Genomic DNA, 72,089 nt, shown 5'->3' with positions numbered 1-72,089 from the left:
CTCAGTGAGAACTGAGGGTTTGCTCTCTCACTCAGGGCCTGCTTTACCTACACGGAGAATTTGATCAAAGACTTAAAGAAGGAAGGACTTCCCTGGCAGTCCAATGGTTAAAACTCCTAGCTTCCACTGCAGGGGACATGGGTTCAATCCCTGGTTGCGGAACTAAGATCCCACATGCTATGGTATGGCCAAAAAAAAAAAAAGAAGCTGCTGCTGAAAGAGCAAGTTGTGTGGATATGCAGGGAAGAGAATTCAGGCAGAGGGAACAGCCAGTGCTGAAATGGCAGCCCCAAAAGTGACCCCCAGAAACAGCAAGGCTGGTGTGGATGGAGTGGGGGGAGCACAAAAGGGTGAGAACAAGACAGGGCACAAGATGGGTGGATAGATAAGGAAGTTGTGGCACATATACACAATAGAATATTACTCAGCTAAAAAAAAAAAAGGAACACATTTGAGTCAGTTCTAATGAGGTAGATGAATGCAGAGCCTATTTCTACAGATTGAAGTAAGTCAGAAAGAGAAAGACAAATATGGGATATTAATGCACATATACAGAATCTATGTATACACATACCAACCATCTATGCGTAGGGCAGCAAAGGAGACACAGATGTAAAGAACAGATTTTTTGACTAAGTGGGAGAAGGAGAGGGTGGGATGATTTGAGAGAAAAGCATTGAAACATACACATTGCCGTACGTAAAATACATAACCAGTGGGAGTTTGATGTATGATGCAGGGCACCCAGAACCAGCGCTCTGTGATAATCTGGAGGGGTGGGGTCAGGGGGGAAGAGGGAGGAAGAGACACATGTGTGCCTATGGCCAATTCATACTGACGTATAGCGAAAACCAGCACAATATTGTAAAGTAATTATCTCCAATTAAAATGAATAAATACAGTTTTTAAAAAAAAGAGGGGTGGATAGTAAGGGCCTTGGCAGGCATTGCATTGGCTTTGGTTTGAGTGAGAGCAGAAACCACTGGGAATCTGAGCAAAGCAGTGATGACCCAACTTCCCTCTAAAAATCATCCTCTGGGGCAGCAGTACAGGCGCTGGATACATTGACCTGAAGTTCCCCCAAAAGATGAAGATCAGCTTCCAAAGTTTGTACCCATCCACCAATTCAAATTCAACATTCCCACTGAGATATTCAAAACTGGACTGAGAGGTCACTTGGCAAAGATGCAGAAAACAGCCATTCTGTCATTTTACACATACTACAGAGAAGACCAGAGCAGTCCAGGGTGGGGTATAGAGCTGCCCCTCCACGGGACGTCAGGCTCTGTGTGCATCCAAGTCTAAGCCTCTGGACCACACTCAGAGCTCAGTTTTGGTCCAGGCAAAGGTTTGCAAGTACAGTTGCCGAAAGGAACCTGAGGGGAGAAGAAAGGAAAAAACAAAAAGACTGCACCTGACCCAAATCCTAAAATTCAGTCTTGATGACAGAACCAAGGATTACTGCCCCAGACGGCAGCATGCCCTCTCTACCAGGAACTCAGCACTTACTCTGATGTTGGATGGTGACCTCCAGTTCTAGAAATCCCAGGACAGTCGTGGTTTCATAGTTTGTATCCCACTGGCCCCACGAATCATCTAAACGAACCTAAAGAACTTCCCACAAAGCTGCAAACAGAAAGCATCAGGGGTGTCTGTCACAGAGAGAGGAAAGAGAATGGAAGGCTGGAGGAGGAGAGATTCTTTCAAGGGAAACTAACTCAGGATTGGTGAGGAAGTGGACAGAGGAGATTTAGCAGGGCACAGTGGTTGAGCCCTAGGCTGGAACCACTATTCATTCCTGCGTTCCTAGGTTCACAGTTCTGATTAAACAAGATAATGTGCATATACCCAGGCACTTAAAAAGACCAATTCTCTTCCCTCTCTCCTGAGTTATCCTATCACCTTTTAGAATGGCTGCTACTGCTGCTGCTAAGTCGCTTCAGTCGTGTTCGACTCTGTGCGACCCCATAGACAGCAGCCCACCAGGCTCCCCCGTCCCTGGGATTCTCCAGGCAAGAACACTGGAATGGGTTGCCATTTCCTTCTCCAATGCATGAAAGTGAAAAGTGAAAGGAAGTCGCTCAGTCGTGCCCAACTCTTAGGGACCCCATGGACTGCAGCCTACCAGGCTCCTCTGTCCATGGGATTTTCCAGGCAAGAGTACTAGAGTGGGGTGCCATTGCCTTCTCCGAAGTTGTATGCTATGATTTCATTTTTGCTAAACATACACATCAACACACACGCACATACTAACAAAGAACATCCAGAAGAATGTAAGTCAAGTGTTTACAGTCGCTTTCTGGATAGTGGTATTATGGGTAACATTTTGTTGTTCATTTGTATTTTTTCCTTTTTCACAATGAACACAGACTGCTCACATTTTTTTTAAGAGACAGGAAAGTATGCATTATATTGTAGAAGGTTCCAATACAAATGGTTCAGATAAAAAAAGCAAGTCCCTGCAAAGCTAATGTTTTGTTATCTAAATCCTGAATCACTGATCAGGAAGCTGGGTTTGGGTTTTGGAATATAGGACTGCCATGTAATCCAACCCATAAACAGACTAGTTTGAGGATGGCATGGATGTTGGGGATCAGAGTATGTCTTCCACATCTCCTAAAGTGAATGTGCCATACCCATCCTATTGCTTAATTATAAGCTTGCCAGTAAAACCACTTCAAGTCACTGGATCTTGGAAGGGTTTCACTGCTAGGGGAAGGACTGCCTCCTGTCCCTGTCTATCTAGCAGCATATGGAAAAGGCTAAGGACCAGCCACTGACACTATTTGCTCTCCATTTTCCCTTTTCTCTAACTAGGAGTTTTTATGTGTCTATCTTCTTTTGCCTCCATTGTGATACACCCATTGATATCCATTGGGTATTTTGGAAATGGTTAGTCACAGGTTTCTGGGTCATAAAGAGCCACACATTGGAGCTAGATGTGGTAACTGGACGTGACATCAGGTTGCTTCTCTCAGAGGGAGTATGTGAGTGCGTTTTGGTTGAACATGGCACAGTTATGATCAGTGAATGCATGCTAGTGATTGTATGATATGCTCATCATACAGACAAGGGGTGGACTGTCCTGGATTCAAATAACAACTATTGGATTGCCTCTTTTCTGGGAACTCACTCTCTGTCCTGGCTACAGTAGGAAGCATCAGACCCAGGCCAACCAATCATAATATCCATCCACATAGAAGGACTGGTCCAGGGAGTAGGCGTATGTTCCAAAGCAGAGCAAACTTGCTTCCTCACCTGGGATCTACATACAAACACAGGAAGGGTTCCCAGGTGGCTCAGTGGAAAAGAATCCACCTGCCAATGTAGCAGACTCAGGTTCAATCCCTGAGTCTGGAAGATTCCCTGGAGTAGGAAATGGCAACCCACTCCAGTATTCTTGCCTGGAGAATTCCATGGACAGAGGAGCCTGGTGGGCTACAGTCCATGGGGTTGCAGAGTTGGACACAACCGAGTGACTGAGCATACAGTGGACAAAAGGAACTCTCTTTACCTGGGTACTAAGCTGAGGTTGAGGGTGGCTGTGTGCTCTGCCATGTGGACAGGGTGGATCTTCAACAGGAGAGACTAAGGATCACTTACACAGAAGCAAGACAAGCAGGGGGACTTCCCTGGTGGTCCAGTGTCTAGGACCCCATATTCCCAGTGCAGGGGGCCCACGTTCAAACCCTGGTCAGAGAACTAGATTCCACATGCCACAACTAAGAGTTTGCACGCCGCAACTAAAAGATTCTACCTGTTGCAGCTAAAATTCAATACAGACAAATAAACAAATATATTTTTAAAAAAATAGGCAAGCAGGGATAAAGTGTGGATGAGGAGGGAAGAGGCCTGCCAGCACCAACCCCTTGATGCCAGTGACTACAACCTTGACTGCTGTAGTAAATCTGTTACCCCATATCCTTCCCAGCTACGTCAATTGACACAGCCCTAAGCTCCTTCAACTGGTCTGAGTTGAATTTATTGATGACACTGCAACCCAAGGACTTGGCCAGAATAACTATTATCAAAGAGGCACTGATCCCAAACCCACATTTTTGTCACAAAAGAAGCCAAACTAGTTCATTCAAATCCACACTGATGTTCCATAGTTTCCTATTCTTAGGCTTCCTTCAATTGGTGTTAAAAGGCCTCACGATTACAATGAGATATCAAATAAAGAACATAAACATTTTGTCATTTGGACACTCATTTCAACATTTCTCACAGCAACCACTGTGGGTAAGATAGACTTATGCTTCCTCTGTGGAATTCCCTGGCAACTGAGCATAAATAAAGAAATCAGTCACAAGAGGGGGGCCCTGGATCACGGGGTGACCAGAGTGGGGAGGGATGGAGTTCAAGGCTCAGAGGAGAACCATGTTTCCTGTGCTACCTCAAAGACCCAGCACCTCGCAGGAGTGCAACCTTGACAAATATGCAGAGTGTAGTCTCTCACCACAGGAATTACCAAAGAAGCTAAAAACAGAAACACGCACTGCATAATCTCTAACCTCAGGGGACAACAAAAACAGAGAATTGCTGTGTCAATCTCATTTCCTTGTTAGGCGTATTATCATAAGTGCGGGCCTTTCGTTCTGAACGCCACACTTCACTAACATTTACTGGGCTCCAGCTTCTGAAATATTGAATTCCATAGTAATTTTATTTTTTGCTTTTGATCTTTACTGTTTTGCTCATTTATCCATAAACATGAGCTACTGAACTGAGCTGAAATTAAATAGCTGAGGTTAGAACCTGAGGCCATCCAGATAGGACTAAACCAGTAGCCCAAGAAGGACCTCATGCTGAAGTGAATAATAATAATAAATTTAAAATGTCTATCTTTGGATGATGATCCATGTCTTGATTTATCATAGTTAGGGAAGGGAAGAGATTTCTACGACATGAATTTCCCTGGGTGTGGATGTTTCTCATAAAGTGAATTTTGTAAATCCTCCCCTTTTGTCAAAACACCCTCTTAGAGGATGGTTCTGTGAAGGGAAATTGCTAGAACCGCTCCGCAAAGCAATACTTTGTATCACTTGACTAATTTTAAAAGTAGCTCATTCAACCAATTTTGGCAGCTGAACTATTTTCTGAAATCCAGAATAGCAAAAACTTGAGAGCAAGATAGAGACAAAATGGGAGACTGTTAAAAACAAGAGCACTGTAGGTGTCTTCCGTCTACTGAAACATTACCAGTGTTGGGGGAGAGAGGAAGGCGAGTGTGGAGTGCCTCTGACCTGCTGGCTGCTCACCACTGCTGACCTCAGGCCTGGGGCAGCTGCCAAGTGCCGCCTCACTGACCTGCCCGCCCAGTAAAGCCATAAGTGTAGCAGGACCATCCTGGCTACAGGACCAAGGATGATGGGATGCACAGGCACGCCTAATCTGCCTGAAGTCACAAGACTTGCCCATATTTCAAAGAGTGGTGGAGCCTAAATTTGGGTTCAGGGCTGCTGGTACCAAGGTCCATGCTCTTTATGGGGCTTGGGAAGAGGCCAGCAGAGAAGCATAAGCTTCACAGATCCCTCTTTGGGGCAGCTGTTCCTTTGGGATTAAGATATAGCCAAAACACTTTACTTGATTGTATCTAATGATACAGACAATGGTAAGAACTACAGACAATGGTAAGAACTAATCTTGACCAAATGTTTTCTGTGTGCCAGGCTCTGCTTATGTGCCACATTCCTTTCACCTTCAGGACAATGCTGCCAAGCTGCCACTACTATTATCCCCATTTTAAAGATGGACAAACCAAGGCAGTAAGGGTTAAGTAACTGGTGCAAGAATATATAGCTGGTAAGCAGAAGAGCCAACATAAAACCCAAGGCACTGGCTCCAGAGCTCATATTCCTAATTTCTATTCTATGTTTTCTACTAAGACACATGGATAATGAATGGTTAGCCCAGCCCAGAACTTTGTAATTGTACATTGTACCACTCAGACTTTTACTCATGCTATCCTTCTACTAGCAAAAATGAGACACCTGGGATATGGAGTGGCTTACAAGTTTCTAAACAAAAGGAGATCTCTTTCAACTTTACATCATAGAAAAACAAATCTATACACTTGTAACCATATCTGTGTTCTTGGAAATCAGAAACATCTACAATAGTTTCAACAGGCTGAAAACACATGCCCCCAAGTTCAAGTCTCCCCAAGGTGGGTGTCACATCCATAGGTCTGTTCTTACCTTCCAAATTCATGGATGACCTTTCTTGGGAAGCCTGGAGTTCCACTGGGAGAGAAAAGCAAAACAAAACCACTAGGCTGTATCATTAAAGGGAAAATAACTAACCTAAGTAACAGCTGTTGTCATGCATGTTACAGAAAATGCTGTACCTGGTTTACAGAGCAGGTACAGAGTGGCAAGAGTAAGTCAAGTCCTTGTTTGCACAGGTACACCTGTCCTTGAACAAACAAGTCCAGAACAGTCCTAAATTTCACCAACTAGAAGAGAGAAACAGTTAAACCTAAAACCATTTGATTCTCACTCTTGATATTCAAGCTTGTCTTCTGTTGTCATTTCATTTTTCCCTTACATTTCCAAAGAAGGCTTTTTCCTTGATTTAGGTAGCATTCGAATCCCATAAAAATGGTTTTTATTAAAGGCTGAAAGAAGAGCTATTAATTCACTCTCAAGATGGGGTAGAGAACAGTTGTTTTTGTCTACCTGCATCCCATCCTCAGGGAATCACTTTCCCATGTGCAGTACCCCGGCCTAGCCCATAACAGAACCCTCTCTCCAAAACAATGAAGACCGAACTAAGGATGGCTTGAGACAGCCATCTTTCTGTTGTGGATTTTAAGCTAGTAAGACAACACTTTGGGTCTACTGGAGGCCATCTCTCATGCAACATGGAGAGATGAGAGTTAGATGGAGAGAGAAAAAATTCTACCGTCAGTGAGTCCCTTTTTCTAATCTCAAAGACTAATTCTTGCAGTCCTTTCACCTTTCCTATGAGATATCTTAGAAATCCTTCTGAGCTGAATGAGTCAATAAACTTCCCTTTTTGCTTATCTGGTTTGAGTTGGATTTCTGTCTCTTGCAACCAAAAGAGTTATAATATTAAAGACTCAAAGTTTAAAACCACTGCCTTGACCTCTCATGAAGATGCCTATTTGAGCTGACTATATTTTCTTCTCTTGCAAAGGACTGAGTTTCTTTCATACCCAGTAAACCTGTTTTCTGGCTAGTCTCAATCTCTTCTGCATTCAGTCCATTTCTTCCTATGTTTCAGCCCTGCTTAGCTCAGACTCCAGGCCAATATGATTGCTCTCTAACTGTATCAGTTTATCTTTGGGGCAACAGGGAGATATGTTGTTCACTCATTAAAAGCAAAATGCTCAAGCATCCCAATGTATTCTAGGCTTCCACACAGCTACCTTGATATAATGATGTCTAGAGAGTTGGACTGTGAAGGAGGCTGAGCGCCGAAGAATTGATGCTTTTGAACTGTGGTGTTGGAGAAGACTCTTGAGGGTCCCTTGGACTGCAAGGAGATCCAACCAGTCCACTCTAAAGGAGATCAGCCCTGGGATTTCTTTGGAAGGAATGATGCTCAAGCTGAAACTCCAGTACTTTGGCCACCTCATGTGAAGAGTTGACTCACTGGAAAAGACTCTGATGCTGGGAGGGATTGGGGGCAAGAGGAGAAGGGGACGACAGAGGATGAGATGGCTGGATGGCATCACTGACTTGATGGATGTGAGTCTCAGTGAACTCCGGGAGTTGGTGATGGACAGGGAGGCCTGGGGTGCTGCGATTCATGGGGTCGCAAAGAGTCGGACATGACTGAGCGACTGATCTGATCTGATCTGATATTCTAGTGACACTGCTGTTGCTTCAGTCGGTGAGTCTAAAGATAGCTCTATATTGACATCATCCAAAGAGATTCTTAAACCACCAATGACAAGGCCCCACCCCAGACACTGTTTTGACTGGTCTGAGGAAAGATCTAGGCAACAGTATGTTTGAAAATTCTCCCAGCAAAGTTAAATCAGCCAACATTAAGACTGGCTGACTAAATATATATTTATACATGCTTTTAATAAGTTTTATGTGTGACTCAACTTGTTCTCTGACCATACTTTTTGGGGTGGGGTTGGAGAAGCATAGAGGTATTAGCTCTGAGTAACTCTCGTTCAGCATTTTCAGGGATGTGCTTGAATTCATTAAATTCAAGGGGCATGATGGGAATAGTCAAAGGTCCCTGCTCATAAACTCACTTACAATTGGCCCTGTGAGCTGTAGCCTTGTGGGAAGCCACTGTTTATGCCCAATTGTGCATATCTACTGTGTGCAAATGGAGAAGGCAATGGCAACCCACTCCAGTACTCTTGCCTGGAAAATCCCTTAGATGGAGGAGCCCGGTCAGCTGAGTCCACGGGTAGTGAGGAGTCGGACACGACTGAGCGACTTCACTTTCTCTTTTCACTTTCATGCACTGGAGAAGGAAATGGCAACCCACTCCAGAGTTCTTGCCTGGAGAATCCCAGGGACAGCAGAGCCTGGTAGGCCGCCATCTATGAGGTCGCACAGAGTCGGACACAACTGAAGTGACTTAGCAGCAGCAGCAGCAGCATTATGTGCAAATAAGTCTTCCAGCAATGTATTTTAAATCATACAAGTTCTAGTAGTCTTACTTTTAAAAAAAAATCAAACATTTGACCTTTCTGCCATAATTCATTTTTGTTACTAGAGATTATCATATAATCTGCCTAAACGGTACGTGTGTTAGTTTGCTAGGGCTGAGGCAAGAAAGTATAGAAAGAGAAATTTGAACAGAGACAGGCACACAGGGATAATGCCACAGGAATATGAAGGCAGAGTTGGGGTGATGTTTCTACAAGCCTAGGAACACCAGAGACAGCCAGCAAGCCAACCACCAGAAGTCAGGTGAGAGTAGGGGCCAGGTTCTTCTCATAGTCCTCAAAAGGAAACCAACCTGGCTGACACCTTGATATCAGATTTCCAGCCTCCGAAATTGTGAGAATTTCTGTGATTAAAGCCACTAAATTTGTGCTACTTTATTACAACAGCCCTAGGAAACTAATATCATTTCTTATTGAAAAGCAAAGTCTATGATTCTACAATCAGTCATCTTTGAAGCTATTGGGGGGTGGGGCACCTAGAAGTCTGACTAACCTGAAAACAAGGCCAAAGTGTTATCATTAATATTCATGCAACACATGACATTTATTACCAGTTGCTTTTTGAAGACAAAAGCACAGGGGGGAAAAATAAAACTTTCCTGTTTTGTAGCCTTGAAAACAGATACAAAAAGCCCAGCTGCCTGGACATTATAGAATTCAGCTAGAAAATTATCATAATTTTTGCAGAAAAACATATTTCTCTTGGTTTTCAAAAATGGGTATTTAAAGAAGCCTCATTAAGGGCTTAATTTCCAAAATATACAAACATCTCATATGATTTAATAACAACAACAAAAAAAACCCAATCAAAAAATGGGCAGAAGACCGAAATATACATTTCTCCAAAGAAGACAGATGGCAAAAAAACACATGAAAAAATACTCAATATCACTAATTATTAGAGAAATGCAAATCAAAACTACAATGAGGTATCTCCTCACACCAGTCAGAATGACCATCATTAAAAAGTCAACAAATAACAAATGCTGCAGAGGATGTGGGGAAAAGTGAGCCCTCCCACACTGTTGGGAATGTAAATTAGTGCAGCCACTATGGAAAACAGTATGGAGTTCCCTCAAAAAACTAAAATGAGAAGTACCATAGATCCAGCAGTCTCACTCATGGGCATACATCCAGATGCAACTCTAATTCGAAATGACACGTGCACCCCTATGTTCGTAACACTGTTTACAATAGCTAAGACATGGAGGCAACTTAAACTGTCCATCAATACATGGATGAATAAAAAAGATGTGGTATACAAATGTATAATGGAATATTACTCAGTCACAAAAAGAATGAAATAATGTCACTTGTAACAATATAGATGGACCTAGAGATTATCATATTAAGTAAGTCAGAAAGAGAAAGACAAATACTATATGGTATCACTTATGTGTGGAATATAAAGTATGATACAAATGAACTTACCTATGAAACAGAAACAGACTCACAGACATAGAGTACACGCTTGTAGTTCCCAAGGGGGTTCAGTAGATTGACAGTTTAGGATTAGAAAATGCAAACTTTTATATGTGTATGTGTGTGTGTGTGTATGTGTGTGTGTGTGTGTGTATAACTGAACCACTTTGCTGTATGTCAGAAACTAACACAACAGTGTAAGTCAACTATACTTTAATAAAATTTTAAAAGTAAATAAAACAAAGAAGCTCTGTTAGCAAACCATGAAATACTCCAAGCAGCCAGGACAACAGAAAAATAACTTTCTTGGTTCGGGACATATGGCATGCATCAATTTGTAAAAATTCCAGTAAAGCATACAATGTGTGATGTCACAAAATCTCAATATTTAACTGCCAAATACTTCAGATTGCATTTCACTCGCTCATTTCAGGACCTTCTGCATGGAAGTTGGTCCTCTGGTGGTACTATGTACTAAAATTCTGGCTCAAATGCTAATTAACATTAGGAACTGATCGTTTCCTGTTGTGATACAATACTCATACAAAAAATTTAAGAGGGACTTCCCTGACTCTGTGCTTCCAATGCAAGGGATGCAGGTTTGATCCCTGATCAAGGAACTAAGATCCCACATGCCACACAGCCAAACAATTTTAAAATTAATTAATTAAAGAAATTAAGAGAGGGCAAAATGGAAACTGACCTTGCTGGTGAAGACTGCAAATTTTTTAAAACCTGAATCACCCACAGTTCAACTTACTATTACTAGATCTCCTCAACTTTCCCTTAATAACTTGCTCCTCCTTTTGCCCTCCAGGCTTTAATATCCAACTTGATTTTCATATACTTCTCAAGCTCATACTTCTGTCCAGGGTGCTTTCAGCCCTTTGGGAGGAATGTTCGTTCAGAAATTGGAGGGAAGTGAGCAATAGAGAGTAAAAGATTATATTTACTAAGCTTAACAAGTTATATTTGCTACTCTGATTAAACATAAGAATCTTCACTTGAGTTAAATTCCAATTAATTCACTTTTTTACTTCGGGAAAATTCCTTCATTTCCTTGTTCTCTAGTTCTTTTCCCCTTAAGGGAAACAGCCCCAACATCATAACACTGGAAGGATCAAGGAACAAGTAAACTAATCAAGACACAACAAAACAATGACGGTTCATTCTGGCATTTCCCTGGAGCTGACCGAGAAAAGGGGCTCTCTTTTCACACAGGTGATAACTGCTGGTGGCCAGATGAACACCACAAAGGAAGAGCCTACCAGAAGATGAATAAACAGAAAGAAATTTGAAGGCAAGCAATGGAGAGAGGTAGATTCCTAATAATACTATATGAGCATATATATCTGCTCTACACATGGCCTACTTCTAGTCTTCAGGGTTATGACAGCCATAAGCATCTTTATGCAGAATTCATTTGTGTTGGGTTTCTGCCACATGCTACTGAAAGAGTCCTAATGAACACAGAATCTTATTAGTGAGAAAAATAGTAATTAGACCAAAGATGTCTATCCTAATCTACTGTTTAAAAGGATGGATCCATTTCAAATAGGTCCTAGGAACCATCAAAGGAAGGAAAGAAAAAACGTTGTAAGATTTCATTCTAAATTCAAGTTAGGGAGAGTATTAAACTTCTTCTGAATAGCCCCAACAGCCAACAGTTAGAAGAAGAAAATTTGGGCTTGACATAAGCATAAACTTTCCACTTTCCAAAGCTGTATAAAAAGGAACAACTGCCTCTTGAATATATTCTGCATTTATCTATTTCCTTCCATTGAAACCACCACTGCACTGGTCCAAGCAGTACAAGTTCTCATTTGGACTATTGCCAGCACGTCCTAAAGTCACCCATTCATCCAACAAGCCCTTCCTGAGCCTCAACTCTGTGCTAGATGCTACTCTAGATGCTGCAGACTCAAGGAACAGAACAAAAACAGAACTCCTACCCTTACGGAGTTTGCATACTACTCACTGGAAGCAAAAAATGAGTGAGTTATTCCTCAGTATCGGTTCCAGGATCCCCTGAAGATACCAAGAGCCTCCAATGCTTAAGTATGTTACATAAATGGCTGCACAAGTCCCATATACAAAATGGCTGTTCAAAACCCTACATAAAATGGCTGCACAACTTCCTACATAAAATGGCTGCTCAAGTCCCATATACAAAATGACTGTTCAAAACCCTACACAAAATGGCTGCACAACTTCCTACATAAAATGGCTGCTCAAGTCTCTACATAAAATAGCTGCTCAAGTCTCTATATAAAATGGCTACACAAATCCCATAAATAAAATGGCTGCACAAGTCCCATATACAAAATGGCTGTTCAAGACCCTACATAAAATGGCTACTCAAGTCTCTACATAAAATGGCTGCTCAAGTCCCCTCCATAAAATGGCAATGGTACAGTCAGCTCTGCGTATCAGTAAATCAGATTTTGAAATTCAGTCCTTGGTTGGTTGAAATCAGATGGGGAATGCAAGGATATGCAGGGCTGACCGTGTAATATACATGATGTTACACAGCATATAGTCTGCATAGCATGACAGACGGTGATAAGTGCTGGATAGAAAAAGCGGTGGGGAGTATGGGGAAGGGAGGCGGGGCTTCAATCGTAAATAGGGTGACTAGTGAAGGGCTCATTGAAAAAGAGATACTAGAGCAAAGACTGGAATGAGATAAGGTACGGAGTTATGCAGACATCTGGAGAAACATTTTAAGCAGAAGGAACATTAAAGGTAAGAATCTTGACGTGGGACATTTGGAACCCTTATGGCAGTAAGTGAAGAGGAACTCAAAAGCCTCTTGATGAAAGTGAAAGAGGAGAGTGAAAAAGTTGGCTTAAAGCTCAACATTCAGAAAACGAAGATCATGGCATCCAGTCCCATCACTTCATGGGAAATAGATGGGGAAACAGTGGAAACAGTGGCAGACTTTATTTTGGGGGGCTCCAAAATCACTGCAGATGGTGACTGCAGCCATGAAATTAAAAGACACTTACTCCTTGGAAGGAAAGTTATGACCAACCTAGATAGCATATTCAAAAGCAGAAACATTACTTTGCCAACAAAGGTCCATCTAGTCAAGGCTATGGTTTTTCCAGTGGTCATGTATGGATGTGAGAGTTGGACTGTGAAGAAGGCTGAGCACCAAAGAATTGATGCTTTTGAACTGTGGTGTTGGAGAAGACTCTTGAGAGTCCTTTGGACTGCAAGGAGATCCAACCAGTCCATTCTGAAGATCAGCCCTGGGATTTCTTTGGAAGGAATGATGCTAAAGCTGAAACTCCAGTACTTTGGCCACCTCATGCAAAGAGTTGGCTCATTGGAAAAGACCCTGATGCTGGGAGGGATTGGGGGCAGGAGGAGAAGGGGACAACAGAGGATGAGATGGCTGGATGTCATCACTGACTCGATGGATGTGAGTCTGGGTGAACTCTGGGAGTTGGTGATGGACAGGGAGGCCTGGCGTGCTGCGATTCATGGGCTCGCAAAGAGTCAGACATGACTGAGAGACTGAACTGAACTGAACTGAAAGACCATTAAGGCTGGAGTGGAGTGACGGGGGGAGAGGACAGAAGGAATGAGGCCTGAGAGGCAAGGGATAGTTGTAGCTCCTAATGGGACTTTAGCAGGCAATGGCACACTCTGGATTTTAAGGAGGGGGAAGACAATGGAGGGCAGTGGAAATACATGATTGTATTTTGAAAGGGTTACTCAGTCACTGTTTGGAAAATAAATGTCTCCCTGCTTCCAGTCTGATCCTCTACAGTCCATTGTTCACAAAGCAGAAGGAATCTTTTTAAATATTGTAGAAACACTCAGAGAAACAAAACTTGCATCTACACTAAAACCTGTGCCAGACTATTCAGAGCAGCTTTATTTGCAATAGTCCCAAACTGAAAGCAACCAAAATATACTACAACAGGTGAAGAGTTTAACAAATTGTGGGATATTCACTGTGGAGTACTAGTCAGCAACGAAAAGGATCAAACTGATGATACAACAACATAGATGGATCTCAAGGGCATTAACGTAAGTGAAAAATCTCAGAAGATCACATATTGCACGATTCCACCCTTTGGAGGAAATGGATGAAGGGTACCTGGGACCTCCCTGTACTATCTTTGGACCTTCCTGTGAATCTGTAATTATTTAAAAATAATAAGCTTATTAATAAGCTTATTCTAAAACGAAAAGTTTAGAATCTATAACTGTCAAAATTAAAAGGTTTTTTTAAAAGTATTGCAGGAAGTAAATTGTATTTCATTGGAAAACTGCATTGTCTACGTACAGCACACCTTCCCCAGTTATCTGAATCTACTCTTTCATTGTCTTTGAACTATTTTTACAATTTTGAAAGTTTAGATAACTGATAGATACACAAACCTTCCTTCATGGTAGAGGTTCCCTTTCAGCTGTCACCCACATCCCTCGTCGGAAAACCAACTAACATACACAAAATATTTATGCATTCAATTCAGCATTCCTTCTTCCACATCAAATTGTCCTTTGAATACTATGATGGCACTGAGCAAGTTAAATAAAAGCTTTAACATCTGTTCATTTTTATGTATGGGAGTCATGATTTTACCTTTTCTGAAAATTATCTTTTAAAAACATAAATCTGGTCATGTTACTCCCCAGCTTAACTGCCTCCAAACTTCCAAACTGCTTTCGGAATGAAACCAAACATTTCCTCAGATGGATAAGGCCCTGCCCAGCCAGGGCCCAGCCCGCCTCTCGGACCTCATCTCCTCACTCTGCCCTTAGCCAGGACACTGGGACTACTGGCCTTTTTTCCAGCTCTCTGAGAACTTCAAGCCTGTTCCTGCCTTATGGCTCCACAACTATTGTCCCTCAGCCTAGACTGCTCTTCTCATCAGTTCAGTTCAGTTCAGTCGCTCAGTCGTGTCTGACTCTTTGCAACCCCATGGGCTGCAGCATGCCAGGCTTCCCTGTCCATCACCAACTCTCAGATTTTACTCAGACTCATGTCCATCAAGTCAGTGAAGGCATCCAACCATCTCATCCTCTGTCGTCCCCTTTTCCTCCCGCCTTCAATCTTTCCCAGCATCGGGGTCTTTTCAGATGAGTCAGTTCTTTGCATCAGGTGGCCAAAGTATTGGAGTTTCAACTTCAGCATCAGTCCTTCCAATGAATATTCAGGACTGATTTCCTTTAGACTCTTCTGATGGATGGCTCTTTTTTAGGAGTAACTCTCAACTGGGTGGTTCCACCTCAAACAACTCTTCTCAGTCACCCTATCAAAAGTAACATCCCCATGCTGTTTTTTTAATCATAATTATTTCTATCTGAAATAATAATAATAGTGTTATTATGCATTATATATTATTTAACATTTTAAATATTATATAAGCATAATAATTTATTTTTATAAATATATTTGTTATATAAATATATTAATATCATTCAGCTAGCTACTTGATTATTTACTACCTGCCCACCCCAATTCTATCATAATAGGATCTTGATATTTGGCTCCACTATATCCAGAGCTTACCAGGTGGTGCTATTGGTAAAGAACCTACCTCCAAACTCAGGAGACTTAAGACATGTGAGTTTGATCCCTGGGTCAGGAGAATCCCCTAGAGAAGGGAAAGGCAACCCACTCCAGTATTCTTGCCTGGGAAATCCCATGGACAGAGAAGCCTGGAGGGCTACAGTCCATGTGGTTTCAACCAAAGCCACTTAGCCTGCGTATTGTCCACTGCCTAGAAAGATCCCAGGCACATAGTAGGCACTCAATAAATATTTGTTGAATAAATCTCTGGGTGAATGATGCTCCTAGAAGTAGTGAAGTCCTCATCACTGGAGGTATTTAAGCATGGTTTATACAACCACTTGACAGGGTCTTAGTAAAACTATGGGCATAGACTCAATCACAAGAATAAAAGACCATTTTGATCCCTCTAGGACTGTGAGCTTATGATTCCGTGGCTACCATGCCCTTTCTACTATGCAAATGGGAAAAGTAAAGGAGTATTCCTCAGTCATTTTCCACGGAGTGATAGTACGCACACCCCTGTTCCTGCTGCAATATCATCTCAGCATTAAAATGTTGAAGCTAATCAGACATTTAATTTCAAAGTGGAAGGTCATTATCTTGTCACAAAATTTTATTCCAATTACTTTTTTTTTCTATTATACGAAATGAATTAAAAGTAGCACAAAACATTGGGAGATCAAACAGTCAATCAGAAGCTCATTAAATATCATTGAAATTGGTGCAATAAAAAGCATTTCCCATGGCTGACTTATTATTTAAAAGCTATATTCTGGATGGCTCAAGGAATTGACATGCTGCCAATCAAAAAATCACCCTATCCATAAATAGCCACTTGGCTTTTTAAAAGTTCATTATCTTTTTTTTTTAAGTAAGAGTAAATATATAACAAGATTTAAAGCATGGGTGTAATTACCATCCTGTCAGCCCCTTAGACCCTAAAGAAAGGATATCAGCAAAATCACTGATAATTTGGACTAAAATTTACAGTAAGATGCTTACAAAAGTGCTGCCAATGATTTTATAAACACCTCAATATATTACATTTATATACAATACTCAGGTATGTACAACCCCAGGCAGGGAACAGTGGTCACTTACAATTTTAAAATTGAGTTCAACTCCACACTTGGGAGTAAATGCCCATTTCATTTTCTAAAACGTGATTATTAAGCACTTCATTTTTCTATGGATCCAGATATAGGTGACTGCTAGCATGTGGACCTAAAAGCTGGTCATTTAAAAAATTCTAATATTTTTCCTCTAGGGTTTCTTCTTATTTTTTTAGCTAAACCACTAATTTTACCATTCAGTATTATAGAAACATCCACTTTTCAACATACAGAATGGCAGATCCTTTTCATTGGTAAACCATAACAACACAAGTACTGTTCCCAGTCTCTTAAGGTGCTTAAGTGGTGAGGCTGATACAAATTAAAAATACATAAGAGAAGAAAAAGCTCCCAGGTATAGGAAATTATTTCTTCAGTAGTAGAACTGATGAATTTCTCCCCTCTAACCACCCCCTACCTACTCACACTGGCACCACCCAATTTCCTTTCAAAAGCCAGGACTTATTGGCAAATTATCTGGGAGTAAAGTGGGAGGAAAACATTTCAATGCAAAATTCAGAACTGCTTTATAGAAAGAAAAGTGTGGGGAGGTTTGTTATCATTTATTTCCTCCAGTGTATCATTCAATTTCAGCTGTCTCACCTCTGAGAAGAAGCTCCCCCATTTTTCACTTATGTGCCTAAGAAACATCTCCCTGGCATCTCATTCTCTTTCCCTGTCTTTCACCAGCATTTCATTATTTCTTAACTGTCCCTCTCATGCTTGTCTCCCTTTTTCTTACTGATCCACGTGTCCTCATTTAGCAGTTTTCAGAAGCCAGGGAGAAACGTTGCAAATAATGTTAAATATGATTAATATCTTGAATTCCTTGAAATATGACATGCATGAGTTACAATGAAACCTCTTTTATTTCCCCATGAAATGCTTTTGCATAATGAGAAAGAAAATGTCCTCTATGCCCTAATCAGCCCTGACAGTTCCTGGACTCCCAAATACTTTTATTTATGGCATTATTTATTTCATCTCTAATAAATGGAGGGGAGAAAACCGCAGCAGGATCTGAGGAGGCCGCAGGAGAGAGGGAGACTATGGAGGGTGGAGGAACGCAGAAGCTGATCCCGCAAAGAGAGAGGTTTCCAGAGGAAGGGAAGTCTGGCGAATGAGAGACCAAGGTCCTCAGCCCGGAGAAGAAGAAAATAGGTCACTCTTCCAAGACTAAAAGGAAACTAACTTCACAGTGGAGAGATGACAGTCACACATCAAGGAGGAGACATACCCAGAATTCTAACCTGGAGAGTGAAGATTGAAGGCTAGAAACCAAACCTGGGAGGGAGTTGCTGATATTGGAATTAACCTAGGGGAGGGGAGATTTGTTCCCAAAGTGGCTGGGAGAAGCCAGGGCCGTCCTCTAGATTAGAAGACATCTCTAGCCCATGGGATCCTTCTCTGAAACACAGAGGCGCTTCCCTCATTCAAACAACTACTGAAATTGTGTGTCGTCCAGAAACCCTGCCCTGGTGGCCCCAGACACAGTGAGGAGCTGCCTGGGCAACGCAGAGAGCCAGAGCTTTTGGGCAATCTTGGTCCAACAAGGGCACGCGCGCGCGTACACACACACACACACACACACACACACACACACCCCCCAAACGATATTGTTGCGAGTATCTAATCACCATCCCCAAAGGGGGTATCAGGTCTTTTTTTTTCCCCTAAATTGCAGTCTACCTGCTACAAGAAGTGAGAATTTGCATATCTGGGTACATCTGTGTAACTCAGCCACACACTTGAGTATCTGACTATGGGCAATTTCCTCAAAGAGCCTCAGTTTTCTCATCTGTAGAATGGGGAAACGGATTCTCCTATGCCCTCTCATAGGAATCTAATGAAATAATGTAAAAGTCTGATGCTTAGTGTGCTCTTATGACAACATGAACTCGAAGGCCATGAGCTGGATATAGACAAAAGCCCTTGGGCGCGCAAACAACTCGCAGCAACCTAGGTCAAGCCTTCAAGATGTTCTTTTCAGAAGGCTGGCGCAGCAATTTCCCATAGGCAGAAGAACGCGGTGTATTATCTTCCCAAGGTACACACGCACTCCAGCTACCCCAACCCCGCCCCGCCCCAACTACTCCCAGCTGGGTGCAACCCGAGAGTTTGGGGTCGTGCAGGGGTCGCCAAGAGCTCCTTCCTAAAACCGGGCCCCGCCCATAACAGCAGGAGCCTCAAGTGCACGGGGCTCCAAAGTCTCGTCCCGGCCAGAACCTCGCGCTGTTACCAGGACGCCCTCGGGGTCCCGGCTCTTTCCTTCCCTTCCCCCGTCGGAGGCGCACACCAGGCTCGGCGACCACGCGGGCGGCAGCGGCGGCACCAGGCTCCGCCCCCGCCCCCATTATCATTAGCAGATATTACCCTAAACACTTGCTCTTTACCTCCTTTCTCCCTCCAGGCATTGGCGAGGCAGCCTGTCAATCAGGGCTCGGGCGGCAGCCCCCCGCGCAGGGGTTCGGCGATGCCAGGCTTCGCGACAGGCGGCGGCGGTGACGGCGGCCGCGGCACAGACACCCACCCTCCCACACGCGCGCACCCGGGCAGAGCCGGCGGGCGGGCGGCAGCGGCATCTTCGGAGCCCGGCGCCGGGCGCCGAGGGGGCGTGCGGCCGGGAAGCGGCCGGGAGGCGCAGGATGGAGGAAGAGATGCAGCCGGCAGAGGAGGGGCCCAGCGTCCCCAAAATCTACAAGCAGCGCGGCCCCTACAGCGTCCTCAAGACGTTCCCCGGCAAGAGGCCAGCGCTGGCCAAGCGCTACGAGCGACCCACCCTGGTGGAGCTGCCGCACGTGCGGCCGCCCCCGCCGCCCTTCGCCCCGCACGCCGTGGTCTCCATCAGCAGCAGCGAGCCGCCGCCGCCGCCGCCGCCGCAGCAGCAGCAGTTCCAGGCGCAGGGATCTTTCCCCCCCGGGCCCGGCCGGGCCAACGCCGCCGCGTCGTCGTCGTCTCCGTCCGGCACCCCCGCCGCGTCCCAGGGCCACCTGAGGACTACGGCGGCGCCGCCCGCGGCCGCCGCCGCCGCGTCATCATCCTCCTCGTTCGCCGCCGTCGTCAGGTACGGGTCGAGCCCGGCGGCCTCCGCGGGCAGCAGCAGCACGGGCGGCGACGGCGCCAGTCTGGAGCTCAGCGCAGGTACCAACTCTCGGGCGCAACTTTCCGTCCCGCCACGGCCGGGGAGAGGGGTGGGGCCCCGGGAAGGAGAAGCCCAGGGACCGCGGAGAGCCTGCGGCGCGCTGGGCCCAGCGGGAGGGCCGCGAGGGGAGCGCGGGGGTGGGCAGGGGGCGCGCACACCGGCTGAGGGAGGATTCGGACCTCCGAGCGCATTCCGGAGGCCTCCACGCGCTGGCGGCAACTTCTGGCGCTTCCCGGCCGCCGCCGCCGCCGCGTCCCGGGCTTCCGACGGCGCGCGCGCGCCTCTTAACAGGTGTCTCCGCCGCTCGCCTCCCGCTCGGCGCCCGGGGAACGCGGCGGTGGCGATGGGCGACCTGGCTGGTGGCGGGGGGAGCCGGGGGCCGCGCGCGAGCTGGGAGTGGGGGCGGGACACCCTCGGGTGGCAGCGGCGGCCGCTCCGGGAGAAGCTGGCGCTCTCCGGCGACTCTCGGGGAAGCCCTCCCTTTCCTCTCTGCGGCTTCACTTTTTCCTTCTACTTCTTCCCTTTATCTCTCTCTCTCCCCTCCATTTGCTTTTTCTCCTCTTTCCTTCTCGTTTGCTTTCTGATTCTCCCTCGCTCTGTCGCGGTCACTCAGCGGGCCCTAGGGCAGTTTCGTTTTTTCTGTGTGGGCGCGCGCGGTCTCTGCCTGCCCGTTTTCCCCCCAACCCCAGGGTCCCCCGCGGGTGGCTGTAAGACGCGGGGCTCCCCCCGCAGCAGTCACGCGGGTGGGGCGGGCGGCCGCGACTTCAGGGACCGAGACTCCTGCCCCTCCCCCAGTACCGAGAACCCCGGGCGCTCCAGGTCCCGCCGCCCTCCCCGCACCGGGTGGGCGCTGCTGCACGCCGGGATCCCGCGCCTCTCGAGCTTTCTGGGCCCGGGCCCCTCAGAAATGCCTTTCGGGGAGCGCTCACCCCGGGTACGAGACTTCTGGTAGAAGCCGGTCCTCCTGCCCAGCTGCGGGGAGGGAGGCGGGCTGATGGAGAGGCCGCAGCCTGGGGCCTGGCCCAAGGGTGCTTTCTGCTCCCTGAGGACGCGCAGCCCCGTTTATCCCGCTCCTCGGAACTAAAAAGTTCCTGCTCAGGCCTTTTACTGCACTTTGGAGCCCTCCGAATCCTGCATATAAGTGAATCCAAAGGGTTTTTTTTTCCCCTAATGAAAATAGGAGCATTGTCTTGAAATGAGTTATAGAAGTCTAAGCTCATGTTCTGTTGTTTGTCAATATTTTGACACATGAAGGATTGGTTTTTGAGAAAGAAAATCTAATTACAGGTTATAGTGAAGACTTGTCCTGTCACATCCCTCACTGATTTGGAGGGGTTCTTGTGTGGATGTCCTCACTGTTTGCAAGAGGTGGTTTTTTTTCCCTGTGTTTATATTCTGTTGTACTTTTGTATTCGTTGTTAGGCTATCTACTTTCATTTTCCTTATTTTTCTAGTGTTTTCCCGCTTTCTTAGGTTTGTGTGCTTTCTGGGTTTGGGTTCTGATTTTCTTATAAACTACTTCATGGTCATTCCTTGTTAATTTCCTAGCTCTGCTTTCTTGTTCAGAAGTTAGGGTCTTTTTCCCATATTCGGTACTTGGCGTACCCCTTAGCACAACCTCCAAGCCATCGTGTTCATTGGGGGTTTCCCCCTCTTTATCCGCCCACTTCACTCTTTAATCTCGTCTTGCTTTCTCCTTTGAGACTTTGCTGACTGTCTTTCAGTCTTTTACCTTTTTTAAGACCGTGTAAGTCTGCCCCCTTTCATTTCCGTGTTCATCCATAGTTTTAACCTTGCTTTTTCCTGCTGTTTTTCCTGTATTCTGTTTTCTGCACTGTTACTTGCTATCCTTTCCAGGGTCCCTTCTACTCTGGTGGCAGTTTCCCCACTCTTATCCATAAAGAGTTTTTGTTGTTTTGTTTTTCCTTCTTACCTTGTTCTGAATGACCTCTCTCAGTGTTTACTCTGATGGCCTGTTAGTCTGTCTCTGTCCCCAGGTGGAAATCATGTCACTGAATCTAAAAGAGTGAAAAGGAGCTTGCTGATGCTCCTCAGATTCCCTGTATTTCTTATTTCCCTTTATTTTCAACATTTCTTCTTATTTTTTTTTTAAGAGAGCTCCTGGAGTAGTAAGCTTGATAGCCCCAAGAATAGGATGCCATGTGCTTGTTGGAAAGACAGGAATTGGGTTGTAGGTTTCTTCTTCTCAGTAAGGAAAATCAGATCAGTTCAGTGGCTCAGTCGTGTCCAACTCTTTGTGACCACATGGACTGCAGCACACCAGGCTTCCCTGTCCATCACCAACTCCCGGAGCTTGCTGAAACTCATGTCCATTGAGTTGGTGACGACATCTAACCATCTCATCTTCCCTCGTCCCCTTCTCCTGCCTTCAGTCTTTCCCAGCGTCAGGGTCTTTTCCAGTGAGTCTTGGCAAATGGTCAGGGGCAAAAAAAAAAAAAGACCTTAGTACTAGACATCATGAATTTTGGTCATAATATTAATCATTGGGGACAAAGCCATCTCTTAATGGGCACAGTGGCATTAGTGGCCCTCAGAAGGACAGGCGCCTGAGGAGTTGATTGGCTCTTTGAGGAATTAGTGGCGCCACTTTGAACCAATGAGCATGTGTGCCCAGACAGCCATGTGAGCATACTTGGTGGAGTGGAGGCAGGGTGGTGATTGGCTTGTTGCACCCTCACTGCAGTGTTACTGCAATGTCTCAGGCCCCCTGGTAAACTGAAAATAATCAAAACATCAATGAGATGAAATAAGTGAAGGATGGAAGAGAGAGAACTGAGTGTCCAGAGTAAATGCTGTGAAAAGATGAAAGGGTTGAAGTGAACCTTATTTGCCATTAAGGGCCATAAACCATTGAGAGGAGACACGTGTTTTAAAATAGATTTTTCAGTGTTCTTATAAAATCTCCTGAAGAGAATAATTTTCCTTAAAAGGGGTAATATACCATGGTTCTAAAAGCATATTTTTCCTCTGTGGGAGGCTTAGAGTTAAAACCCACGTAGATCTTGATATGCAGCCTAAATTTGGCATCAGGAAATGGGAAATTGCATCTTTAAGCAGAGTACAATCAAAATGAATTACAATAAATCCTATATAATTGCATAGGTCATTCTCTTTAATGAGATTTTATTAACCTGACTGTCAAGCTTTTGAGTCAGGCAGATATTTTATCTTCTTCAACTGATAAAAGTGTCAGCTATAAACCACCATATAAATATTCATAAATCTACACATCTGTGGCAGCCTATCAGCATCATTCTTTTGGACATTAAAAGCATTCTAATTACTTTCTGTCTAGCAGAGCTGAAATGCTGCCTGTTATAGTATGTGCTTGGCAGGCATGATTGCTTTTGTTTGCCATCACAAATAGCAGCATCCTATTTTATATACCGATGGTCCAGAAAATATTCAGGGATTGACTGAGCAGGATGAATATTAGGAAGCACCATCTGGTTTTGATAGCACCGAGTATATTAACTCATCTGTTAATTTTTGACACATCATTGATTTATTTATTTAGAAAAATTGCATCCTGTTTTGCTGTGTTGATGTTTGCCATTAGGGAAAAAAAAACTGATGGCATTTTTTTTTTTTTAAGACATACAGTAGTTCATTGATTTAAGAACAGGATGATGCTTCCAGAGATGCTTTCATTTTGTAACTTCTATTTTCTACGCCACAAAGTCCTCCCATAGAAAGAAGTTATATTAATGTTTTAAGAAAATCATCCATTTTGAGCTAGTTGGAAATCCTTTTGGTAGATTGTAATAAATATATGGATACGTGGTAGTATAGGTCACAGAAATTTTTTTCTGCTTCTGCATTTTTAATATTAATATATTTCACCCTTCACTGGGCTAAAATCAAAAGGTTACCACTAATCTTGACTACTGTGATCTCCTTCATAGAAGCAGAATACTCTTGGGGATCTGCTGTGATGGGCAAATTCCATTCAAGGCTTTACTTACAAAGAAGGATGTTAAAGTAGGGAGCCTGTGTTTCATTGCTGAGTTCCCATCCCTCTTCACTTATCAGATTTAGGATGGATTAAACCTCTTAAATTCTGAAGAATTTCTAGAAATGATTTTTTGAATTACAAAAATAATCATGGGTTCAGATTCTGGAATCAGACTAGGCACAATTTGCAACATGATGTTATCTCCAGACAGGTTTTACAAAAAAGCAAAATAAATTTGAGAAATGTGGTCATTTTAGAGTGCTTTATGATTGTGATTTTTTTAAAAACATTTTATGATCTTTCATTTTAGAGAAGTTAGGGATAAAGTAGGTTGTGTTAAAGCCTCTCTGTAATCTGTTGACTTTGTACTTGCTTGCTATCACTTGAGTGGAACATTCTGTGACTAAGGAGGGGGGGGGGGAGTTCAAAAAATTTAAAATACACGTTCACACTGCTCAATTAAGAATCATGGATCAGTGTGTCATACAACTGTGTTCATATAAAAACAGAACTTTTCTCCATTTCTTAGCAGTAAGGGGCATTACACAATACCTGCATTTCTAATTATATTCTGTCTGGAAAGGTGAAGTATTGCTGGCTGCAATATGTGTTAAGTGGAAAGATTTGCTGTTTTCCACCAAGTATAATAGTAACATTTTTCATCACACTCTTCAATGTATTGACATAAAATACTATTCAAATGTTAGAAGGTACTGAAAAGAAGAAAATTCAGCCTTTTAATGGCTACAGTGGCTATTTTTACATATATCAGTTCTGAGAACAAATTCTGAATAAAACATTTGGAAAACCTGCAAGCAAGAACTGTTTGGTGGCTATAACTATTCTCTGATGTTCTGAATGCACTTTAATACATTATCTTCATAATATAACATAATGCATAATGACTTTTTCTCAACATATTACGAGTTTATCCTTCAGTTAAGAAAACAAATCATGCTTGTCTATACATCAGATTTTTTTCCCCTTAAAATCTATACTGTAATGTGACTTATCAGTATTCAGACAACTGAACTCCTTTTAGGAAACTGGACAAATATATTCTAGCTGTTCTTTCTAAGCAATTCTGTTTTCGTCTTTCCTTTCATATTTTGTTTCTTTCATCAGGGTTGTATTAAAGGTGTATAGCCTATGAATCGATTAGGACTGTTCTGATTAAAATGCAAACAGTAAGTACAACTTCAGGTCTGAAATGGGATTATAGGATTAAATGAATGAAAACTGCTAATGTGCCAGAATTGAGAATCCCCAATCGATATTGTCCTTTGATTTCACTAATAAAAGAACAAAAACCTGGGAGTGAAAAATGAGAATGCAACATCTTAAACCTCCCCACTTGTATGGTTCAGCTGTTTACTTTCTGATTTATTCAGTTTTGGCCATTGCAAAATATAATACCCAACTATTTGAAGTCTTTCTCCATTATGATTCAGTTCAAATCATGAGCTTGTTTCTTCCTTTCCACCTGGCTGGGGGCAGAGTCATCATGACTTCCAGTGTTTGATGTAGGAAAGATAGTTCCCATATACACATCCCCTTTTCTCCGAAGTAGCAAGCCAACTTTATCTCGGCTGCTACTTGGGTCAAGTTTCACGGCCCATCAGTCAGCTCTAGACAAACACTATACGTGGCATCTCGTTCTTTCGTTAGCACTCAAAGTAATTGTGGTTAAAAAGCAGGCCTGTGCCTAATATTTGTGGGATTCAGGGTGAGGATACAAATGCTGTAAACTAAGATACTATTTTAGCTATAAGAGTCCCCGCATGTATTCAGTAAATACTTCTTGAGATACTGTGCTGGCCCTCAAGCTCGAGTCCACTCATAGAATATACAGTCTCTTAGGTCTCTGCTGAGCTGAAGAGTACTGGACTCTGTGTTCTGACTTGTCATTTTTCCTGAGGGTTTAGGAATGCTAGCATTTTATAGATTTGGGAGATGTGAGGGGTGCTTCCTATATGCTCTGGGCCTTAGATAAATCATTAAATAATTAGAAAAGGAGACTTGAACCCCCTCCCCCTGATATCTTAGTTACTTTAGGAAGACTAGTAAGAAAAAACAAAGAAGAGCATGAAGTACTGCATGGAGGTTTCTAAAGGTTGGTTTTGCTGGTCATTAACCTGGGTTTTCTAGAGAAACCAATTTTCTTAAGTCACAATTATTCTGGTTTGTTGTCCCCAAAGAAACCCTTGAGCATCTCACCATTTTTCACTTTTAAAGGTCTTTTTTTCCTCAGTAAAGATACAGCTACACAACATTTCCAGGGACAACAAGCAACTAGTTGTTGTTTCAGTCACCGAGTCGTGTCCGACTCTCTGAGACGCCGTGGACTGTGGCACGCCAGGCTTCCCTGTCCTTCACCAGCTCCCGCAGCTTGCTCAATCTCACGTCCACTGAGTCAGTAATGCCGTCCCACCATCTCATCCTCTGTTGTTCCCTTCTTGTGCTGCTTTCAATCTTACCCAATGTCAGGGTCTTTTCTAACGAGTAGGCTCTTTGCATCAGGTGGCCAAAGTATTGGCGCTTCAGTGTCAGTCCTTCAGTGACGTTATATTTCTATAATAAACAATAGATATTGGCATCTAGAATCTACAGTATTTTGTTTGTTGCCACTATTTTACATAGAGGGGAGAGGAAATAAGAGGCACCCTCATTGCCAAATATAAACCCTAAAAAAATATCTCTCTCTGGGTATTTATAAATTGCCCATTCTGGGTGGTGGTCTACAAAGAGAATATTGATGTAGCATTTACGTTTAGGGTGAATTTTCAAAACCCTTGGACTGACAACATTGAGTCACATCTTCACAATACTGACTGGGGCGGGGCGCGGGGGCCTTTCCATATTTTTTCTTTTTGAGGTGAACTGATTGCTTTCTATCCGTTTTTTGCTTTCCACTGATTGACAGTTAACATGCTTTGGAATACATTTGTGGAAACTGACTGGCCCTGTCTGTGCATGCCAGTTAAGAGATTTGGTGGGAGAAGCCCTGAGAAGGGCCTTGTTGCTTTTCAGATGCTACTGCTATAGATCAGGCTAAGGTATCAGATACAGGAAAGGATTGCCAGCCCAGATGGTGGATGACAAAGTGTTGCTTTGGGGCTCCTCCTCATTTGCCTCAGGCCCACTCCTTGTTTTTTCTTAGGTGTTTGTGAGCACTTCACAGACACCTCTCGTTCTTCTCCAGTTTGCATCTGGGAGCAACGTACTCTCAGTGGGGATTGTATCAGCTGATTAATAGCAAGGGCATGAGGGCACTCCAGAAATAGCAGTAATGATTGCTGTAAGCTCCGCTGTCAATGAGGAGTTGAGTCTGCAGGGCTGGCTTGATTCATTAGAGTGAGGATGTTAATGAAGCCAAAGGTGTGAGTCCAGAGCTGTGCAGGCCAGCCAATGCCATTGAGAGGGGGGTCTCTATTCGGTTCCCCAGTCCCATCCAGCCATTTCCCAGAATCGAGTTGGGGTGGCTCATCAGGAGTGACAGGAAGCTGTGCGTCCAGGTACATGTGGATTCACTATGTCACACTGTTGTGCGGCAGAGAGTAGAAGTCCATGTTTCTGACAGTTTCGAATGTTGAACTCCAAGTCGAGGACCCTCTTTGTCCCTTGTCTTGGCTGTGAGTCTCTGATGTGTCTTCTCTTCTGTTTCAGAGAGTCGTATGATCTTGGACGCTTTTGCTCAACAATGCAGCCGAGTCCTTAGCCTCTTAAATTGTGGAGGCAAACTTCTAGACTCCAACCATTCTCAATCCATGATATCTTGTGTGAAGCAGGAAGGCTCAAGTTACACTGAAAGACAGGAACCATGTCCTGTTGGCAAAGGGGTCCACAGTCAGACCTCAGACAATTTAGACATTGAAATGCAATATATGCAAAGGAAACAACAAACTTCTGCATTTTTGAGAGTTTTCACTGACTCCCTGCAAAATTACCTGCTCTCAGGGAGCTTTCCAACTCCAAACACCTCCTCGGTCAGCGAGTACGGCCACCTGGCGGATGTGGATCCTCTGTCAACATCCCCCGTGCACACGCTAGGTGGCTGGACCTCCCCAGCAACATCTGAATCCCATGGTCACCCATCATCATCTACGCTGCCCGAGGAGGAGGAAGAGGAGGAAGAGGAAGGCTACTGTCCCCGATGCCAAGAGCTGGAGCAGGAGGTGATTTCACTGCAACAAGAAAATGAAGAGCTCAGAAGAAAGTTAGAGAGCATCCCAGGTACCCTGCCCTGTTACTTAAAAGCCACTTGCTGCCCATTTTCCATTGTCCCATTTGTGTGTGTGTGTGCATGTGTATATGTACGTGTGGTTTCTGTTGTTGTCTGTTGGAACCAGTGATGTAGAAAAGTTGGAAAAACAGGCATGCGCAGTTTTAGTCTGCCAGCGCCAAACGAATTTCAGGTTGAGCTACTAATCCTGTCCTGTGTTTAAGTCACAGTCCTCTAGGGTATAGACCTGAAGGCCATAGTCCTATTAAAAGATGTCTCCATTGATACAAACATGATCCCAAGGTGTAGTGCAATGTGATTGAAATAGGCCATGTGCTGTGGGCTTGAGTTTTCTTCAAAAAGTGATCCTGTTCCTTTTAAATAGCTTTTGTATCTGTAAAGATTTTGATATATGTGTTTTATCAGTCTGTGATAGAAATTGAAATGAAATGACACCTACAAAGGCAGCACTCAGAGAACAAATTGTCTCTTCTATTCCATTAATCTCTCGCCTTTCTTGTTAAGTTTCAACAGGTGTGGTTTCTTTAGCCTCCAAACTCCCCTTAAAGTTAACAAGCTACTGTGAACTAAAAGGAATAGTTCAAAGATAGGCTAGTTGGTGAAGGCAATGGCATCCCACTCCAGTACTTTTGCCTGGAAAATCCCATGGGTGGAGGAGCCTGGTAGGCTGCAGTCCATGGGGTCGCTAAGAGTCGGACACAACTGAGAGACTTCCCTTTCACTTTTCACTTTCATGCATTGGAGAAGGAAATGGCAGCCCACTCCAGTGTTCTTGCCTGGAGAGTCCCAGGGACGGGAGCCTGGTGGGCTGCCATCTCTGGGGTCACACAGAGTTGGACATGACTGAAGCGACTTAGCAGTAGCAGTAGGTTAGTCCCAAACCAGTTGTGCTCCTGGCTAAACATGAGGCATTCACTGCCTCTCAGAGACACTAGATATGCAGAGTAGTAAAGTCATTTTTATGGCAAGATCTTCTGTGGGTTGCAAAGCCATTTTTTCCTTATTTGGGAAGGTTCTGATTTTGTATATAGCTTTGACTTCATTACTACATGTCTGTGGCTTTGCAGAGAGACTGGCACGATATTGTAAATCAACTAAACTTCAATTTTTTTCAAAGAATATATAGCAATGCTAAATAAATAAAAGACAGTAAAACCTTTTTTTATGGGAACTCTGGCTGTCCAGTGGTTAGGACTCTGCTTTTATTGCCAAGGATTTGGGTTTAATCCCTTGTCCAGGAACTAAGATCCCGGAAGCTGCAAGGAATGGCCAAAGAAACAAGAGACAATAAAACCTTTGTAATCATGCAGCCCATTGATAAAAAATTTTGAGCATGTATCCACCAGTGTACACATCCATTGATTATTTACCTGCATGTACTACTATACTAATATATTATGTTCAAAGTAAAGCATACATAATACATTTAAAATTTTTAAGGCTGATCCATAAACAGAAGTTATGTTTTTTTCCTCATTCGATGTCTTTGCATCACAAAATTTGGCAGCTTATGTAGAAAGAAGGAAATGTTGACTAAAGTTACCCACTTGTTTATTAGAAGTGCCAAACAAAAAGTCTGCTTTGCTCCTGTCCTTTCATTTAAAGCATTTCCTGGATAGTGCTGAGTTTTGGCTCAGAATATCTTGGAGTTAGATTGAGTGCAGTTTGTCCTTCTGGGAGACAAGCAAGAGGTGAAGTAAATCCATTCTTGGTTGTTGCAATTGAGCTCTGGAGTTAGATGCAAAGTCTTGGCATTGTCCCTGCCAGGCAGACTGATTACAGGAGAGAGACTGGCGGAACCCAGAACAATGCAGTAGAACCAGAGCCCTATTGGTTTCTCCTGGTCAGAGAGATATGGGTGCAGCTAACAGACTGAAATTTTACAGCTTTCACAGTTGTGTGAATTATGATCCATTAACTGTGGGTTTTAATACCAAAAGGGTATGTCACATCTCACTCCCCACTGCTGTTTCATTAGGAGAGAACACGGTGTCCTGGGGTCAGCCAACTGCAGGTTCTTGAATTAGCCATTCAGCACTGTGGGTAGGGGTTTCATGGTGCAAGGATGGGTGACTCGCACGCAGAGTACTGCTGCCCAACTCCTCATCCTGAATCTGTGGCAAGCTGTCTGTCCTTGGTAAACTTACTCAGCCAATGTGGGGTTCACTCCACCTGCTTTTTCCTGAATCTGCACAGGTGCAATGTCTGTGTCAGGAGTAAATCATGGCTGGCCTGCCACTAATCATCCTTTTCGACTGCCCAGAAAAACAAAAATGCTGCAATTTCTTGAGTCCTCTTGATGGCCAGACATTGAATGACTCTTGCTGAAAATAGGCTAATGATCCCCACTGTTAGTGTAAACACCTACCACTGCTGCTATAGAGAGTCACCTCCAGGAACTTGAATGATTAGCCATTCTACATAGAGAACCTTGATTGCTTTAATTAGTCCATGTGTTGTTCAGTCACTCAGTTCTGTCTGACTCTTTGTGACCCCATAAACTTCAGTACCCCAGGCTTCCCTGTCCTTCACCATGTTCCGGAGCTTGCTCAAACTCATGTCCGTTGAGTCAGTGATGACATCCAACCATCTCATCATCTCTCGTCCCCTTCTTCTGCTTTCAGTCTTTCAAGCTTCAGAGTCTTTTCTAATGGGTCAACTCTTCCCCATCAGGTGGCATTCAGTTTCAGCATCAGTCCTTCCAATGAATATTCAGGTTTGATTTCTTTTAGGTTTGACTGGTTTAATCTCCTTGCAGTCCAAGGGATTCTTCAAGAGTCTTCTCCAACACCATAGTTCAAAAGCATCAATTCTTCGGCGCTCAGCTTTCTTTATGGTCCAGCTCTCACATCCGTACATGACTACTGGAAAAACCATAGCTTTGACTAGACAGACCTTTGTTGGCAAACTAAAGTCTCTGCTTTTTCATATACTGTCTAGGTTAGTCATAGCTTTTCTTCCGAGGAACAATCATCTTTTAATTTTGTGGCTGCAGTCACCATCTTGCAGTGATTTTGAAGCCCAAGAAAATAAAGTTCGTCACTGTTTTCTATTGTTTCCCCATCTATTTGCTGTGAAGTGATGGGACTGTATGCGATGATCTTTGTTTTTTGAATGTTGAATTTTAAGCCAGCCTTTCCACTCTCCTCTTTGACTTTCATCAAAAGGCTCTTTAGTTTCTCTTTGCTTTCTGCCATTAGGGTGGTGTCTTCTGTATATCTGAGATTGTTGCTATTACTCCAGCAATCGTGATTCCAGCTTGTGCTTCATCCAGCCCAGTATTTTGCATGATGTACTCTGCATATAAGTTAAATAAGCAGGGTAACGATATACAGCCTTGATGTACTCCTTTCCCCATTTTGAACCAGTCCGTTGTTACAGGTCTGGTTCTAACTGTTGCTTCTTGAGCTCCATACAGGTTACTCAGGAGGCAGGTCAGGTGGTCTGGTATTTCCATCTCTTTCAGAATTTTCCACAGTTTGTTGTGATCCACATAGTCAAAGGCTTTAGCGTAGTCAGTGAAGCAGAAATAGATGTTTTTCTGGAATTCTCTGCAATTTGATCTCTGGTTCCTCTGCCTTTTCAAAATCTATCTTGAACATCTGGAAGTTCTCAGTTCACGTCATGGTGAAGTCAGGCTTGGAGAATTTCGAACATTACTTTGCTGGCATGTGAGATGAGCACAGTTGTATGGTAGTTTGAACATTCTTTGGCATTGCCTTTGGGTTTTGAATGAAAACTGACCTTTTCCAGTCCTGTGGTCACTGCTGAGTTTTCCATATTTGCTGGCATATTGAGTGCAGCACTTTTAACAGCATCATGTTTTCGACTTGAAATAACTCAGCAGGAATTCCATCACCTACACTAACTTTGTTCGTAATGATGCGACGTAAGGCCCACTTGACTTCACACTCCAGGATGTCTGGCTCTAGGTGAGTGATCATACCATCGTGGTTATCTGGGTTTTAAGATCTTTTCTGCATAGTTCTATGTATTCTTGCCACCTCTTCTTAATATCTTCTGCTTCTGTTAGGTCCATACCATTTCTGTCCTTTCTTGTGCCCATCTTTGCATGAAATGTTCCCTTAGTATCTCTGATTTTCTTGAAGAGATCTCTAGTCTTTCCTATTCTATTGTTTTCCTCTCTATTTCTTTGCATTGTTCACTTAGGAAGGCTTCCTTATCTCTCCATGCCGTTCTTTGGAACTCTGCATTCGGTTGGGTATATGTTGACCTTTCTCCTTTGCCTTTCACTTCTCTTCTTTTCTCAGCTATTTGTAAGGCCTCCTAAGACAGCCATTTTGCCTTTTTGCATTCCTTTTTCTTGGGGATGGTTTTGATCACCACTTCCTGTATAATGTCACAAACCTCCATCCATAGTTCTTCAGGCACTCTGTCTATCAGATCTAGTCCCTTGAATCTATTTGTCACTTCCACTGAATAATCATAAGGGATTTGATTTAGGTCATACTGAAGGAAATCAGTCCTGAATATTCATCGGAAAGACTGGTGGTGAAGCTGAAACTCCAGTACTTTGGCCACCTGATGCAAAGAACTGACTGAGTGGAAAAGACCCTGATGCTGGGAAAGATTGAAGGTGGGAGGAGAAGGGGGATGACAGAGGATGAGATGGTTGGATGGCATCATCCATCGAATGGAATCATCGAATCAATGGACATGAGTTTAAGTAAACTCTGTGAGTTGGCAGTGGACAGGGAGGCCTGGCATGCTGCAGTCCATGGGGTCACAAAGAGTCAGACACTTGTGAGTGATTGAACTGAACTGAACTGATACCTTAATGGCCTAGTGGTTTTCCCTGCTTTCTTCCATTTAAGTCTGAATTTTTGCAATAAGGAGTTCATGATCTGAGCCACAATCAGCTCCCTGTCTTGTTTTTGCTGACTGTATGGAGCGTCTCCATCTGTGGCTGCAAAAAATACAATCAGTCTGATTTCAGTATTGACCATCTGGTGATGCCCATGTGTAGAGTCATCTCTTGTATTGTTGGAAGAGGGTGTTTGCTGTGACCAGTGTGTTCTCTTGACAAAACTCTATTAGCCTTTGCCCTGCTTCATTTTGTTCTCCAAGGCCAAATTTGCCTGTTATTCCAGGTATCTCTTGACTTCCTACTTTTGCATTCCAGTCCCCTATGATGAAAAGGACATCTTTTTTTGGTGTTAGTTCTAGAACGTTTTGTAAGTCATCATAGAAACGTTAACTTCAGCTTTTTTGGCATCAGTGGTTGGGGCACAGACTTGGATTACTGTGATATTGAATGGCTTGCCTTAAAAATGAACAGAGATCATTTTGTCGTTCATGAGATTGCACCCAAGTGCTACAGCATTTTAGACTCTTGTTGACTATGAGGGCTACTCCATTTCTTCTAAGGGATTCTTGCCCACAGTAGTAGGTATAATGGTCATTAAATTAAATTTGCCCCTTTAGGTCCATTTTAGTTCACTGATTTGTTAAATGTCGATGAGTTTAGTTGCTTTTAGCCCAGACTGAAACTCAACTATATAGGTAAAAGTCACTTTGTCCATTACGTATAGTGAAAAACAGTGTGAAATGCAGGAAAGACCAGCTATTTTTGATTACTTGACTCATGGATTCATTGCCTAGGGACATGAGTGTTGGGCGTCAGGTTGAAAGTGCCACTTAAGATGAAAACTTGAATCAAAAGGACATCATTGAGCTCTTGCCCTCACCCCCCAAGCTCCATCTTTGGCTAAACACAAACCAGACTGTAGGTGATCACCCAAGAAACCAGTCTGGCTAGCTGTTCTGAGCTAGTATCCCTTTGGTGTTGGGGGTCAGGGGAATCTGTTATTTTTTACCCATATGAAGAAAAGTGTGGCAGATAATGTCTGGTTTTGCACATAACAAGAGTATTTTGCAAGCAGTAACTTTCCTGTGAGACTTGGGGTCAGTTTTCCCTAAGCGGTGTCCATGCTTCCCAGCAATCACAGTGGGCCTTTGTTATCCTAGAGGCCAGTATATTTCCGTGGAAGGACCTGGGGCTTTCTTTTCGTAGGATCTGCCCTTGTGTCATAGGATCACTCTTCCTGCAGCCAAGCAGGTGGATGAGTACAAAGAGGAGAGGAGCATGCAGAGTGAGCAGAGGGAGTCAGGTGCAGGACATGATGGGGGCACCCGTCGTGGGTTGCAGTAGGGGCGGAGTTCCTCGGGCACGTCCCTCTCTCCAGAGTCATGCTGTTGAGCAGCTCTGAGATTCCAGTTTCTTCTTGTTTTTCCCCAAAATAAGGCATTCATACCTGGGAGTAGTTCTTGAACTAAGAATTCAAAAGAAATGAGTCTATTTAGTCTACAGGGGGAAAGTACTTTTAGCTATAAGAGGGGGACAGGAAGGCGACAGCCCTCACCTCAAGGAAAGAGACTGGGAAGAGGTGTTCTTTCCAGCACCACCTGAGACAGCCTTTGTTTATTGTATTATTTGTGAAACATCCAACAAAGTTGTATTGAGTATCAGCTACATGCAAGCGAGGGGCTTCTAGAAAGTACTCTGTAACTTACTTTCCAGAGTTATTTGCAGGTGTAGGTAACTTAACATTTTATCCCAGGAGGTAGCATTAGCACATTTTCTTTTGTATTAGAAGTTACACTTGACATTACACTAGATAACTACATCACACTAGAAATTACAGAGTCTTTGGAAGTTTTTTTTTTTTTTTTTTAAGAAATAGGTTAAAAGAAAGAAGTCACAAAAGGAAGATACTGGGGTCAGGGATACAAAGAGCTGAGAAGTTATTAAAAGAAGAAAAATGATGGGCAGACATCTCAGTGGAGAAGGTATTAAGTTACAGTAGTCACTTTTATTTAGAAAGCTTGCAGTCAGCACTGGTTAAAGGGAACTCATAAAGGAGATGGGTATAAAATACCATATTTCATCTAATTTCAACCTTCATTGAATGTAAGACACACCAATAGTTTATGTTCCATTAAGAAGAAAAAACACTTCAAATCTTAATTGCCCTTTATAATTGTCTTTGAACACCAAGTTTAGAGATTTTAAAATATGATAAAATGTTGGTATTAAAAACATAATATATGGTAATTAAAAAACCACTTCCAACAGTACTCTATACAAAATAGATAACCAACAAGGATCTGCTATGTAGACCCAGGAACTGTGCTCAATATTATGTAATTACCTATATGGGAAAATAATCTGGGAAAAAAATACATACATATATATATATATTCATACATACACACACACACACATTTATATGTAACTGAGGGCTTTCCAGGTGGTGCTAGTGGTAAAGAACCTGCCTGCCAATGTAGGACATAAAATTGCAGGTTTGATCCTGGGTCAGGACGATCTGCTAGAGGACGGTGTGGCAACCCACTCCAGTATTGTCTGGAGAATCCCATGGACAGAGGAGCCTGGCAGGCTACAGTCCATGGGGTCTCAAGAGTCGGACACGACTGAGTGACTTTCACTTTCATGCATATATAACTGAATAACTGTGCTGTACACCTGAAACTAACATGATATTGTTAATCAACTACAATAAAATTTTAGAAATAATGGTAACTTCCAAAGTAAAATAACTATGACATTAAAAATACCTTCAAATTTTCTAAGTGCAGATATAGGGAAGGTAGACTTAACTGTTGATATTATTAAAGAACATTCTCCTTTTTTAAATGTACATTTTTTATCATCTCAATTTATCTTTATAAGTCCAAAAATTAATGTTCACATTTTACAGAGCTAGTTTATTACCCTCTTCCACCCTCAAAATATAGTCGATTCTTGTTATTCACTGTATTCTGTGCAGCCTCAGGTCGCAATGTTTTTGTCAACCAATCAATTCATAACCTCATTTTAAGTATATTTTTGTTTAAAGGGGCCTTGTTTAATATATAGTGCTGGTCAGTTGACACTGAAGTCACAGTCCTGTGCCTCACATCTGAACAAAGCTTATCTAATACACGTCTCCCCTGGAAGCGCGTCCCAGCCTCGTGCTCAGGACACTAGACAGCACTTCAGCCCTGCGTTGGGACCCACTTTAGCAGAATCACCAACAGGAAAAGCACGAAAATGAAAAGCATGGCACTAACTAGACCATGAAAAGAACCCTCACTGTCATATGAGGGCTGAAAGAAGCGGGCAGAACGTATCCGTGCTCAGCCTCAGCTGAGAGTGTGTGATCCCAGCAGCTCGGGTTTCTTGGTGACCTGCCAAAGCCCACCAGTGCTAATTTGACCATTACAGATTCGTGTCAGTGGGTCGTGTGCGCTAAGTCACGTCATTCGTGTCCGACTCTGCGGCCTATGGACTGTAGCCCACCAGGCTCCTCTGTCCATGGGATTCTCCAGGCGAGAATACTAGAGTGGGTTGCCAGGCCTTCCTCCAGGGCATCTTCCCGACCCAGAGATCGAACCTGAGTCTCTCGTGTCTCCTGCATTGGCAGGTAGGTTCTTTACCACTAGCACCACCTGGGAAGTCCATTAGCGAGTAGGCAAATGTACAGAGTCTGCAAATAATGAGGATCAATTGTACTAACTCACAAGGCTACACGCTGGAGAACTAGCCTTGAATTACGCAGTCTGATCTTAAGGATATTCTAAGAAGGTTTTAAAAAGATAAATGTGTCAGTTTCTGGATAACTGGTTTTGCAAGAACAAAAAGCCCCTGGAGGAGCTGCAGTGTCTCTGCGCCAGTGCCTGCCGTGCTTGCACTGCCCTCCAGCTCACGCGCACCAGAAGTGCCTGTGGGAGAAGGCTCAGGTCGACTTCCAGTCCTGACAAACACAGTGATCACATTTAATGCGGGCGTTCTAGGGAGAACGAAGAGACACAAATATGTTCTGAGTAAAAAAAAATTAGATAAGTGACAGGAACAGAGGAGTAAACAATTGAGTTCTTTGACTTAGGATTTGGTAAAAGTCACACCGCTCTTGCTGTAAGCTGTGAGAGAGACTATGGGACACAAAAGAGCATGAGCCGAAGAAAATGGTTTTAGAGTCAAACCTGGGCTTGGATTCCTGCTCCTGCTACTTGCTAGCAGTGGTTTGGGCAAATTGCTTAACCGTTCTGAGCCTCAGTTTCTGTTTTCTGTAACATGAGGTTAGTAATACCGGAATGCTGAAGCATTAAGTTCATCAAGTAACAACGAAGTGCCTGCAGGATCGTCTAGGAAACACTCCGTACAGAGCAACCTTGAGAGACCGAGAGGGACACTGTCCTGTGCCTGAGAATACAGAAATCTTAAGTGGTTTTCTTAGATTGGTGGTGGTTGTAAAGAGGTGGTAAAGAGGTCAGCGTTCAGTTAGTTACCCGGGTGGGGAACTTCAGCTCCATTCATAAGCATCTCTGTTCCTATTTCATGTCAGTCTTCTGTCCTTTGGATTCCACCTCGTATGTGCCCATCGGTATGGAGTCCTCCTCTCTCTCCCCACGGCTTTCATCCATGCCTGACTCAGAACGTGGCCTCTTGCAGTATCTGTTCAATCCCAGGCTCTCCCAGTTGAAACAGCCCACATCACCCTCTGCTGAATGCCTCTTTGCTTCACGTGGTCCACGGAGTAAATTCCAGCACCTGTAGTGTGGCACGGCATGATGTCCTTCACTACCCGCGTCTTCCTGTTCATTTTTGGAGGCTCACCCCTGAGTTCCCACCATGCCCCGAGTGCTCCAACCCCTCTGGACAATTTATGATTCCTAAACCTCCATGCACTTGCTTCTGCGTGCTCAATCACTCAGTCATGTCTGACTCTGCAATGCCATGGACTGTAGCCTGCCAGGCTCCTCTGTGCATGGAATTTTCCAGGCAAGAATACTGAGGTGGGTTGCCATCTCCTACTCCAGGGAATCTTCCTGAACCAGGGATTGAACCCACATCTCCTGCACTGGCAGGCAGATTCTTTACCGCTTGCTTCTGGTCTTCCCTTAACTTCTGCTGTCCCTCCAGTCGAAGGACTTACCCTCCCTTTTCCCCACTCGAGGAGCTCCTACTCATCCTTCAGTACCCTAGTCGGGTGGCACTTCCCTAACAGACCCGTCCCCCAGTTCCCAGGCAGAATTGACCATTTTCTATAGCACATCATGCTTGCTTCTCTTGAAGTCAGTAGCAGGGCAAGTTTTTACTCTTTGTCTCTCCTGGTGTCTTGGTACAAGGAGAGGCAGGCCATGTAAGGTTCTTGAGGGCAGAGACTTAAGTCAGAGTCATCCTTGATTTCCAGCCCAGTTTCAGGTATGTTCTGTTATAACATCTATACATATCAGTTAAATTAATCAGAGACAGAACATTTTCATTATCAAGAGAACAGCCATGTGTCTGTAGGCTGAGTAATATTTAAAGCTCACTGTTTATTTCTAGATGTTTACAATTCAGGAACTTATACTCTCCAGAGACAGTGTGACTAGGACAGACACTAGTACAGCACACAGATGGCATGCTTGTCGGGATGGTAAATAATTTCATTCTCCCTATAAAACAGTATGTGCTGGATTTCGAGTAAATGTTTTGAGTCTTTAAAAACAATGATATGGCAGAGTAGATTAAATAATGCAGAATGAACAAGAAGAGAAGCTGATCAAGACGTTAATGCAATGATCTGTCAGGAAAATTAGGTACTTGACACCCAAGCATCCTTAACAAGGGCAAAGAGAGCAGTTTTCTGTGAAGAACCTTACTTAACAAGCCTTTCAGACAATCAGCAGCCAGAGTCGATTCCAGTAGCTAGACCTGAGCTGAGTCTTGTCCTCAGTGCTCCTGGCTTCAGCCCTGCGCCCAGATATCAGCCCGCAGGACCCACTTGCCTTCAGCAGAGCCCCATGGCCGGTAAATGCAGGTGAAATTCCGTTTTCTTCCAGAATGTTTGGGTCAACTGGCCTTGCTCAGAGGTTATCACTGCTTCTGAATATTGGGGATGTAGAAATGGGAGAGTCTGCCTCCAAGCTTACACAGGCAACACTGAAGGTCATAGATGGCAAAGGAAGAGGAGATAACAGTTATGTAGACATTCTTTAAACAACTTTGAAGTTATTATGGTCCATGCCCACTGTAGAAATTTTTTTTTAATTGGTCTTTACAAGGATGGTAAAGGATAAAGTTTTTAATTATTTTAAATTAATTTTTAAAAATGATTTTAATTTTAAAATCATTTTTAATTATTGACACTTTGGTTTATTTCTTTCCAATCTCTTCTCTTTGCACATAATTATTTTTTAACACGGTTGAGGTCACACTGAATATTCAGTTTTATAAGCATTTTGTTCTTAAAACATTTTTTCTGTAAACATATGTAAAATATGGATAAAGTAGCAAAAGGAGTTTCATTCAAATCCTAATTAGTCGGTGAGTATTTACAACTTTTACTAAAACTTCCAAACTAAATCCAGAATAATACCTCACGCAGGTTGCTTGGCAATGCACTGACATATATACAGTTGCATTGCTGCTACTGAAACCCCTATATTTGGCAATGTACAGAAGAGACAGACACAGAAGTTAAATGGCATCCCAAAGGCCACACAGTTAGTGAAAAGCCAGAACTCAATAGCAAACCTGTTTCCTGTCTCCATTAGCTTCTCAAGTCTTCTACGCTTTTCCTGTAATCGATTCCCGTTGCCAGAAGATCCACTCTGACTCACTGTGGCGTCAGCAAGTGGGTCGGATTGTCTGTTTATGGAACAAGTGGTTGGACTTTTGCTTATGGACTCTAGTAATGTGGAAAGTACCGTTTGTCATTCAGTTAGCTTGCCCAGACTCTTCCATGAACTTTGCACACCTGGGCAGAAATGATATGGTTTAGAAAGTGGAGTTTCTAGCTCTCAGTGACTCAAACTCCCTACTCAGCCATATCCAGGGTAAAAGTGTCCATCAGAACACAGAACTGTTATCCAGTAAGTGCACCCCTTAAGAGGAATTTGGGCGAGATTTGGCAGAATTGTAAATCACAGGATTTAGTTACATCAGGATGGACTTTAAAGTGAGTTAGGCTTTTAATAGAGTGGTAAAATTAGAGATACTTGACAGGTTTTATTGAACTTTGGCTTAGTAAAAGTCCTGCTTCAAACTGAAACACATATGCCTTCTTTTTGTTGACTTCTGTGGTTGTCCCCAAAATGCTTCTTTAATTTGAAGAACATATTCAGATGACTATGCAAGAGTGACCTGTGACACTGATGTGTAAGACAAATCTGTAAGGATGTTATTTAAGAAAATATTTCTTGGCAAGAAGAAAAATTTCCTAACCTACTTCTACTCATTCACATTCTCCCAAAGGATGTTGATACAGTGATTTCTTATGTTGCAGTGTAATGTCACCTAAAAAAACCCAGAGCTGTTAGCAGGGGATAAAGATGATAACTTCAGTTTGCTCTCTTAAAAAAAAAATGTGAGAGAAAAAGTGAAGAAAGCTCAGTGATAATACTTTAAAATTAAGGTTTAGGTTAAATATTTACTATTTTCTCTAACGTGATGAAAACATTCTAAGAAAACACATAGCCAGGACAGATAATGCCAGTGATCCATGTCAGTTAGGTTATTAACTAATCTACTGAGACCTTTAAAAGCAATTAGTTAATACTCCAGAAAGGGCTCTAATATAAATCTTAAGATGTAAGAATTATTTCTGCAGTGGTACAAAAATATGTCAGGCTCCATATTGGGCTCGTGTGTTCAGTTTTATTGTAATTATTTGATAACTCTATAAGACTATGCCTCAAAAAATATAATACAACAGTTAATGATATACATACTGACTGAATCTGAATTGGACCAGATCAGGTGAGTGTCTGGAGAGAGGATGCGCTACATGGTCAGGCATGTCCATGTCAGGAAGCAGGTCTAAAGTGCATGACTTACTGCTTTCCTGAAGAACTAGGGATGAATGGCACTAATAATGAGCATTGTATCATCGATTTTAAATGAGTGAAACATCACAGTCTTCAGTACCTTAATTTTCAAAAGCACCATTGGGTGCTCATGTTACAACTTGAATCAGAGAAGACATGTCTGTTCTGTGACTTGTTCAGTGTGCCATCATTATTATTGACCCAAATTCATCTTAGAGTCAGTTTGACTTAAATTGTGCTGAACCCGAAATTTCTCCCCAAACTGTAGCATCTGTTCCATGTTTACAAACTGAAATAACTGCGGATGTCAAATGAAAGAAGATTGTTTCCTTTAGAAAATCTTTTTTTTTTAGATGTTTACATCAAAAATCTTTTTAAACCTTAAAAGAAAGCTTTCTATTTTCCCAGCACAGTTCAGCTCATGTGCAATTGTTGCAATTTCTTCCACCCAGTGCCCTGCCAGACTGTCTTAGATTACCTGAAGATGGTGCTCCAGCACCACAACCAGCTCATGATCCCACAGCCAGCTGACCAGCCGACCGAGGTAGGTCTCCAGTGGCAAGGTAAACGGTACACCATGTGGAAGGGCCCTAAGATGAAGCATCTCAGTTTTTAACCACCTATACACCAGAACAGATTGGCTAACAGAAGACCTGGGAGACTCTGAGGTTTATGAGTGAGGATATATCCTGCAGAGGAAGGCCATGCATCATGAAGTACATTCACCTCTGTACTCTGAGGGCGGGAAACAGAAGTTCAATATTGTGGGCAATATTCTTTTGGCTCAGAGGGACCTGAAATGGGAGAACCCACCTGTCATTCCCTCAGGCAGAGACAGTGTTTGTTCCAAGTCTTCCCACTCTGAAAATCAGCCCCTCTTTGATGCTCCCTCCCTCCCTCAACGATTATCTTTTCTTTCTCCTTCCGTCACCCAAAGCACCCTGCGGCACTTTCATCCTAACACCACAACGCATCCTGCTCCTTGAAGGGTAGGTTCAGGCCTCAGCCCTGTTGCCTGTCATTGAAGGCACTTGCTGAATGGTAACCTCAGTGATCAAACCCTTGAAAGACTGATCTGTCTTCATTTCTCCAGTCTCATTTCCGTTTGCTCTGCCCCCACCCTGCCCTGTCTGTAGTCTGGCTCCACCTCCACTCCTTGTCAGAATGCTCTGAGAGAGCTGCCCCCTCCCCACCCCAGGCTACTCTCCCAGTTGTCCCGTCCAGGGCCCATTTCCCAGCCCTCATCATCCCCAGAGTCTCGCCTCTCCTCCCTGCTGCACCTGCTCTCTTTCTCTAGGCCTTTGTGTCAGGACTCCCTTCTGGTTCCCCTTTCCTTTCTCTTTTTTCCCCTTTCTTTCTCTCTTTATTTTATTTTTGACTGTGCTGGGTCTTCGTTGCTGTGCATGGGCTTTCTCCGGTTGAGGCAGGTGGGGACTACTCTTCATTTTGGTGTGTGGGCTTCTCATTGTGGTGGCTTCTCTTGTTGCATCTCCCAGGCTCTAGAGTGTAGGCGCAGTAGTTGTGGCTCATGGATTTGGTTGCTCTGCAGTGTGTTGAATCTTCCCAGACCAGGGGTCGAACCTGTGTCCCCTGGACTGGGAGCACAGAGTCTTAACCCCTGGACCACCAGGGGATTCCCTGCAGTAGTCATTCAACAGATGTTCATTGCACCTGCTGTGTGACAGACACTGTTCCTCATTAGTATCTGCCTCCCCATCCCCCAGCCATAACCCTCTGTTGCTTATCTTTGTGGAGGACGTCTTGTTTCACCTGGGAATCGGCAACACCTCAGTCCCCTGTAGCCTGGCTCACGGGATTGGTTGCCTCACCCCCTTGGTCTTACGTCTTTCAGCCTCGCTTTCCTGTCTGCACTGCCACACATGCCAGTCAACCCTCTGTCTCGCCCCTCCTGCCATGAAACAGCAGTCTGGGCTAAGAGGCCCTTAGGAACCTCTGGGCTCCTGCCCGTCTTTTGATCATATGTAGGACACAGCCAAGGGCTGGTTTATGCTCCCAAATACTCATAGTTTAAACCTATGATAGCTTAGTTCTTCCTCTCAGTTGAAGTAACTTGCTCAAGAAACACCAAGTAAGATGCAGAACTAAGATTCAGTTTAAACCCAAACTGACTAAATTCAAACCTCAAACCCTGTCCCTCAGTTGCTTTCTATAAAAAAGACACTCAGTCGCACGCCTGCTACTTCACGGGAGTATGACACTGCGGTGCTGAGTTTCTGTGGGTATAGTCCAGTGACAGTTTCATAGCTGTGTCTGCTGTCTCTTCCTTTCCTGTTGGCTCCTGTACCATTTGCCCTCCTCAGACCTTGTGAACAGAGCACTTTTTAAAATAAAAACCTGTGAGACCCAAACAGTGCCAATTTATAACCTATAGTAAATTTGCAAAGTTGTAAAACTGAATGAGTTTCCCTTCTTTATTTTGTACACCTTAATTACTGGGGAAGAAGTACATTAAAACTGAGATCATGGGTTAATTAATTTGTCCTGGACTGTAGACTTTTATGGACAACCAGAACTAAAATAATGGTTGTGTAGGTGCAACTGACTAAACATGGCTTATAAATGTTACAGAAATTCCTATAATTAGTCCCATTGCAGCTATTTAGCCTGGGAATTTTATAGCAGACATAAATTATAAAGGTGAAAAGTAAGAAAAATTTTGAGTTGATAAAATAGTGGCATTTGCAGAAGCTATAATTTGAGGAAACTTGTTTTGCATTATTATTAGTGATTTTTTTTCTGTTTCCACAATTCCACTTTTTTTAAATTCACTTTTTAATGCTGTTTCACTGAAATGCAACAGCTATCAGATATTAGGTACATTAAACACAAAAAAAAAAGACCTTATGGAAATAACCCACCAGCGTCATTTCTAAAAGTACTTAACCACCAGCCAAAAGATGAGGAGACCTGTTTGATCACACTCTTCAAAGTCATTTTTGCATATTTTAATAGATTGAAAAGGAAAGTTACAGGTTATATTTAAATAGTGTTTCCTGTCATTGGATCTTGACACGTTTTAACCTACCTGTTAAAATGCAAGTTAAAAATAGCTCCTCTTTCAAAGGTGTTCATTAAACCTCATTGGCTCTTGTTATAGAAAATGCAAATGTAATTTGAAAAGTGCCCGTTTTGAGAGTGAGCAATTACTTGTGCTCTTCAGTACCCGGTTCATTGTCAGCATAGCCACTTGGTTAAAAAGCATGTTTGCCTTTGAAATGGAGATCGCCTGGGCTGCCGGCTGGCCAGCTAAGTAGGTAATGAGAAAATGTTTCGCTTTTCCAGGGAAGCAAGCAGCTGTTGAACAACTATCCTGTCTACATAACGAGCAAACAGTGGGATGAGGCTGTAAATTCTTCAAAGAAAGATGGGAGGCGGCTCCTTCGATACCTCATCAGATTTGTTTTCACTACCGATGAGCTTAAGTACTCATGCGGCCTTGGAAAAAGGAAAAGGTCAGTGCAGTCAGGAGAGACAGGTCCTGAGAGACGCCCTCTGGATCCAGTTAAAGTAACATGCCTCCGAGGTACTGCATCCTTCCGCTCAGTGTCCATCTGTGATCTCATTTCACCGCATTGGCTGTGGCTCCCCGTGCAAGTGTTCAGCCTTGACTGTATTTTGGTTTTTTTCCGCTGAGACTTTGTAGGCTTCATGTAGCCCATCTCTTTGGTATCGAGAAGTTCTTTAAAAATTCTTTGTTTGCTTTAGCGCTTAGTGGCACATAAGCACTGCATAGCACCTCATGTTTCACGCTTTAAGTTCAGATTTTCTTTGCTGCCTGGGAAGGCCACCTCCAGGAAAGCTGGAACACTGGGTAAAGCACACAGGAAAAGAAGACAAGGGATTTTAAAATTTACCCCGTTTTCATTTGAAGCCTATGGCACCCTCCCCCAGTCTAGCTACCCTTGTCGAGAATACTTGCCCCTGCTCCTTAAATTTATTTAGTTAATTTTCCATAGGCCTAAAGTATTTCTCGCCCAGTCAGATTCTGTTCTAGTTTTTTTTAAGTTTCCGTATTTAAAAAATACTGCTCAGATAACACCACGTCATCAGTATTAAGAGCTGATTACTCTAGCCGATGCACACTACGGATAGGCCAGGCAGAGGGTGAGGAGGAAGAGGCCAGATGTAGATGGTTGACCGGGTGGGTGCAGATCAACACAGACAAGTGCAAACGTTACAACGCCAGCGTAGGCTCTGTTCACACCTGAAAAGTCCGTATCAGAGTGTTGACTTGTATACAGTTCAAGAGTGATTTTATTGCTTGGAAGACTTAATAATGATTTACTCCTGATAGGAATCAAAATATTTCCTGGTGAAGAAGTCACAGTGGAAAAACCTGATCACTGATAAGGCCTTCCTCATCAGAAGGACACTCACTCCCGCACCCCTGTCCTGACGCCCACAGTGACTAGGGTGCCTGTGCAGCATTCGTTAGCAACAGAGATCCCCAGAGCCACCCTGAACTTCCGACTGAGCGGGTCTGGGGGGGAGGACAGGAGAGGCGTGCATTATTGCACCTCGCAACCTCCCCAGGTGATTGATCCAGGTGGCCCAGACTTGACAGGCCACCTAGAATGAAGATGCCAGCATTATGGACAACTTGGCGCAGGTGCGCTGGAGCGCACCCTGTTGGCCAGTCTAAAAATTCCATTTAGAGTGTCTGGGTGATGGACATTTCCAGTGTCTGTCTTAGCAAACTAGCCACACGTTCCTTTATTCCCCAATATCGTCAGAGCAGACAGAGGTACCAGAGGGGTGGTAAGCTTAGCAGGGGGAGGGGGTCTGCTGAGAGCATGCTCAGTATGTATTCAGGAATTTGCCGTGCGGCTTGTGAAGAATCAGGATAAGGGGGCTCACTGTCCCTTTCCATAAATCCTTGTTAAACATTTTACATTTTAATGAGCAAGTCTTTGAAACTGAGGGATTAACTTACATCCCAAAGCACTAGTGTTGCTGCCCTGGGAATGCTGCCAGGCCCGCTGGGACACCGATGCAGCCCAGGCTGCCCAATCAGAACATGTACTCTCCAACACAGGAGAGCTGCGCAGGACACACAGGCCTCCCCTGCCCATGGGTGGAGAAGGCATAGGCAGGAACTGCTGATGTGTCAGGGCAGCTGGTTAGAGCCCTTGTGTGTGTCCCAAAGGCTGAAATCTTGGGGCCTTCTTTGACCTAAATGGGATTCCCTTCCTGAAGGCTGAGGTGTGATGACTCCCAGGGTGACGTCCTTGTGGTCAGCAAGTATAGGAGGGCCAAGGAAGTGGCAGATGTTTGGACACTTGAGGGATGGAGAGCAGGGTGCTTCAGGGAGTGAAATCAAATTCTAGGCGGGCCTGTTCCCTGGGGTGGTTTGACTCCAGCAGGAAGAGAGGGGTCAGGGATGTGACAATGCTTCCAGTCTGTGTAACAGAATGACCTCTCCTTTGATCTTGTAATCATCTGGCACAGTGTTGGAGTAAGTCCTGTCACAGCAGTGGGTGCTAAGGAGGGGGCAGTGTAGGTATCACAGAGCAGCACGTTCTCAGAGTGGCAGGGCTACAGCGCCCTCGACAGTTAGCCTTGATTCCTGCTCACAGGCACCTTTCTTTCATTTCTTTATGTTCCTATGAGAATGGGGCATCTGGACAGAGGTAGGGGAACTTCTTAAACAGTTATGGAATACTTGTAAACACTTGAGGTAGGAGACCTGAGAAAGGCAGAGAGGAGGAGAAAACAGAATCCCTGACTTGTGGAGCTCACAGCCTAGCTGGAGGCGATCTGAGGACAGTTATAGTTGGGAATAAGTGTGAACACAAGGAAGATAATAGGGAGAGATCTAGCTATGTGAGCCCTAGTGGTCCCATTTGCTTTCTCTCTGTTCAGCGTTGTAGTGACCATGACCCGGGTTTGAGGATGTAGGTGTCCTTCGGTGTTTCCTAGGCTTGCACCCCACCATCAGCCATCTGGTTCCTGACGATTTTGCAGGATGAGATGCTGAATAAACACAGTTCTCAACCCCAGCGAAGGCCACCGGAGCTGGGACTTGAACGAGATGAACGAGTCTCTCACCTCAGGCATGAAATTGAAGGGAATGCCCCTGTTTATCTGCTAAGATAGACACAGTTCAGTTCATGAGATTTTTCTGGTCCAAGTTCTTAAAAGCATCAGCTTCAAAGGGCAAATAGGATCAGGGTTTCATAAATAAATTTCAGACAAATCCAATCCTATGACCAGAACCGTTGTCTTATAGAGGGAGCAGTGCTGGAGAAGAAATGATGTGTAAACAGCAGTCACCCTGAACTTTGAATCAGCTGTGCAAAAAATAAAAAAACACAGTTTGACTTAGGACCTTTTCCAGAGTGCTCAGTTCAGCTTTCAGATGCCCATGTTATTAATGAAACAGCTGTATGGGAACTCTGCATGTCCCCTGACTGAGAAAACAGGATAGGTTGATCTGAACTCAGCTGGAGGGAGGCCAAGATTGTTTTATTGGAGTCTTAGCTACTCTTTATACACTTACCTCTTCCTAATTGTATCTGGTGAAATTAAATATTTAGAGGAAAACTCATCTAAAAAATATTTGTCAGTACATGTATAGATATCATAATTAGAGACATAAATACAGCCTGTAATAATGTGGAAATCTCTTCTGAACCAAAACTTATGCAGGTTCTTACTGAGATTTTATTTTCTTGCACTTAATCTACAAATTAGTAGCTGGTTAAAGAATACCATACTAATGATACTTGCTGTGCTTCTGGAAAGAGTTAAAAATGTGGGCATGTAACAACAGGGTTTGAACCTAGCATGGTGCAGACCATGCTTCACAAATCAGATTTACCATTCATAGCAAATGTGTCTTAGAGGGATCACTCACATAATTTTTATTTTTGCACGTGAGTAGAAAATGTAGATGGTGTAAGTTTTAAAGTCTAATAAGTGACGTCATCATGGCACTACATCTGATGTCCCATAAAGCTTTCCTTATAGAGCTGCTGTTAAAGTTTAAGCATCCTTGTCATCCACTGCAAAAACCAGCTGTTTCTCTCTCTCTTTTTTTTTTCTTTTTTACTGTTGTGTATATTCCCACAGAATTCATTAGGATGCACTGTACCTCCAACCCCGACTGGTGGATGCCCTCAGAGGAGCAGATAAACAAAGTGTTCAGCGATGCTGTGGGTCACGCCCGGCAGGGGCGAGCCGTGGGCACTTTCCTGCACAACGGAGGTTCCTTTTATGAAGGGATCGATCACCAGCCTTCCCAGGATGAAGTCTTCAATAAAAATTCCCAGGATGGATCTGGTGATTAGTGGACAAAATCTTTCCACACGAGCAGCCAGTCCTCTCAAGTTCCAATGGTGAATGTTCTGTTACCATCACTTTAGAATCCAAAGCATGTCACTCTGTCAGACTTTACACATCCTAAACCTTAACTCTCTTGACCTACTGCCAAACAGCTCCCAATACAAGTTTGGAAAGTGTATGGAGCCTGCAGAGGTTTTCAGAATACTATATTATACAAAGAAAAAACTACGGTTGATTTCAGTTAGATGGTGAGGGTGAAAAAAGATAGGTAAGTTCTTGTTCGCCTGTCTCATGCCTTCAGGTAAGCTCTGCTTCGTGAGCAGGGCTGGTCCCCATGGAGGTTGGTGTGGTGCTCATGGGAGAAGCTGGAGACGCAGCATTGTCCTGAGGGACACGGAACAGGCATTCTCATTTTAGTTCAGATAAGTTGTCTTTATGTTTTCCAAAGACTTGAATTTATACTTCTCAGCAAAGACATAGGATAGGTGACATTGTATGTTGTGTCTGCATTGACAAGAACCTGTTACTAAAACAGAAACCAGAGATCAGAGGTCACCTCTAGACAATGATGAGTTGGAAGCTAGCTGTTTCTCTCTGTTACTTTTTACCAAAAAATAAAATTTCTACTGTGTTGATAAGGAAGGCACTATATGATCTCTGGAGTTGACGAACAGTAAAAGTTTTCACTGTGTTAGTCAAGAAACATCCAAAGATCCAAAACCATTTTCAAATGCTCAACTTTGTAGGTTCATAGATGCACAATTTCCACAGCCTTAAATCAGGCTCTGTTGACACAATGCCAAAGTGATGGGCTGCACAATGAGAGTTTCAATCAGCTAGTCGTTCGGTGCGCTGAGGACCAAACAAATGGTGAGGCCGATGGTGTTCACTGAATTTGTTCTGGAATTGTACACACACAGTTTCAAGGCCATTCTGACAACTATGCAACGGGCGTGTTTGTAATGTCTCTGAAATTTGAGGGTCTTTTTGTGCTGAGTTGATCTTTAGAATTTGCATAAATCTTGTTTCTCTTTGTCACCAATGGAAATGTTTCACCCCAGTTGTTGTACTTGCTTCCCTCCAGTATTCCCCTGAATTTCTGGCCTTGGCTGAGTTAGCACTGACCTTTCCCACTACTTTCCCCAGTTTAATTTGTTGAGCTCAAGTTTGTAGTAATGTCTTTGGAACCATTTCGTGTCAGCAGATGCTCTAGAGATGATAGAATCTGTTTCTGCTTCAGGTGTGGGTAGGAGGGGAGGCTTCCTTTATCACCCTAATCCAGATAACTGCATTCTTTGTAAAGCTTAGGGCTAAATGGGCAGCTTTTATTAAAGGCTGCTGCTGTTTTAGGCTTCACTGGGAATGGAGAGGATAACGTTAGAGCATTTGTTTAAAAAAAAAAGTCATCATCTCTTTTGATAGGGAAATTGAGAGATGTTATATATGTGGCTGCTTCACAGCCGTAGAGCAAGTGGGTGATTTTATATTCTGGATCTTTCTTAGCCCTTCGTTAGTCACAAACATTGACTGTGTAGTCTTCTGTCAGTCATAAACTCATTGACCTTCATCAGAATTATAAGGTGATATATTAGTATATTATTTGATCCAGCTTCCCCATGTGTCAGATAGCAATAGGATGATTACGTCCAGTAAATTCTTATAATAGCAGATTTTTTCCCCAAAATCTAGACAACAGTACAAACTGGGGAATCTGCAAGTTCATGATGTCTGCATCTTCCTGCCGCTTTGAATGGCTTGACCTCCTGATGCTCTCAGAAAACAAATGGAGTATCAAGTAGGAAGCATGCACTGTTTTCAGAAAAACAAGTGAATATTGCCCTCATTTGAATTCTGTCACTCAACATGAACTCTAGAACCTGACCTGATGCCCACAGACCACCTCCTTAGTTTTTCTTAGATTTCATTCATTTTAAAAAAGTCTCATTCTTGGATAGCTTCATTTTTAGAAAAGATTTAAACTTTTCTCATTCAATGCTATGTCGTCTCACCATACAGATGCTAATTTTTGACAGCTCTTATATACCAATTTTTAAAACGTAATAGTGATTTTCAACATATGGTGCAAGTCTTGCTGGTGTGTGTTTAATGTGGTGACACTTGCCAAAACTGCTTGGCAAAACATGTCAAATAGGATGCTTGAGTCAGAACGCTAGTGGAAATGTCTCTAAACAGCAGTATGTATCATTATGATATATTTTTGTAAACATAGTGATGGCTTCTTTCAGTCATGTAAGTACTGGATAAAAATAACCACTTCACTTGAAATAATGTGGAAAATGCCACCCAGTTGAGGGCCCTCTGCAGTTACTTGAATTATCAGCCAGTGGTTAGACAGTGGAGAATTAATGCTGGACAACATGAAGTGCACAAGTAATAACTCACCAGTACTTGCCTCCTAATTAAAATTCAAAACTATAAAGAGTATATTTACCTGTTAGAGACCACTTTCACCCTCCATGGTGTATTCAGTTGCAGAGAACACTCAGAGGACTTCAGTCATCTTAACGACCAGCTCGGTCAGTATGGCTTATTGATAGCACTGAATTACCATATCTTTGTGGTAAAAGCACCAGATTAAATTTCCTCATGACTGTCCAAAACTGGCTAATAGAAGCACTAGGCTTTCACTGAATCACAGTTCCCCAAATTACAATAAAAAATACATCTGGTAAGATGACTTACTCAAAAGCATGTTCATTGTCAGAATTGGCCCAGTACAAGTAGCCTGATGGGTCTTGCCTGCATTGGAAACTCTTCAGACCCATTCAGAACCACTGACAAAGCTATAGCTTATAGTTCAGAGTCCTGTGTGCAGGTGTTTTGCTAAGCACTTTATGCCTCCTCTCATTTTAATCCTCACAAGCACTCCCTAGGCTGTTATTGTTATCCCATTTTATTGAGCTTATTATTACTCAGCTAGTAAGGGGAAATCTTTGGGTTTAGAAAGTGGAATGACTTGTTCAGTTTTCTCCAATAGTTCCAGTTTTCTCCCGTTCTCAAAACCCATCAACACTTTGGGGATAGATTTGTTGTTTAATCGAAGTAGTGAATAAAATGACTAATTTGTTCACATTTCCATCATAGGGTTCCCAGTACAAAAATGCAGGGATATAAAAGCAAAACTTTGAACTCAGTGAAGTGATGTTCTTTGGGAACAGATAGATGTTAGACGTGGCACTGGACATCATTAGCCAGCATTCATTCACTTTTCACATCAGTTGTATTCGTAGCCTTAGATTTGATGAGTCTGGTTTGGAAGAGAGGGTTCTAACCATGATGTCACTGTGAGAATTGTCGTGAAGGTTTTGTAGGAAAATACAGTAATCTGTTGATCCTTTCCTTTAGTTGTGGCTTTAACACCTCTGGCTGTGTTTGAAGTTTCAAGAGCTTGCCTCGGCCATCAGTGCCTGGCTTTGTTTCTAGGGAACAGGGCATGCCAGGCCGTGAGAGGGGTCCTGAAACCCTGAAGGTCGCTGCTCCAGTCCGACCCTGCCCCATGTAGGCATTGCCTTTGTGTGTGTCTCCTCCCTGGAACTCGTGTAGCAGCCTGACACTGGGGCCAACTTGCCTTTACTCTATTTTCTATGAAGAACACATGTGCAGAAACTGTGACAAATCCATTGATCCTGATATTTTTATTGTTGAAGTCTTGTTGATTCTTTATTAATAATTTCTATTTGATTGTACTGTGTAGAGTTAATACCCACTAGAGATATGTTAATAAAGCTATAAATGCATAGTGTAATACAGGATAGCAAGATTTTTTGTGAACAATTTATATAGAAGAGTAAGTTGTTTTTTAAGTGTTAGGCACATTTCTTTTAGGAACTTAAAATGTTATAAGAGTTTTTTAAACATTCAATATTTTTAATTATAAGCAACATTTGTTACTAGAGCCAGTTATTTCAGGTGTTCTAACTGGAGTATTGATTTTATTACTTCATATACCTCTAGAATGCCACTTGTTCTGTTGGAGATAAAGTTGCACAATAAATGTCAAGTTTATGTTAAGTGTTTTAACTTGCTTTTTGCATCTTTCTCAAATTTATTCAAGACGCTTTTCTGGGTGTTTTTTTCTTTAACAAAACTTTTTTTTTTGCCTTGACACTAGGGCTTTTCTGCATGACTCAGAATGCCAAGAAAATGTTACATGCTTAATACCCATATAAAAGATAGTTATGTCCGGGAACTGACCAGAACTCATCCAAAAAATCCATTTGATCTAGTGAATGAAGGGGACAACCAGTGATGAAGTGAAAGTGACATGTGACCCAAAATTTCTGTCCAGCATTTTCTGCATTCACACTTTAAACGTACATGCTTCTGTAGGTCCATTGCTCCGGGAGAGGACGAATGCTACAGTTTCTTCTCTTGACCCTTTAACAGTGAAAAGATGTTGATTGTTTATGAACAGTGACCTCATTACAAAAGCAAAGTAGCTATGGCTAAATAAGATGGCATGGTGGCTTCCCACTAGTTACTACATAAAATGAATCTAAAATACCAAATACTATTGAACAATGAGACTGAATGTATCATTCATAAGTTAGACCAAGTAAAAACTAATACATTTTTTCATTTAGGGAAAAGGTTTTATTTTTGCACTACAAGGTGAGTGTCCTAAACAGCAGTTTTGGATGGAAAAACAATTTAGTCCAAATAATTTGAGTTTGAATTGGAATATAAATTAAAATGAAATTTAAATTATTTTGCTATTCTAAAGCATTGAAACAGGATTATTAAGTCACTTTGGTTTTTAATATTTTGTAGCAGGTCACACAGTAAAAGCTACAAATCAAACAGATGTTAGGAACAAATTCAGCAAGGTTGCAGGAAACAAGATCAGTATATGAAAATCAACTCTTCTATGCACTAGCAACACTCTGAAATTTAAAAAACAATTTTATTTTCAATCATATCAGAAACAAACCCTTAGGAATGAACTTTTAAAAATAAGTGCCAGACTTGTACTCTGCAAACTACAGTACATTAGTGGAAGAAATTTTAGAAGTTCTGAATAACTGGGAAGATACTGCATGATAGTAAAGTGGAGGAATCAATATTGTTAAGATGGCAGTACTTCCCAGATTGATCTACGAGTCCATTGTAGTTCCTAACCAAATTTCAGGTGACCTCTGCAGAAATTGACCACTTTATCCTAAAGTTCTTATGGAAATGCAAACAATGTTTACATTTGTGGTCAGTTGATTTTTAACAAGGGTGCTAAGATAATAAGGAAAGAATAGCCTTTATGACAGATTATCCTGAGTCAATAGGATATCCACATCCAAAAGAATGAAGTTGGACCCCTACTTTTATACCATGTGCAAAAGGTAATTCAAAATAAATGGAAGAGCTAAAACTACAAAACTCTTGGGAGAAAACAGGAATAAATCTTGGGTTAAGCAATAGTTTTCCTCAATACGACACCAGAAAGTATAACTGATAAAGATAAATTGTACTTCATCAAAGTTAAAACTTTTACATTTCCAAAAGCAACATAAAGAACAAAAAGCCCATAGAATAGAGGAAATACTTAACAAATTATATATCTGATAAAAGACTTGTAGCCAGAATATATAGGTCTTTTACAACACAATAATACAACCTAATTAATTAAAGCACAAATAACCTATTTAAAAGTGGGCAAGGGTTCTAAATATACATATCTCCAATGAAGATATATACAAATGGCCGATAAGCACGTGAAAAGGTGCTTAACACCACTTGTCATTAGGAAAATGCAAATTAAACCACAGTGAAATAGCAATGAAAAAGGTAATGTGATAAGGTATCAGAATATGGAAAGATGAAATACTCATACACTGCTGGTAAGAATGTAAATGGTGTAAGTCACTTTGAAAAACAATTTGGCAGTTCCTTAAAAAGCTCAATGTCGTTTGACCCATCAGTTCCACTAGTGGGTATATACCCAAGAGAACTGAAAACAGACGTCTAAACAAAAACCTGTACATAAATATTCATAAGAGCTTTACTTACAATACCAAAAAGTGAAATCAGTTTACATTCAGCAGGTGATGAAAGGACAAATAAAATGTGATATATCTACAAAACAGAGTGGTGTTCAGTTACCAAAAAGGAGGAAACTACATACTACATCAGTTCAGTCACTCAGTCGTGTCCGACTCTTTGCAACCCCATGAACCACAGCACGCCAGGCCTCCCTGTCCATTGCCAACTCCCAGAGTTCACTCAGACTCACGTCCATCGAGTCAGTGATGCCATCCAGCCGTCTCATCCTCTGTCGTCTCCTTCTCCTGCCCTCAATCTTTCCCAGCATCAGATCAGGGTCTTTTCAAATGAGTCAGCTCTTGGCATCAGGTGGTCTAAGTATTGGGAGTTTCAGCTTCAGCATCTGTCCTTCCAATGAACACCCAAAACTGATCTTTAGGACGGACTGGTTGGATCTCCTTGCAGTCCAAGGGACTCAAGAGGCTTCTCCCAACACCACAGTTCAGAAGCATCAATTCTTCAGTGCTCAGCTTTCTTCACAGTCCAACTCTCACATCCATACATGACCACTGGAAAAACCATAGCCTTGACTAGACTGACCTTTGTTGGCAAAGTAATGTCTCTGCTTTTGAATATGCTGTCTAGGTTGGTCATAACTTTCCTTCCAAGGAGTAAGCGTCTTTTAATTTCATGGCTGCAATCACCATCGGCAGTGATTTAGGAGCCCCCAAAAATAAAGTCTGCCACTGTTTCCACTGTTTCCCCATCTATTTGCCATGAAGTGATGGGAACGGATGCCATGATCTTAGTTTTCTGAATGTTGAGCTTTAAGCCAACTTTTTCACTCTCCTCTTTCACTTTCATCAAGAGGCTCTTTAGTTCACTTTCTGACAAGGGTGGTGTCATCTGCATATCTGAGGTTATTGATATTTCTCCTGGCAATCTTGATTCCAGCTTGTGCTTCATCCAGCCTACCGTTTCTCATGATGTACTCTGCATATAAGTTAAATAAGTAGGGTGACAATATACAGCCTTGACGTACTCCTTTTCCTATTTGGAACCAGTCTATTGTTCCATGTCCAGTTCTAACTGTTGCTTCCTGACCTGCATATAGGTTTCTCAAGAGGTAGATCAGGTGGTCTGGTACTCCCATCTCTTTCAGAATTTTCCACAGTTTATTGTGATCCACACAGTCAAAGGCTTTGACATAGTCAATAAAGCAGAAATAGATGTTTTTCTGGAACTCTCTTGCTTTTTTGATGATTCAGCGGCTGTTGGCAATTTGATCTCTGGTTCCTCTCCCTTTTCTAAAACCAGCTTGAACATCTATCTGGAAAGTCACGGTTCACGTATTGCTGAAGCCTGGCTTGGAGAATTTTGAGCATTACTTTACTAGCGTGTGAGATGAGTGCAATTGTGCGGTAGTTTGAGCATTCTTTGGAATTGCCTTTCTTTGGGACTGGAATGAAAACTGACCTTTTCCAGTCCTGTGGCCACTGCTGAGTTTTCCAAATTTGCTGGCATATTGAGTGCAGCACTTTCACAGCATCATCTTTCAGGATTTGAAATAGCTCAACTGGAACTCCATCACCTCCACTAGCTTTGTTCGTAGTGATGCTTTCTAAGGCCCACTTGACTTCACATTCCAGGATGTCTGGCTGTAGGTGAGTGATCACACCATCGTGATTATTTGGGTCGTGAAGATCTGTTTTGTACAGTTCTTCTGTGTATTCTTGCCACCTCTTCTTAATATCTTTTGCTTCTCTTAGGTCCATACCATTTTTGTCCTTTGTTGTGCCCCATCTTTGCATGAAATGTTCCGTTGGTATCTCTCATTTTCTTGAAGAGATCTCTAGTCTCGCGTTCTATTGTTTTCCTCTATTTCTTTGCCTTGATCGCTGAGGAAGCCTTTCTTATCTCTCCTTGCTATTCTTTGGAACTCTGCATTCAAATGGGTATATCTTTCCTTTTCTCCTTTGCTTTTCACTTCCCTTCTTTTCACAGCTATTTGTAAGACCTCCTCAGACAGCCATTTTGCTTTTTTGCATTTGTTTTTCTTGGGGATGGTCTTGATTCCTGTCTCCTGTACAATGTCACGAACCTCCATCCATAGTTCATCAGGCACTCTGTCTATCAGATCTGGTCCCTTAAATGTATTTCTCTCTTCCACTGTATAGTCATAAGGGATTTGATTTAGGTCATACCTGAATGGGCTAGTGGTTTTCTCCACTTTCTTCAATTTCAGTCTGAATTTGGCAGTCAGGAGTTCATGATCTGAGCCACAGTCAGCTCCTGGTCTTTTTGCTGACTGTATAGAGCTTCTCCATCTTTGGCTGCAAAGAATATAATCAGTCTGACTTCGGTGTTGACCATCTGGTGATGTCCATGTGTAGAGTCTTCTCTTATGTTGTTGGAAGAGGGTGTTTGCTATGACCAGTGCATTGTCTTGCCAGAACTCTATACCATAGATGAACCCTTTTTAAGTTGATTATACATTCATGCAATATATTTACTGAGAGCCTGATTGCCTGGCACTATACAGGTACTGTGTCCCAGGAATGGAATAAATACAGCTGATGGTTAAGTAACTATTTGGAGAAAAAGGACCAACACCTGTTATGAGAAAATTCTAAGTTCCACTGAGCAACTCATTCTTGAATATATTTTTTAAAAACCGCGTCAGTCATACAAAGAGAAAATACATGTCTGTCTCTGTCACACTAAGATAATTCAATCTGAGCATCTCAGCCAAAGTACATGCCAGTTCAGGGAATTATTCACATATAATTTGATGTACTCCCAAACCCTGGTTGACTCTTTCTCATAATTCCTCCCTCCTCTTAAAGCTGTTTTTCAGGCCTCACATAAGACACCATCTTAGTGATACACACCTGGTGTTTGAACCAGCCTGTCAGGAAATAGATGGCACAGTCGATTTGAGAAGAATTTGATAAAGACACAGTCCAAAGGTGTGAGCAGGTTAGCCTGAAACTACAGTGGGGAGGGGCATCTAGCCCTTGCGTTGGCAGGGTGCTGTCGTCAGCCTGAAGAAGTGAGGTGAGCAGCGGTGGGGCTGGAGTTGGGAGTGCCTGCTAGGAGATGTGGTCTCCGTGCGAGGAGACGTGGTCGGACTCCACAAAGCTTGCAGGGAAGGAGCCGGAAGAATCACCACCTGAGCCCCCTCTTTCTCTCTCCCGATGCTCCCCTCCGGCCGAAAGCACCTGGAAGGCAAAGGGCAGTGGAACAGGTGGGAGCCCATGCAGGTCAGCCCCCGGGCGCAGAGCCAAGGTGGAGACGGAGTCAGGGGAAGAAGTTGGTCACAACTGATACAGGGACGAGCTGGAGAATTCAAAGGATCTGTTTGGTTCCCCTTCACTGAAATCCTGAGACATGACTTCTTTACATAAATGACATTTTAGTTCTTAATAATTTGAATAGTTACCATATCAAGCCAGTAGTTTAATGCTTTCTCTCATTGTTGTCGTGAATCTTCTTACGGCCTGTGAGAAAAACTTAATAGGATCCCTTGCTCAACAGATGAGTGAACTAATCTTAGAGACATGGACCCAAGGTCACAGAGCTAGTGGTGGTGGCATGCTGAGGGCAAGGTGCTCATCCAGGCAGTCCAGCTCCAGGTGAGAAACCCAGCTTTCACCCATGCCAGTAAAACTGATCTTTGAAGACCTTCAAGGCTGAAAAAAGAATGGCAACAATAACGCTGATAAAATAGTGGACGTAGAAGTCATTCAGTCGTGTCCAACTCTGCGACCATGTGGACTATGCAGTCCATGGAATTCTCCAAGCCAGAATACTGGAATGGGTAGCCTTTCCCTTCTCCAGGGGATCTTCCCAACGCACGGGATCAAACCCAGGTCTCCCACATTGCAGGCAGATTCTTTACCAGCTGAGCCACAAGGGAAGCCCGTAACCACCTCTTAAGTCTACCCAGCTTTGACTGATCAAGTTATAATTCTTCTGTTCATATGGCCTGAGAAAACTGCTCAAAATCCTAAAAACAAAAAATGCCCCAGTGAATATTGGTGGAATTCCTGGGTCCCAGGTGAGTCTTGTTTCTGATTCAGTCCTAAAGATCCATAGAGATCTTAATGCCTCTATCAGCAGTCCTCCGTGTTCAGTGATCCTGAAGAAGCAACATATGCTTGCTTCTATAAATGAATGAGTGAAGAGATGATTGATAGATAATAGATAAGGTAGAGTAAGATACATCAAAATAGACTATCTCGAACTTGTTCTGATCCATTGTCAAATTTTAATAAATTAGGTTAAAACATGGGATTGAAATACAACTTTCATTCTCACCTAACAAAAATGTTATGGGCCACAGTGGTTATGATTCCAGGCTTTCACTGTCAAGGGCCGGGTTCAATCCTTGGTCAGGAAACCAAGATCCTACAAGTTGCGTGACACAGCCAAAAAAAAAAGTCATGGACCAGATTAGTTTCGATTTTTCTTTTAACTTCTTTACTACTAAAAAATAAGAATTCATCAAGGCACAGTGTATATAAGAATATCACTAATGAAAATGAAATATAGTGAACAATAAACTGTGTGGTTGGATACACACACAGAGAGACCAGAAAATGTATAAATATAGGCTGCTTTTAAAGGCTAAGGTGCACTTCCAGCAGTAAGTGAGATTTAAAACATTTTTCAGTGTCTGCCAGATTCTAGGAAGAAACGCAGGCCTGTCAAGATGTGAGGAACAGGGGTAGGGAAATGTCTTCTGGCCTGTCTCCTTCTTGGTCCGAATGACAATGATTGTTTTCTCCTTCCTGGCAACACAGAAGCATTTTCAATTCAATTTTTAAAACATAATAATTATGTTTGATTGTGACTTGTGTTATGTTTTCTATTAACACATTGTACTAAATAATTACCCTTTCATTTCTTATGTAATTTCGGGTACTTTTTTTCTGTGACTTCAGAAGAATGTCAAAGTAAAAACTAGTGACATGTGAAATATATGTTAGCTTTAAAATTAGTAAAGATTAGATAATTCTGTCACATTTCCCTTTAAGGATGCTTAATGAGGAAAATCTCATGAATCTACTATGAACCATAAACATATGTTTAATGAAGAAGTGAATAATCCTAATGAAATGTATAAAGGAAGACATTTCTTTGAAGGGTCATTAATAATTGAGAAGTTATGAATAAAACAAATTTAAATACTGTCTAATTCAGCAGGCAATTACTATCACATAGAAAAGTGAGGCCCAGAACATTCTACTAGTAACCTGTTACATTCATGCAGCTATTTGCTAGCAGTGCCTATATGAATATCAAAACTCTTAAGACCCTAGAGCCGTAAAATTTTTACAGCTACTTGTCCAAATTTCTTATCGGCTCTTCCCTTTTTCCCCACGGCTGCCAGGAAGCCCGATGTTAAGTTATATCTCAAGTGCAGCTTCCCTTAGCTCACCTTTTCCAGTCTGCTTATTCTCCACCACTACTGGCCATCAGTTTCTATTCTCGTCTTTGCATTTATCTTTGAAAGTTTATTGTAGCAGTGCTTTATTATTATGAGCTATTTTTACCTGGAAATGGAGGAAGTAGGGATGGTAAGTATGTTAGAATGCTTCCTAGAACATATATTGTCATGTTCAAAAGCTAACCCCAGAAATTAGAAATCTTCACCCCTTTCTGCCAGCTGCCCCACCCCCCGCTCCCCAGCACTAACAAAAACAATGCAGACTGCTTGTCCCAACTCACCTATCTGGAATCTCTTGTCTCAGCCCTTGTGGTCACATCCCTGCCAGGGTTCTCTCCCCTCTTTGTCTGCAATGAGGTTAAGAACCTGGTGGATGACAGAGAAAGACAAATATCATATGATACCTTTTATATATGAAATAAAAAAAAAGGTACAGATGAACTTATTTACAAAACAGAAATAGAGTCACAGGTGTAGAAAACAAACCTACGGTTATGGGGGAAGAAGGGAGGGAGGGGTGAATTGGGAGGCTGAGATTGATATATACACACTGCTGCTGCTGCTGCTAAGTCACTTCAGTCATGTCCGACTCTGTGTGACCCCAGAGACAGCAGCCACCAGGCTCCCCTGTCGGTAAATTGGGAAGTTGAGATTGACATATACACACTGCTGTCCAAAAAATAGATAACTCACAAAGACCTACTGTATACCACAGGGAACTCTACTCAATACTCTAATGCCGAATACGGGAAAAGAATCTAAAAAAGTGGATATATGTATATGCGCAACTGATTCACTTTGCTGTACAGTGTAAACTAATACAGCTTTTAAATTAAACTTCAATAATTTAAATTGAACATGGTGGATAAGGAAAAATGAGGAACTTGTCCAGAGGTAAAGACATGTGATGTCCAGAAACCTGCCCCCTCCTCTCTGGGGCCCTAGTTAGTTAGGAGACTTTGAGCAGAAGCCCCTCTGAACAAGGATCTGTTGTCTGACACAAGTGGGAAGTGGAAGTACCTTAGGGAGTGAGGAGCAGTGGGGGTTTTAAGCTATCAAGGTCTCAAAATTGTCTTGTTACTGCAACATAACTTAGTCTATCTGGACTCACACACGCACTACAAGAGTTTAACTGTTAGGGTAAAGACCACTCTGAAAATCATAAAAACTTGGGACTCTCTCCCTAGATACACTCAGAATTTCCAGGCAATTCCAAGGGATTCTTACGCTAAGTTTTATCCATGGTCCCCATGTTAAGAACGCCTCCTAATCTAGAGCCTTCTCCTCAGCTCTGAATCGCTTTTTCCCTGGCAGCTTATCCCACAGCTTTTTTGTTTCTTCTTAGTAGGTGCTGGCTACATTGAAAGGCTTTGCAGTAAAATATGTTGCTGTAAAATATTAAAAGTACTAATGCCCAAATTATTAGGCTAGAAAGAGGACATCAGAAAGACAAATGGACGAACCTGTTCCAAACTTGAAGTCTCACTCTTAAGAAAGCACTGCCCTGGGACTTGCCGCACAGTGCTGCGACTACTGAAGCCCACGCACCCAGAGCCTGTGCTGTGTCTCAAGAGAAACCACCGCAACGAGGAGCAGCCCCCGCTCACCACAACTAGAGAGACGCCGCGTGCAGCCAAGAAGCCCTAGCACAGCCAAAAATATTAATATTAATTAATCAATAATAATAAACATCACCTGCACAAAATGAGCAAATGTTATTTTTTTCAAAAAAGCATTGTGCTACAATCCTTATTGAAACAAAGCAGTTTTGCTCCCCAAATACCCTAAAATGAATGCATATACCTTCTCAAAATGATGCCCAGCCTTAATCTGGTGGGTTCTTTAATATTAATACTAAAAACTTTATGGTATACTAATAAAAATATTAGGAAACATTTTCTAAGGATGGTTATTCTGTGCTAGAAACAATCCTTCCCACTTTGTTAAGCAGACAAGCTGCCAATTTATATTGCAAGCAGGCAGGCACTGCAGACTCAGCCACCCACATTATTCCCCCATGTTCCTGCCTCCCCTCCCTCCCCTTCACTCTAATCAGAAAAGCAAATGCAGTTGTTTGAGTGCCTTTACTCTACACCATGATATCTGTTCAGCGAGCAGATGTTCCTTACTGCCTAGGTACTAAGTGTCTAACCAGGAAAATACTTGGGGAGAATGTTTAAAATCGGGTCACTTAAATTTGTTCCCAAAATAAAGCAATTTTTACATACAAGTCATCAGACAATGACCCAGTGTTTTTGTAAAATGTCTTTAAAATCAGTTTCCTTTTTTCCTTTTTTTATTGGAATATAATTGCTTTCCAATGCTGTGTTATTTTCTGCTGTACAATCAAGTGAATCGGCTGTATGTTTCCAAATGTCCCCTCACTCTTGAACCTCCCTCCCACCCCTCATAGCCCCCTCGTAGGTCATCAGAGAGCACCAAGCTGAGCTGCCTGGGCTATAGCGCTGAGCCCCACAGGCTAGCTGTTTCACGTGTGATAGTGGATATTCAGCAATGCTCCTCTCCCAATTTGTCCCTCCCTCCTCTTCCCCTACTGTGTCCACATGTCTGTTCGACACATCTGCGCCTCTGTTCCTGGCCTGCAAATATGTTATCTATACCATTTTTCCAGAGAAGGCAATTGCACCCCACTCCAGTACTCTTGCCTGGAAAATCCCACGGATGGAGGAGCCTGGTGGGCTGCAGTCCATGGGGTCTCGAAGAGTCGGACACGACTGAGCGACTTCACTTCCCTTTTCACTTTCATGCATTGGAGAAGGAAATGGCAACCCACTCCAGTGTTCTTGCCTGGAGAATCCCAGGGACGGTGGAGCCTGCTGGGCTGCCATCTATGGGGTCGCACAGAGTCGGACACGACTGAAGCGACTTAGCAGCAGCAGCAGCATACCATTTTTCTAGATTCCATATATATGCATTAATATACATTATTTTTCTCTTTCTGACTTACTTCACTCTGTATGACAGACTCTAGGTTCATCCACCTCTCTATAAATGATCCAATTCCATGCCTTTTTATGGCTGAGTAATATTCCATTGTGTGTATGTACCACATCTTTATCCATTTATCTGTCGATGGATATCTAGATTACTTCCATGTCCTGGCTACAGTAAATAACACTACAGTGAACACTGAGGTACATGTGTCTTTTGAATTGTGGTTTTCTCCATATATATGCCCAGTAGTGCAATGGCACCCCACTCCAGTACTCTTGCCTGGAAAATCCCATGGATGGAGGAGCCTGGTGGGCTGCAGTCCATGGGGTCGCTAAGAGTTGGACACGACTGAGCGACTTCACTTTCACTTTTATGCATTGGAGAAGGAAATGGCAACCCAATCTAGTGTTCTTGCCTGGAGAATCCCAGGGACGGGGGAGCCTGGTGGGCTGCTGTCTCTGGGGTCACACAGAGTTGGACACGACTAAAGTGACTTAGCAGCAGCAACAGTGGGATTGTTGGGTCATATTATTTTTTGTCTCTTCCTGCTCCAGTTCTTATCCAACAACTAACAAAAATTAGTTTTATTTCCATCTTCCTTTTGAGCTATCTGAACACAAACCCTCAATTTTGCTTTACTTTTTTCTTTCTTAAGCATTTATTGAGTCTTCAGTATGTGTAGGCACTGTGCAAGTGGTCGGTCCTGGGCCTGTCCTTGGGTCTCCCTATCACCAGGGAAAGATGGGATCTGAAGGAAAGAGTATTGTGGTCTTTTCAGAGTGATATGGTGCAGCTTTCACACCGACTGCAGCCGGTCACTGGGCTCCAACCGGTGGACTCTGGTTGGAGAGAATCAGAAATAGCCCCAGTGTGATCTGGTCTTGTTGAGACAAGGAAGCGGGCTACTCCCAAAATCACTCCTGCTCAGCTTCCCCCCAGAACACAGCTCAGAATGAACACGGCAGGGTCTAGGTGAGCCCCTTACACTCTATCAGCTACAGCTGATTTTACTGCTCTTTTAAATGCATCCACAGCCATTTTTTAAATGCACTGCTGGAAGTGAAATGTTTTATTCTAAAGTCCTGTAGTTAAAGCCTGCATTGTAATGAAAAATTCCTAGCTAATCTTCACTCTTAAAAAACCATCATTCTTTTAGCAGATTGGAAGGAAAAGGCTGAATAACTTTGAAAATAATTGCAAGTGACAGCACTTCACATTCAAGAGAATAGAAATATATTCTGTTAGAAATACATCACGTGGCTCCAAGTATGCTGAGGTTGAAATAATTTTTTTGTTAATAAATTATCTTACTTCTAGCTTGGTAGCTAGGATAGTATTAGTATAGTAGTAGTATTACTAAAATATCAACTTTTAGCTTGGTGGCTAGAATAGTAATAGTATAGTAGTAGTATTACAAATAATAGTAGTATTTGTAATAGTTTCAAAGTCTTCAATATATTTGTAAAAGAAGAAAATGCCTATTCCATTGATGACCCTGCAAATAGGTCATCCTATTATCCAATCATGATAACCTGTTGCTCTCATAGCATTTATGACATTATTGTGTATATTTGTGTGATTCTCTGTATAAAGTTTGCATGCCTCATCAGACTTCTAATTCTATAATATCAGGAGACATAGTTTGTTCATCTTTTAATATCTTTTACCTACCACAGAATCTTGCATATTTTATGAAGTGCCAAAACATGTTTAATGTGTTAGTGTACTATGCTCATATGTGTGTATTATACATAGATGATGAGCACAGCAAGAAGTTCGTAGAGATTTGAAGAGGTTTGTGAGAAGAGACTTCGGTCATCCTCACCGTGGGCAGTGCAGCAGGGCCAGACAACACTGACACCATCTCATCCCACTCCCTCAGTTGTAGAGAACCTAGGCATATCCCGACCTGCACTGGAGAGTGAAGACAGATAGGAAACCCCCAAGAAATAATTCTATATAACGTCACTGTAATTTGAAAAGTGAGAATATATTTTAGTTACATAGGCATGCAGAAATGTAAATGTCAATTATATGCACAAATGTTGGAAGACATAGGTTTCGTTGTCCAAATTATTCTGTACACATAGTACCTAGAAGGGATTTCCGGGTGGCACAGTGGTAAAGAACCCTCCTGCCAATGCAAGAGGTGCAAGAGACGGGGGGTTTGATCCCTGGGTCGAGAAGATCCCCTGGAGAAGGAAAAGGCAGCCCACTCCAGTATTCTTAGCTGGAAAATTCCAGGGACAGGGGAGCGAGCATGAGGGGTTGCAAAGAGTTGGACATGACTGAGCATGCCACACAGTAGCAGCAGGAGCTAGAATGCACACACACACACACACACCCCCAGCTACTACTACTACAGTACCTTGGCATTAAATAAAGGGCAGAGATCTTGGAAGACAGGGGACTGAATTGAAATCCCAGCCCCAGGACATCCTGGCTATGTCACTTTGGGCAAGTTGTTTAAAGCTAAACCTTAGGTTGCTTATCTGTAAAATACCTTTGCTTATTTGTAAAATATCTGTACAATACCACTTTGAATTAACATAAGAATTAACATCTTACTATTTGATTTTTGCCTCATCTTTTCTTTATTCCTTGTTTAGGATTTACTGAATATTTATTATGTTTCCATTTTATCTCCACTGTTGGCTTATTAGCTGTACCTCTTTGTATGAGGGTTAGCTAATAATGTGTTTTAGCATTGCTAAAACATACTGTCCTTTAGCCTTGCTCAGGCTGCCTGGAAATATAAGTGTAACACTTCGTTAAGAGTGTAAGAGTCTTCTATGTCTCTATTCCTGTCCTTTTGTGCTACTGCTGTCATATATTTTAATTCTACATTTTATGGGTTTTGAAACTCAATTCCATTTTGGTCAAAGAATATACTTTGCATGATTCAAATCCCTTTAATTTTATCAACACATGTTTTATGGTGAAGCAGAAGGTCTTTATTGGTAAATAACCTGAGTGAACTTCAAAAGAATGTGCATTTCTGTTTCAGGATGAAAGGTACTACAAGTGTCAAATAGGTCAAGGTAGCTGACAGTGTTGTTCACATCTTCTCTATACTTATATATAGAGGACTTTCATCTGTGTCTATTGATTATTGTGAGAGGAGCATTGTGTGCATTTATCTATTTCTCTTCCAGTTCTATCAGTTTTTGCCTCATATATTTTGAAACTCTGTTAGATAATGAGGCTGATTTCTTTAACCAAGAAACCGGAATTTATATCTTAAGGTAAACATTATTCTTCAAATCAGTAATTACCTTGAAAGAACTTGAACTCATTATATAATGACAATATTCATGTTGTTTGTGAGGCTTCTCCTACAAAATGAAATAATGAGCCACAAACGCAAAATAGATTTCATTATACTGCTCCTTATTTATCATCCCCAAACAATGATAACTAGCTTACCCATCCACATTCATAAGTCTTAGATCCAAGTGGTTTTGACAGCTTCACCCGAAATTCCATTTATCCTCAAAAGGTGAAGATATCTATCACCTCATCAGCCTAATTTTACAAACGAGTTACAAATACTAAACTCCCAAGCAGGTGTTCCAAACATATCCTAAAGATGGCAGCATTGTTAGAATAAGACAAGAGTCTCACAAGGGACTATTTTTAAAGGAACATTGACTTGCGCTTTCAGTTCAGTTCAGTTCAGTCGCTCAGTCGTGTCCGACTCTTTGCGACCCCATGAATCGCAGCACAACAGGCCTCCTTGTCCATCACCAACTCCCGGAGTTCACTCAGACTCACGTCCATCGAGTCAGTGATGCCATCCAGCCATCTCATCCTCTGTCGTCCCCTTCTCCTCCTTCCCCCAATCCCTCCCAACATCAGAGTCTTTTCCAGTGAGTCAACTCTTCGCATGAGGTGGCCAAAGTACTGGAGTTTCAGCTTCAGCATCAGTCCTTCCAAAGAACACCCAGGGCTGATCTCCTTTAGAATGGACTGGTTGGATCTCCTTGCAGTCCAAGGGACTGTCAAGAGTCTTCTCCAACACCACAGTTCAAAACCATAGATTCTTCGACACTCAGCTTTCTTCACAGTCCAACTCTCACATCCATACATGACCACAGGAAAAACCATAGCCTTAACTAGACGAACCTTTGTTGGCAAAGTAATGTCTCTGCTTTTTAATATGCTGTCTAGGTTGGTCATAACTTTCCTTCCAAGGAGTAAGCTTCTTTTCGTTTCATGGCTGCAATCACAATCTGCAGTGATTTTGGAGACCCCAAAAATAAAGTTTGACACTGTTTGCACTGTTTCCCCATCTATTTCCATGAAGTAACGTGACCAGATGCCATGATCTTAGTTTTCTGAATGGTGAGCTTTAAGCCAACTTTTTCACTCTCCTCTTTCACTTTCATCAAGAGGCTCTTTAGTTCCTCTTCACTTTCTGCCCTAAGGGTGGTGTCCTCTGCATATCTGAAGTTATTGATATTTCTCCCGGCAATCTTGATTCCGCCTTGTGCTTCTTCCAGCCCAGCATTTCTCATGATGTACTCTGCATAGAAGTCAAATAAGCAGGGTGACAATATACAGCCTTGACGTACTCCTTTTCCTAGTTGGAACCAGTCTGTTGTTCCATGTCCAATTCTAACTGTTGCTTCCTGACCTGCATATTGGTTTCTCTTGCGCTTTAATGTTTATTAAAAATATGTTGACATTATTTTATGATCATACTTTGGATACAATTCCAGATTAACTCCCAACAATTAATTATGTAAGAAGGCATATGTATTAATTATGTAAGAATTATGTAAGAATATATATGTATTAATTATGTAAGAATGCATATGTAAGAGTTCCAAAGAATAGCAAGGAGAGATAAGAAAGCCTTCCTCAGCGATCAATGCAAAGAAGTATTGGAAAACAATAGAATGGCAAAGAGTAGAGATCTCTTCAAGAAAATTAGAGATACCAAGGGAAAATTTCATGCAAAGATGGGCTCAATAAAGGACAGAAATGGTATGGACCTAATAGAAGCAGAAGATATTAAGAAGAAGTGGCAAGAATACACAGACGAACTATATAGAAAAGATCTTATGACCCAGATAACCACGATGGTGTGATCACTCACCTAGAGCCAGACATCCTAGAATGTGAAGTCAAGTGGGCCTTAGAAAGCATCACTATGAACAAAGCTAGTGGAGGTGATGGAATTCTAGTTCAGCTAATTCAAATCCTGACAGATGACGCTGTGAAAGTGCTGCACTCAATATGCCAGCAAATTTGGAAAACTCAGCAGTGGCCACAGGACTGGAAAAAGTCAGTTTTCATTCCAATCCCAAAGAAAGGCAATGCCAAAGAATGCTCAAACTACCACACAATTGCACTCATCTCACGTGCTAGTAAAGTAATGCTCAAAATTCTCCAAGCCAGGCTTCAGCAATACGTGAACCGTGAACTTCCAGATATTCAAGCTGGTTTTAGAAAAGGCAGAGGAACTGGAGATCAAATTGCCAACATCTGCTGGATCATTGAAAAAGCAAGAGAGTTCCAGAAAAACATCTATTTTTGCTTTATTGACTATGCCAAAGCCTTTGACTGTGTGGATCACAATAAACTATGGAAAATTCAGAAAGAGATGGGAATGCCAGACCACCTGACCTGCCTCTTGACCTGTATACAGGTCAGAAAGCAACAGTTAGAACTGGACATGGAACAACAGACTGGTTCCAAATAGGAAAAGGAGTACGTCAAGGCTGTATATTGTCACCCTGCTTATTTGACTTCTATGCAGAGTACATCATGAGAAACGCTGGGCTGGAAGAAGCACAAGCTGGAATCAAGATTGCTGGGATAAATATCAATAACCTCAGATATGCAGATGATACTACCCTTATGGCAGAAAGTGAAGAAGAACTAAAGAGCCTTTTGATGACAGTGAAAGAGGAGAGTGAAAAAGTTGGCTTAAAGCTCACCATTCAGAAAATGAAGATCATGGCATCTGGTCACATCACTTCATGGCAAATAGATGGGGAAGCAGTGGAAACAGTGGCTGACTTTATTTTTCTGGGCTCCAAAACCACTGCAGATGGTGATCACAGCCATGAAATTAAAAGAGACTTACTCCTTGTAAGGAAAGTTTTGACTAACCTAGACAGCATATTCAAAAGCAGAGACATTACTTTGCCAACAAAGGTCCATCTAGTCAAGGCTGTGGTTTTTCCAAGAGTCATGTATGGATGTGAGAGTTGGATTATAAAGAAAGCTGAGTGCTGAAGAATTGATGTTTTTGAACTCTGGTGTTGGAGAAGACTCTTGAGAGTTCCTTGGTCTGCAAGGAGATCTAACCAGTCCATCCTGGAGGAGATCAGTCCTGGTTGTTCATTGGAGGAACTGATGTTGAAGCTGAAACTCCAATACTTGAGCCACCTGATACCAAGAGCTGACTCATTTGAAAAGACCAATGCAGGAAAGATTGAGGGCAGGAGGAGAAGGGACGACAGAGGATGAGATGGTTGGATGGCATCACCAACTCAATGGACATGGGTTTGGGTGGACTCTGGGAGTTGGTGATGGACAGGAAGGCTGGGAGTACTGCAGTTCATGGGGTCGCAAAGAGTTGGACACAACTGAGTGACTGAACTGAACTGATTCTGCCATTAGAAAAGAAATCCTGCCATTTGCAGCAACATGGATGAACCATGTTCAAGGGCATTATGCTAAGTGGAATAAGTCAGACAGAGAAACACAAATACTATATGCTATCACTTCTAAGTTGAGTCTTGAAAACAAAAACAGAGAGCAGATTGGTGCAGGGGCTGTGAAATGGATGAAATTGGTGAAGGGAGTCAAAAAGTACAATCCTTCCAGTTATAAAAAATGTCAGGAGGATGTAACATGCAGCACAGTGACTATAGTAGAAAGAAAAGTGTTAGTTGCTCAGTCATGTCCGACTCTTTGAGACCCCATGGACTATACCCGCCAGGCTCCTCTGTCCATGGGATTCTCCAGGCAAGAATACTGGAGTGGCTTGCCATTCCTTTCACCAGGGAATCTTCCCAACCCAGGCATTGAACCCAGGTCTCCCGCATTGTGGGCAGATTCTTTACCATCTGAGCCACAAGTCGCTAGGGAAGCCCAAGAATACTGGAGTGGGTTGCAATACCCTTTTCCAGGGGATCTTCCTGACCAGGGATCGAACCCTGGTGTCTACATTGCAGGCAGATTCTTTAACATCTGAGCCACCAGGGAAGCCCCAGAGGGGACACTGTGGCTGCATGGCCCGGGAATCAAACCCGTGCCTCTTGCCTGGCAGGCAAGAATTCTACTACTGAACCACCCATGCACCGGTTAACAATTGCGTGTTTGAAAATTGCTAAGAGTAGTTCTTAAAAGTTCTCATTACAAGAAAAAAAGTTTGTAACTATGACTGGTGATGGATGTTAACTAAACTTGCGGTGATCATTTTCAGTGCATAAGCATAGTGACCCATAATCCTGTGCACCTGAAACTTATATAATGTAATATGTCAGTTATACCTCAATAAAATTAAGTAAGTAAATAACCTGTAAGAAAATTGAAGCGCCTTAGTCTGAAAACACTGCCAAGCTTGAGAGGTGCTCCTACTGCAGCACTAAGCCCATCTTCAGGACACAGCAAGGCCTTGGGCTTCAGAGATGTGAAGGTGGAGCTGAGAGTCCTGGGAGGAGCCTTGCAGGCTGGGGCAGGAAAGAAGTCCCAGGCGACAAAGGAAAGAGCTGTGACATCCATTTCATCCCTTCTGGAGGTCTGAACTGTTCCCCATTTGGAATAAACTGAGAATGTTTATACCAAATACAACTGCCTGTAAAGTTTTAAACTGCTTCAATCTGAGTTTAACAGCCACCTCTCCCTTCACCTCTTACTAAATCATCTTAAAGCTACATTTAGAATTCAATAGGAAAAATTACAATAAAAATGGGTTTTAGGGTTTTCACAGATTTATTCAATATTTCTACTGAGAACAAATAAATCACAATTCAGAACTCCAGCAAGAAACAATGCCTTGAAGCTACACTTATGAGGAAACAAGTTAAATCTACTGAACCCCCAGAGACTCTATCTACCATTGCAAAATAAGCGTGAGAGTCTCATCCTTTATGCCTCTCCAGATCCAGCAGAGATGTAGCAGAGTGGAATTCACTCAGTACTGACGGCTAGAGACAGTCTGCATGAACACTCGAGGAACAGGTTCTCAGGAATGAAAATGCACTCTGATATTCCTTTTAGCATGAGGTTGCATGAGCCCAATTAGAGCTATCAGTTGAAGATCAATACCATATTTTTGTACACATTCCTTTCCTCTTTCCTGAAACACACCACCCCGTGCTCTCTGTCTGACCTCCAAGGGCACAGCCTGGAGGAGGCTTTCCCATCCCTACTGCCCAGGTAGGAATGAGGTGGACAGTGCCCAGTGACACAGGGTGCTCTCAAAACATCTGTTGAGTGAATGCAATAATTGAAGGCTCGGTTTTTTAAATTTCTCTTTCAGTTTTCCAATTTTATAAGACAATTTCTCTAGGCTTCTCTGACAGAGAAGTATCTGTTTTTACAATAACCCATAGTGAGCTCCAAGACCATGACAGATTATATAAATGAAGAATTAAGCACATGGCCTTCTTGAGTTTGAAATACAACTGTTTTTTTAAATTTATTTTTAAATTGGAGGATAATTGCTTTACAATGTGGTGTTGGTTTCTGCTGTACAACAATGCAAATCAGTCAGAACTATATTTATACCCCCTCCTTCTTGAACCTCCCACCCACCCATCTCACCCTCTAGGTCATCAGAAAGCACCAGGCTGGGCATCCTGTGTTATATAGCACAATATACCCCTATTTTTAGGGCTGGAAGTTCCTATGGGAAAGTTGAAATCTAATGGTATTAAACTCAAGTTTTAAAAATAATTGAAAGAAACCATCTTATCTTCAGCCTTTTCCCTTTAAAATTTTTGGTTCTTATTTCCTTTTGAAAGGAAGTATTAAAGTTAGAATTCTAATTCAGAAATTCTAACATCTTAGTTTTATGATACTCTATGATGTTTTCAATTATATCAGGACAGTTGAAGAATTGTCAGTCCTTTTCAATTATCTTTTTGTTATACTCTATAACATCTTATGGAAAACCTGAACAAGCTTTTTGATCAACCCAGTGAAAGACACATTCATCACTGGAAATCTCTAAATGACCAAAAAAGAGAAAAGTCATATTGAACATTGTTACTGCTTAGTGTATGTATTAGGTTGGTGCAAGTTTTGCATTGTTGAAATTTGCCATTTGATATTGGAATACATTCTTAAATAAATGTGGTTATGTTATACAACATTTTAATGCACATTTCTTGTTTTATGTTTTCTGCTAGTGAATTATTACTTGCTATTTATTTTACATGTGTTTTAGTTATGGAAATGATGCTAGACAGAAGCAAACTTGAGCAATATTCTTATTCC

At 42.5% G+C, this 72,089-nt stretch overlaps 1 protein-coding gene across 2 annotated transcripts; it reads left to right on the top strand.

Annotated features, from left to right (window-relative positions):
• The first annotated feature begins 19,283 nt into the window (after positions 1-19,283).
• BEND4 (BEN domain containing 4) lies at positions 19,284-52,261 on the top strand. Of its 2 annotated transcripts, none has more exons than XM_027544388.1 (5): positions 19,284-19,870; positions 27,514-28,080; positions 41,377-41,468; positions 44,228-44,468; positions 48,017-52,261. In XM_027544388.1, exons 1-5 carry the CDS (start codon positions 19,375-19,377, stop codon positions 48,232-48,234), a joined length of 1,614 nt encoding a protein of 537 aa, XP_027400189.1. In that variant the 5' UTR covers positions 19,284-19,374; the 3' UTR covers positions 48,235-52,261. The 2 variants fall into 2 exon arrangements, with proteins under 2 accessions (XP_027400189.1, XP_027400190.1); XM_027544389.1 differs by having other exon boundaries at positions 44,228-44,397; positions 48,017-48,108.
• Positions 52,262-72,089: the final 19,828 nt, after the last annotated feature.

This window comes from Bos indicus x Bos taurus, chromosome 6 (genome assembly GCF_003369695.1).
Source record: "Bos indicus x Bos taurus breed Angus x Brahman F1 hybrid chromosome 6, Bos_hybrid_MaternalHap_v2.0, whole genome shotgun sequence".
Classification (NCBI taxonomy): Eukaryota; Metazoa; Chordata; class Mammalia; order Artiodactyla; family Bovidae; genus Bos; species Bos indicus x Bos taurus.
The sequence above is the reverse complement of the archived record's forward strand: the minus strand, read 5'-3'. Positions and strand labels throughout refer to the sequence as shown.

Excerpts from the sequence above, each read along its gene's own strand:
- BEND4 (XM_027544388.1), top strand. The coding sequence starts at position 19,375 with ATGGAGGAAGAGATGCAGCCGGCAGAGGAGGGGCCCAGCGTCCCCAAA. Across the intron at positions 19,871-27,513 it reads CAGTCTGGAGCTCAGCGCAG|AGAGTCGTATGATCTTGGAC; the intron begins GTACCAACTCTC and ends CTTCTGTTTCAG. Across the intron at positions 28,081-41,376 it reads AAAGTTAGAGAGCATCCCAG|TGCCCTGCCAGACTGTCTTA; the intron begins GTACCCTGCCCT and ends TCTTCCACCCAG.